General features: G+C 46.2%; 1 long non-coding RNA gene across 1 annotated transcript; it reads left to right on the forward strand.

The window, feature by feature from the left end:
• The first annotated feature begins 1,165 nt into the window (after nucleotides 1–1,165).
• Nucleotides 1,166–56,389, forward strand: LOC310850916. Its single transcript, XR_014567471.1, has 3 exons — nucleotides 1,166–1,303; nucleotides 50,776–50,860; nucleotides 55,998–56,389. It is a non-coding gene; the product is annotated as an uncharacterized lncRNA (long non-coding RNA).
• Nucleotides 56,390–72,089: the final 15,700 nt, after the last annotated feature.

The following is a 72,089-nucleotide window of genomic DNA, read 5'->3' on the forward strand; positions in this document are numbered from 1 at the left end:
ATGTAGCACATGACCCTGAGTATTATGCTAAGCAAAAGAGTGAAGCAGAGGAGGCTGATCCGTTACAGCAGATGGGGCAGTGCCCCACAAACCTCCGTCTGCCCTCATCCTGATTCCACTTGCCTGATTTCCTAGTTCCATCCAGCCCATGGGATGGCCCTGCCTGTCAGTTTCCTCCTCCTCAGCCTCAGTGTCGCCCTTCCCAGGAGGGAGGAGGATGTTTCTTTGGCTCTGTCTGCCATTGGCTCTGGCGCCACCTACTGTTGGGCTCCCTGCCATCTGCTCTATCAGCTGCCACTGCCTTCCAGTACTGTCCTTGTTAAGTTGTGGAACATATCAGACGACACAGCGATTCTTCAAACAGCTCTTGTTTATTCACAGACCCAGAACAGAACTGAACTGAAGGGTTCAGCCAGCCTGCTTATATAGAGCTCCACTACAATGCAACAGTAACAACTTTCTGTAACTATCCAATCACTGAACGTCACTTTCAATTCCTTATTTGCATATATGGACCTGAGTGAAAACTATCTACAGTATCTCCTTGCTGGCCCAGGGTGAGAACTTCAGTACATAACAGTCCTGGCCCTGAAATGGCAACTAGGTGGCTGGGCAAGGGAGCTACCAAAGAGAAATAGATGGTTATTCCAAAATAAGCAGGCAAGGATGCAGTTTGGCTGATGGTTTTCAAACAAGCTTTCTGTGCCTGTTTGCCCCGGAGTCCTGTCAGGAGAAAAGAAGCAAGCATACTTCTCAGTAAAGATGAAGTCAATCTAGACTACCCACTCCTAGGCAGAAGTGGGGGAGTCTGCAACAAAATGTTACAGCGTGGAGTGCTCCTGTCTAGGGCTTCAACCAGCCAGCCACACCCCTTCCTGAGAAAGGATTTCAACCTCCATTTTCTCATAATTTCCAACACTTAATCAGCACCTGCCAAAGGAATGTGGTATTGAAAAAGAGGAATGCTACCTACGTAGGGAATATGCTGAAAATGTGTTTTCATCTACTTTAAGGAGATTTTCCAGCTTAAACTGGCTGCTCTCATGACCTGCCAACTGCAATAGGTAAAGATTGCAGCCCAGGGGGCTGAGCCGTTTCACTCAAACTCAATATTAACTTTGGAAAGAATGAATGGCATGGTGGCAATTCAAGGGAACGTTTGTTCTGAAATAATCACGATGGAAACTACCCGATTTCAGGTTGTTCAAGAAGATCCTTGCCTCAGGCTGACCCCAATCATATCCTACAGGCCACGGCAAATCACGAGCAACCATCCCAGCCTATTCTTCCTTCCTTGGGACAGGTAACCATTGACGTCTCACTGCCACCTGTAATACCTACCTCTGTCCCCATTTTCTAAATGTGCCAATCCCCTTTGTCTAGCAAGGACTGTTTCTTTTTCTTTGGCGATCACTTGTAGCCAAGTAACATTGTCTTCCATAAACACGGTTTTAACAGTGAGTCTGTAAGTGACTGTGGAGGCCAATTCTGGATCCACACGTCCTTCCACAGTGGGGACATAGGTTTCCGGGTGGGAGTTGATCACGGTGTGGATTTGCCAAACGTGCCTTCCTCCTAGCACGGTTTCTCCCTTGCGTCCTGAGTTCAAGCATCTTCGAAGTCCATGACACCTTTGGTAAAGGCTGTTCTCCAACTGGAGCACTTGCAGGCCAGTGTTTCCCAGTTGTCAGTGTTTATACTACATTTTTAAAAAAAGATTTGCCTTGAGAGAATCTTTAGACCTCTTTTGTTGACCACCAGCATTACGCTTTCCATTTTTAAGTTCGGAATAGAGTAGTTGCTTTGGAAGACGATAGTCAGGCATCCGCAGAAGAAGAACATAATAAGAACCTGGCTGCTGGATGTGGCCATGTGGCCCATTTAAATAGTTGTTTTTACTGATTATTCTGTTGTTCTGTTCTCTTTGTAAACTGCTTTGAGGTTGTCGGCTTTCCCCACCATCAAGCAGTGTATAAAAGTAGTGAAATAATTAAATAATATAAATAGTCCGGCATCCTGTTCTCACAAGTGGCCAACAAGATGCCTGTTGGAAGATGGCAAACAGGACCCTGAACACAAAAGCCCTCTCCCCTCCTGTCATTTCCAGCAACTGGTATTCAGAAACATGATTGCCACGGACTGTGGAGGCAGAACATTAACATGGTGTCATAGTGTTTTAAATGCATGGTGTGACTGTGGCCACCAATAATAATCAATTAGTGGTGGATCTATACTGCCTTGGGCTCTGAGGTCTTCAGGGGAGGTCATCCTCTCAGTTCCACCACCTTCACAGATATGTTTACTGGGGCCTTCTTAGTGGTGGCTCCCAGACTTTCGAACTCCCTCCCTAAAGAAGCTAGACTGGCTCTCTTGTTGTTGACCTTCCACCGGAAGCTGAAGACTTTTTGTTCCAACAGTCTTTGGGGAACTGACTGACTTCTTCTTCTTTTTTAAAGGGCTTTTAATAGTGTTGTGCTGTATTTATTATCTGTATTTCAATAAATCTGTTTTTTTTTATATTGTTTAAATCTCATTAGCATTCAGTTACATTCTCATCATTGCCTTTTATATGTTTTCAGCCTTGTCATTTTAATTTGTGTAAGCTTCCTTGAGTCCTGGTCTGGGGAAAAGGCAGGATACAAATAAATGGAGTAATTATTATTATTGTTATTATCATCCGGGACTGCCCACACATTCTGCATCATTTGCTCTGCAAAAAGCATTGAGATTAATGAACTTAGGTTAACCATGGCCAGGGATACAACCCTACAGGATTTTGTTCTTTTTTAAAAAAATATGGGTTGTATCCAGCACTGGTTCTACTACTGTAAATAATGGACATGATTAATCTAGGTGCCTTGCTTCAGACCCTCCAAGTGTCCCTATTTTCCAGGGATGTCCCTGATTTAGAGAAGCCATCCCGGTTTCTGATTTGATACCGGAATGTCCCACTTTTCCTTAGGACAGGGGTAGGCAACCTAAGGCTCGTGGGCCGGATGCGGCCCAATCGCCTTCTAAATCTGGCCCACGGACAGTCCGGGAATCAGCATGCTTTTACATGAGTAGAATGTGTCCTTTTATTTAAAATGCATCTCTGGGTTATTTGTAGGGCATAGGAATTTGTTCATTCCCCCCCCCAAAAAAAATTAATCCGACCCACCACAAGATTTGAGGGACAGTGGACTGGCCCACGACTGAAAAAGGTTGCTGACTCCTGCCTTTGGATGTCCCTATTTTCATTGGAGAAATGTTGGAGGGTATGGAGTTATCCGACTCCCGAGCCGTCTGAAGGTAATCCTGTATAGAGACATTTTTTAATGTTTTATTATGTTTGTATATATGTTGGAATGAACTGATGTAGTAGTTACTGCGGGGTTTTTTGTTATAGTTGAACCCTAAATAAAGGATTAAAAATAAAAAATAAAAATAAAAATGTTTATATATATGTTGGAAGCTTCCCAGAGTGTCTGGGGCAATCTAGTAAGATGTGTTGGGTATAAATAATAAAATTATCATTATGGAATCTGTCAGGGAACTGCCATCGGAGCCAGAGGGAGAGGGAGGGCTCCAGAGGGATGCTGGAGAGGGTCCCAGTAGGGAGAGAAGCAGCCCATCTTCTGGGGAAGGAATTCAGCGTAGCACCAGTGGAAAAGGGGGGCAGATGGGGGAATCGGTGAGGTGGCTCCATGACTCCTCGCCGGAGACCAGCGGGGAGAGCACAGGTCCTCCGCTGCCCACACCCTCCCTGCGCAGAAGGATTCTGCGCAGGGAGAGTAGGCGGCGACTAGGCGTCAAAGAGCTTCTTTGCTGGAAGAAGTTCAAGAAACACCCACTGACGGATTCTGCCAGCAATTGAGACAGCCACGGGTGAGTGGCTGTCTGGACAGAAAGGGTTCACCCAGGTAACCCAGCCAGGTGTGGCGTCGATTTACGCACGAGCAACCCCTAGAACCATTACAGAATCAGACGTCCCTATTTTCATCGGATAAATGTTGGAGGGTATGCTGTTTTCAATGTTTCCCAAGTAGGACTTAGTTCAATACAACCCTGTATTTCCTTCCTCGGCAGGGGGGATGCTCCAGTTAATGCAAAACAAATTTGTTTTGCATTTCGGCATCGAAAAGCCACAGCAGATGTCTCGTTGACATGCTTAATGGGTTTACAAGGCAGCCTGCTTAGAAACGGAGGTCTCCCACCCTTGTCAGAAACAGCAGGTTGTTTGTAAGCCGAAGCAGGAAAGCGAGCGAGAAGAAAAGCCCCAAACAATCTGTTATCTGGCTGCATTGAAAACAGCACATCATAAGCTCACAACAGGACCCTCCTGGCTGTTTTCTGTTTATTACATTGAAAAATGAAAGCATAGGCTGGCTGGCCGACATTAATTTTGTCACCCCTGCAGGGACTCACCCATCTTGACTGCCTGCCTTTTGTTTGGCTTCGTTTCTCGGGGGGGGGGAAATAACTGGCGCCTGTCGAGTTAGCAAAAATACATCCCCGATTGGCTGCTTGTGGAAGGGGTGCTGGTGACTGTATCTCAGCACCGCAACAAAATGGCACTGGAGCTCCATTTACAAGAGGTCATTTGGGCTATTCCAGGGGTAGGCAACCTAAGGCCCGTGGGCCGGATGCAGCCCAATCGCCTTCTCAATCCGGCCCACGGACAGTCCAGGAATCAGCGTGTTTTTACATGAGTAGAATGTGTCCTTTTATTTAAAATGCATCTCTGGGTTATTTGTGGGGCATAGGAATTCGTTCATTTTTTTTTCTCAAAATATAGTCCGGCCTGACACAAGGTCTGAGGGACGGTGGACCAGCCCACGACTGAAAAAGGTTGCTGACCCCTGGACTATTCTCATGCCTGGGGGTGGGAAACATGCAGCATTTATCCAGCCTGTGGCTGCCATTTTGTTATTATTCGGGAGCCAAGCCGTCCGAGTACCGAGGTACCACTGTCTATGTATTTCTATTTGGTTGAAGAAGTGCATCGCAATGTTCAGGAAATTTTCGGTTTGCATATTGTATCCAGAATTGTGAATCATGTCAGTCTGTGTTACAGTCCAAACAGAACGGACTTCTTCCACATTCTTCAATACTATACAGCTGGTTTCGTTCCTTGTTGGCTGGTTTCAGAAGGTATTTTGGGGAGTGCTTCTCAATATGGAGGGGTTTAGGCTAAGACCAACCACAATTCCCACAATTCTTTGAGGGCTCTGAAAATGAGGGCTCTAGGAATATGTCCTTGACCTCTGACCGTGCCTCTTGCTTGCTTGGAGAAGAGGAAACAGAGGGTGTGTGGATGCCGAAACTGCCTTAATGTACAAAGGCAAAATTTGCATCTGTTGCTCCTCCCACTTTGCCTTTGGCCCCACCCGCCACTAGTGTCTGGCTCTGGAAAGGTTGCTGAAAAGGGAAATGTGGTCTTTGCGTTGGAGAACTGCCGAGACCTCCAGGTATAGGGCGGTACAGTGGTACCTTGGGATACGAATGGGATCCGTTCCGGAGCCCCGTTCACATCCCGAAGCGAACGTAACCCATGTCCGCACGTCTGCGCGTGTATGGGTCGCGTTTCGGCACTTCAGCGCATGTGCGTGACGTCATTTTAACGGTCTGCGCATGCGTGTGCGGCAAAACCCAGAAGTAACACGCTCCGTTACTTCCGGGTCAGCGCGGAGTGCAACCCGAAAATGCTTATCCTGAAGCGTATTCATCCCGAGGCATGACTGTACCGTATATAAATTCAATAAATAATAATAAATAAATAAAAAGTTTTCCCCACCCCTCAGTTAAATCGTGATTTCTTCCCCTGAGCTATAACCATTGGTGACTGGTGCCCATTGGGACTAGAAGGCAGAAAAATGCAGGTAAGTGAGGTAGTCACAAGAAAAACCTGCTTCCCACCAGGAAAATTTCACTAATAAATAAATACATCCCTTCCCCTTTGATAATTTTTAAATGGCATTTCTTGGATGGTAGCAGGGAAAATACATGGGAAATGTTTGGCCACACACAAACTAGAGCTTTTTACCGGTTGATGCTGGAAATATAATTGCTGGACTAGACAGGTCCTTAACCTGATTCAACACAGCTTTTATGTTCAATCAGAAAACAGCAACCAGAGTAACCTTGGCAAAGAATTTTGAAGTGCAGCGTAATCTATACCCCCAATTAACACAACCATTTTCAGAAGCGACATTGTGCTTTTGCTGCATTTGTCCTTCAAACAAATCAAAACAAAACCACAGACAGCATCAACTGGAATATATATTCAGTATAAATATTGGTTCCTATCCCGCTCTCCCTGCACTATTAGTTCCAGAACAGTTGCATCCACAAGGGCCCTAGGCTACCCAGTCTTTGGTTCTTGTACAAAGGATAGGTTTGGATCCAAGGTTAGTCCTACTCGGAATAGACACATTGAACTGAACGAACCTTTGGGGTGCAGCCAGTACTAGTCGCTCACAGTAATTGTGTTCCTTAACTTCAGTGGGTCTACTCTGAGCAGGGCTAGTATCGGATGCAACCATAGGCGTGTGCATGGGATGTTTAAAAGCGCCAGAGATTGTGCCAAAGAGGAGAGATTATGGAGCTACAACCCAGCTCCTTCAGCTGCCACAGGGAAACGGTGAGAGAGAGAGAGAGAGGCAGAAGAGGGGAGGAGGGAAGCAGGGAGAGATGCAGGCAGAAAAAAAAAGCTGGAATGAATCTGCAATTTCTGCCTATGTCTGTCTCTGGAAAGGATGGTGGTGTGACTGGCAATAAGGGAAGAGGCTGCTTCTAGAGACAGAATTTGGTACTTGGATTCGCTCTCTTTTTAGTTTTTATTTCTTTAAGTTTAGTTGTTTTATTTTTTAGTTTAGGTTCCTTCGTCCATTCGATGAATGAAAACAATGTCCTTTACGACAGTTGTTGTTGTTGTTGTTGTTTAGTCATTTAGTCGTGTCCGACTCTTCGTGACCCCCTGGACCAGAGCACGCCAGGCACTCCTGTCTTCCACTGCCTCCCGCAGTTTGGTCAAGCTCATGCTGGTAGCTTCGAGAACACTGTCCAACCATCTGGTCCTCTGCCGTCCCCTTCTCCTTGTGCCCTCAATCTTTCCCAACATCAGGGTCTTTTCCAGGGAGTCTTCTCTTCTCATGATGTGGTCAAAGTATTGGAGTCTCAGCCTCAGCTCCTTCCAGTGAGCACTCAGGGCTGATAACCTTCAGAATGGATAGGTTTGATCTTCTTGCAGTCCATGGGACTCTCAAGAGTCTCCTCCAGCACCATAATTCAAAAGCATCAATTCTTCGGCGATCAGCCTTCTTGATTTTCCAGCTCTCACTTCCGTACATCACTACTGGGAAAACCATAGCTTTAACTATACAGACCTTTGTTGGCAAGGTGATGTCTCTGCTTTTTAAGATGTTGTCTTTACGACAGAGTATTCAACAAATCTTTGCCTTTAAAAAATAAATTAAATTTCCCTGGACGCTCACCTTAATAAAATGTGTTGTGCACGCCTATGGGTACAACCTTTGGAACTATTTTTAATTGAAATGCATGCAAATTAAATGAAACACGCACAATGATTGAAGGAAAATGCCTTCCATTGGGTGACAGAGCTAACAATTACAAACGAGCTTGAGGAACGTCAAGCGTAAAAGACGAAAAACAAAAGCCCAGCCGTCGCGGGAGACAGCTCTGTCCTGCGACGACAACAACATAACAATAGCTACTTTCACATTTCCATGTCTGGTGTCATGGATATTTTCCAGCTTCCTGATAGAGCAACTATTGCTCAGGCAACTACTGGAAACGTGTGGGCAGTTGGGGAAGAGAGGTTTTAATTTTGCCTCAGTCGTCTCACAATGAATACAAACAGACACATTCTGTACTGTCAGTACTCTCCCAACATGTCTCAAAAAGAGTTATTGAAAACATTGTCATTCTGCATCTCCTTAATAGCTACACTGATGGTTATGGGTTATTATTAGTGCATTTAACAAATGGTAGCGTGATGGCAGCATGATTATTCTATTTTGGGGGGCAAGGCGGACTGGGATTCTTAACGTAAGAAGCAGAACAACATTAAGAAGAGCTCTGCGGGATCATATCTCTTCTTTTTTTGAAATAATTTTTATTTGATTTTACATACAAAAGGCTATAAGAAACCCAGATATATAACCATAAATAGAGATTTCTCTGAATCTCCAGACTTCCCACCCTCCCCTCCATGGGTGCTATTGTCAACATCTTCAACTGCATATTATTTCACAATCCATATATTGTATCTCTCCATATTGACCACAGTATTTGTCACATTACAAGCATTGTTAAAATCCTACTAATGTTTTCATCTGCTTATAGTGATTTCCTAAATAAATTATAATTTTTTCCCATTGTTTCTTGAAGTTTTTGTCCTCTTGGTTCCTGAGCTTTCCGGTCAGCTTTGCCATTTAGGAATATTCCAACCGCTAGATCTGCCATTCCTCTCTGGTAGGGACTTTGTCTTCTTTCCATCTTTGGGCTAGTAGCATCCGTGCGGCTGTTGTTGTGTACATAAAAAGTCCTTTCTGTTCTTTTGGGATGTTGATACCTATAATTCCTAATAAGAAAGCTTCTGGTTTTTTTTTACAAAAGTTATTTTAAACATTTTCTTCAATTCATTAAATATCATTTCCCAGAATGCTTTAGTTATCACACCAAACATCTAGTGCAGAATCCTGGTTCTGGGGTTACCATGTACCCTACTGTAAAGGGGAAGGGCTGTAGCTCAGTGGTAGAGCATCTGCTTTGCATGCAGAAGGTTGCAGGTTCAATCCCCAGGATCTCCAGCTAGGACTGAGAATGCTTCCTACCTGAAAACCCTGGAGAGCCACTACCGGTCACTGTGGACAGTGGTGAGCTAGATGGACTTAGTGGTTCAACACAGGCTGTAGCTCAGTGCTAGAGTCCCTGTTTGCTTGCAGAAGGTGCACCTGAACTCCCCTGCTGCTTGCTGGGAGGGGCGGGGAGGAGATGGGATCATTGACCATCCGCATAGTGCCTGTGGCCAGGGATGCTGGGAACTGGAGTCAAAAATTTCTGGAGGGGCCACCAGGTAAGGGGCAATTGTCCATCCATGAGTGAGTAAAGCTACATTGGGAGGACATGATGCAATATTTTAATGCATTATGGACTCAGCAAGCTGACTTGTGGTCCACCTTGGCAGGTAAAGGTGGAAGAGAGCCAGCAATGGAGCAGCAGGCCCACCAGAGAGCACTTTGCCTGGGGCATTGCCAAACATACCAGCAGCCCTGACAGCGGGAAGGATGTAGGCTGGCACACTGCTGCCTGTTGGGATCTCAGCCAAGCTGATAAAGCTCATTTTCCTCCGGAATCGCCCCTGACAATAATTACCGACCTGAGCCTTTGATGAGGCCTCAGGCGCATTTCCGATTCAGCAGAGAATCCAAAGCAGCACGCGGAAGTGATGAGAATTATGGCTACATGCTATGCTTTATTACTAAGCTACGCAGAGAGCAAAGAAATATATATCCTCTCTCTGTGAGAGCAGAGAGCAGCTGAACAACAAAGGAACAGGAAACCGGTAACGTCACATCCGTCTCTCGTCTCCCGTGAGACTTCCAACAGTATGGAATGTGTCTGGAATGTAAACAGAGTCCTGTGACTCTAAGCAGCTGCTCAGTGGCAAACAGAAACTAACACCCTCCCCCTTTCTGTGAACACCGCTGGGCAGCGTGTTAGTACAATCCCAGTACAAACCCAATTTCTGTACATAGGTACAGTGTTGATCCTTCAGAACAACTTTGGACAATAAATCAGCAGGAATTTCATTACCTGGCATGTAGGCCATCGTTACAAGTCCTTTCTGAACACATTCTCTAGCATATTGCAGCTTCAGTCGCAAGTGCTTCGTGCCTTGCTTACAACCTTCAAAGCCAAACATGCTTTGTTGTCCTGATAAACCTGGATTGGACATTTGACAGGAATTCTCATGTCTCTACACAACTGCAGAGCCTTGGAGAGCTAGCCCTCTGGCCTGAAGACAACACTGCACAGCTTCCCTCCTGATGTGCTCCTGGAACTGCCAGACTGTTGGGATGGGAGGAATCTGGTTCTTCAGCACCAGATGTCCGTGAAAGTCCAGGCCCTGTAAACCCTGGTGGTCTGGGAATTCCTACTGGGAGTTCTTGTCCAGCTTCCTCAGGTATCCCTGTCTTTTGCAGTCGTCTCTGAGCCCTGGCTGAGACCCAGCCTCCAACTCTGTATCCAGGGCACCGCTGGGTACAGGGGTTGTGACGCACTGTGACTCGGCCCAATCACTGTCTCTCAGACTCGCCTCCCTCACAGGGTTCTTAGAATCATAGAATCATAGAGTTGGAAGAGACCACAAGGGCCATCGAGTCCAACCCCCTGCCAAGCAGGAAACACCATCAGAGCACTCCTGACATATGGCTGTCAAGCCTCTGCTTAAAGTCCTCCAAAGAAGGAGAAGACCTCCAAAGAAGGTTCTTATGTGGATAAAATGGCAGTGAAGCAAAAGTGCACTTGGAGATTGAGAACACCAGCATGAAATGATTTGCCAGGGCAGGGGGTAGGTGGGGGAAAAGTTTTCTGGCCACCCCCACACATGTCCCCTTTTCCGCATTGAGGTTCAAACCTGGAGAAAAATGTGCTACAGGCAGCTGTAGGCTTTCACTGCATTTCAAATCCCCCCCCCAATAGATGTTATAAAAAATTGAAAGATCTACAGTTCACTGGTTTTTATTTCTAGGGCGCCTTTATGCCGACGCTCGCAAATTGGCTCATTTTGTAAGCTCAGCAAGCAGATTCCCTCTCAAATAGGGTCGCCTGAACCCCATTAGACCGAAGCAGTTGCATTTCTGTCAGCCGTGCTGGTTTCGCTACGAAGCTACTCATACATTGCCGGAGGTAAGCTTTCTCTCTCTGAAATGAAGGGTGCTATTATAAATGAGATAACCCAGTTCGAGTGAGCATTTGTTCTTTTGGGGGATTTTTTTTTTAATATAAAAAACTGCCATCCTGTTTTTGTTGCTTAGTTCCAAACCAAAGAAAAAAAGGAGGGGGGAAGGAGGAGATTAGGAGCTTGTAAACATGAACTGAATTCATTTCTTTCAGGCAGAAAAATAGAAACCTAAGATATTCTTATGTATTTTGTGAACATGCCAGCTGTCTGGGTTTGCACAACTGAAGTGGGTCCAAGCAAATTGGTGCAGCGAGTCCACATAAAGGCAATCCACTTTCTGAGGTTAGGAAAAGTAATGGGAAAATACATAGGGAAAGTGTGGGTGAATGAGAAGATGTGTAAAACATCCCACAAGCAAATTGGGGTGAATGCTAATCATTGTATAGCCACCCTATACAAATGAGAACAAATCAGAGCAAGTGCTCAATAAAGACTGGACATGGTCACATCCACACAATAAACTTAAAGCACATGGCTTGAGCTGGTTGCTCCAGCTCAGCCGCATGGCTCTCACAAGCCACTCAATGAGTTCCTATACCAATAATCTAGGATCTTTCACCACTTTGTAACTAAGCTGAGTTAGAATCATAGAATCATAGAGTTGGAAGAGACCACAAGGGCCATCGAGTCCAACTCCCTGCCAAGCAGGAAACACCATCAGAGCACTCCTGACATATGGTTGTCAAGCCTCTGCTTAAAGACCTCCAAAGAAGGAGACTCCACCACACTCCTTGGCAGCAAATTCCACTGTTGAACAGCTCTTACTGTCAGGAAGTTCTTCCTAATGTTTAGATGGAATCTTCTTTCATGTAGTTTGGAACCATTGCTCCGTGTCCGCTTCTTTGGAGCAGCAGAAAACAACCTTTCTCCCTCCTCTATGTGACATCCCTTTATATATTTGAACATATCACCCCTTAACCTCCTCTTCTCCAGGCTAAACATGCCCAGCTCCCTTAGCCGTTCCTCATAAGGCATCGTTTCCAGGCCTTTGACCATTTTGGTTGCCCTCCTCTGGACACGTTCCAGTTTGTCAGTGTCCTTCTTGAACTGTGGTGCCCAGAACTGGACACAGTACTCCAGGTGAGGTCTGACCAGAGCAGAATACAGTGGCACTATTACTTCCCTTGATCTAGATGCTATACTCCTATTGATGCAGCCCAGAATTGCATTGGCTTTTTCAGCTGCCGCATCACACTGTTGGCTCATGTCAAGTTTCTGGTCAACCAAGACTCCTAGATCCTTTTCACATGTACTGCTCTCAAGCCAGGTGTCACCCATCTTGTATTTGTGCCTCTCATTTTTTTTTTTGCCCAAGTGCAATACTTTACATTTCTCCCTGTTAAAATTCATCTTGTTTGTTTTGGCCCAGTTCTCTAATCTGTCAAGGTCGTTTTGAAGTGTGATCCTGTCCTCTGGGGTGTTAGCCACCCCTCCCAGTTTGGTGTCATCTGCAAATTTGATCAGGATGCCCTTGAGTCCATCATCCAAGTCGTTGATAAAGATGTTGAATAACACCGGGCCCAAGACAGAACCCTGTGGCACCCCACTAGTCACTCTTCTCCAGGATGAAGAGGAACCATTGATGAGCACCCTTTGGGTTCAGTCATTCAGCCAGTTACAAATCCACTGAGTGGTAGCATAGTCAAGACCGCATTTTACCAGCTTCTTTACAAGAATATCTGCCTGTGCAGCTTTTTTGAAGCCTATGAACCTGACCTTTGCAGAGTTTGTAAGTAAACCATTTTTTAACTTACCAACTGTGTGGTCTTTTTCCTATGCTGAGGGAAGAGGGAAGCTTTGGAAAGAAACTTTTAAGGGGGAAATTTTTGAACTCATTTGAAGTGGCACATAAAGGTCTAACAGTCTATTTCTACACTTTACTTTGCTGCATATTTTGTGACTTTAAATCTCTGCTGGGGTTCTTTCACCAAAGAGTATTGGCTCCAAACTTGGATCTTGGCATCCAGGAATTCTCATATATATATGAATCACAAAGCACCAGAGGCGCTTTGCGTGGTCCTTGATCCACCATGCCATGCCACATGGGAGCGCTGCTTCTCTCTGTCAGGGCACAGGTCCCCCACAAATAACTCCAACTGACCCTTGTGATTCAGTGTTTCTAAAGGACAGGTGCACATTCTTGGTTATGGGTAGAGTGGAAGATTATGGGGAGAGCTTGTTCTGTAAGGGCCTTTAGGGAAAATGGATTTACAGTGGTACATAATTTCAATTGCATTAAGCATAGACTGTGCCAACCTGACACCCTCTAAATGTTTTGGACTACAAATCCCATCAGCCTCAGCCAACTGCTGGGAGATGTAGAGCAGAACATCTGCAGGGCGCCATGTTGGGAAAATGCTGGGCTACACACACACAGACCCCACTGAATTTGATTTTTGCTGGGAAAATCTATGTGGGAGAAGCTGGGGATCAAACTTTCATTACTCCTTTATGAGGCCAGATCTCTGAGGCCATCCTGACCAATGAACTTGACGTTCTGCCTCTTCAGCAGATGGTGCTTTTAACCCTCAGACCCGGGGGGTGGGCTGGGCTATGGAATCTTGCTGAGCTGATTCATATCATTGATGCAATATTCAGGATTCAGCATCATGACTCAACCCCAGCAGGGACTGTCCGTCACAGAAATTGGGGAGGGCAGAGTGAGCCTCAAGAGCTGACTGCCAGATGGTTCAGCCCCAGAACATTGGTTAAGGGATTGGCGTGGTTTGGGCAGACAACTGCTATGGCTTTCTGGAGAAAGACCCACTGGCAGAGGAAGAAGAGTGCGAGGGGAGCGCACCGCCCCCGGCAGCGCGATCCCAGATGGGTGCCATCGCGGCTGCGCCTTTGCCTGTGCTGGGTGCCACACCCCAAGATGTGCGCCCCTAGGATGCGCACCAGCCCCACACCACCCGCTCTCCACAACCCCCAGTGCCGGAGCATGAAGCTCCACCACTGGAAAGACCATCAGCATTAAAAGAGGATACATATTGTTGCCGCTCGGATGCTACTAGCCCAGAGATGGAAAGAAGATAAAGCCCCTACCAGAGAGGAATGGCAAGCTAAGCTGATGGACTGTGCTGAAATGGCAAAGCTGAGTGGAAAACTCAGGAACCAAGAGGACGAAAACTTTTTTAAAAGAATGGGAAAATTTTATAAATTATCTAGGAGATCACTGCAAGCAGATTGAAACATTAGCAGGATCTGAAACCCACCTGTAATGTAACAAATGCTATGGACAATATGGATTGATATAAAATATAGAATATGGAATAATATATGCAGTTGCAAATGTTGACAATAGGATCCGTGGAGGGGGTGGGGGGAAGTCTCGAGATTCAGAGTAATCTCTATATATCGATATGCATTTCGAATGCTATAAATTCATATTTGTAAAATCAAATAAAAATTATTTTTAAAAAGAAAGAAAGGAGGATACATTCTGTTATAGAGATTGCATAGAGGGTACAGTAGGATGTCCTTATTTTATCCTAGAAATGTTGGCAGGTGTGGAGTTATCCAACCCCCGAGCCACCTGAAGACAGCCCTGTATAGGGAAGATGTTTTTTTAAAGCCTAATGTTTACAGTGGTACCATGGGTTACAAACACTTCGGATTACAGACTCCACTAACCCAGAAGTATTACCTTGGGTTAAGAACTTTACCTCAGGATGAGAACAGAAATCATGTGGTAGCGGCGCGGCGGCAGCAGGAAGCCCCATTAGCTAAAGTGGTATCTCAGGTTAAGAACGGTTTCAGGTTAAGAATGGACCTCTGGAACGAATTAAGTTTGTAACCAGAGGTACCACTGTATTATGTTTTTATATAGGTTGGAAGCCGCCCATAGTGCAACCCAGTCAGATGGGTGGGATATAAATTGCAAAATTCTTCTTCTTCTTCTTGAATAGGGCGTCCCTTTTTTCATCAGGGGACGCGGGTGGCGCTGTGGGTTAAACCACAGAGACTAGGACTTGCCGATCGGAAGGTCGGTGGTTCAAATCCCCGCGACGGGGTGAGCTCCCGTTGTTCGGTCCCTGCTCCTGCCAACCTTGCAGTTCGAAAGCAAGTCAAAGTGCAAGTAGAGAAATAGGTACCTCTGGTGGGAAGGTAAACGGCATTTGTGTGCACTGCTCTGGTTTGCCAGAAGCTGCTTAGTCATGCTGGCCACATGATCCGGAAGCTGTACGCCGGCTCCCTCGGCCAATAAAGCAACATGAGCGCCGCAAGCCCAGAATCGGCCACGACTGGACCTAATGGTCAGGGGTCCCTTTACCTTTACCTATTTTCATCAGAGAAATGTTAGAAGGTATGCTGTAGATTCTGTCTTTGGCATGCCGGGATTGTACCTGAACAGAAAAAAGCAGCCATTATAACCAGTTTTTGAACATCAACACAGTTACAAGGTGAAAGTGGACATGATCATCCTTGAGGAAGTCCACACCATACCTCAAGGTGGCGCTGTGGGGCCATGTCTAGGTCTCCAGCAGCCTCACTGTTGACATCTTTCTAAGGAGAAACCAAATGTCTTCTTTGCCGATGTTACCCCTGCGAAGGCTAAATCCAGGGTGTGGTGTTCACAAAGTGGGCTGTCTTCCAACTGAGTTCTACTCAGAGTATAGGCCTTTGAAATCAATGGGTCTAAGTTAGCCATGTCCATTAACTTCAGCAGGTCTACTCTGCGTGACGTTAACATTGGATAGCACTAATTGAGCCAACATAACTTAGTGACCTCAAGTTAGCACACATACAGAGATTCAAATTCAGAAACAGAGTTGTATCCAATGTTAGCCCTACTTAGAGCAGACCCACTGAAGCTTTGTGGCTGTGTTTTTGCATACCGCTTAAGGATTCTGAAATATTAACCGGTTTAGAAATGCCTTTAAACAGACCAAAAATGTGTTGCATTCAATGCTAGTCCTACACAGAGTAGACCCACGGATGTTATCCGGCATGGCTAACCCTAAGTTCCCATAATATAAATTGGTATGGATGCTTTATTGATGTTTTGCACAATGTTTCCCAGACATTTATTGACCGATTTCATATGTTTCGTAAGCCACCTTGCTATATTTTATTATTACTATTTATTTATTGTATCTCACCTTCTCCTCGAAGGAGCTCAAGGCAGTGTGCATGGTTCATCATGGTTCAACAACCCTGTGAGGTGAGGTTAGGCTGAGAGGATTGAAACCTTGGTGCCCCAGGTCCTAGTCCAACTCTCTAAGTGCAGTATTTTATGAAAGTATGGATTATGCATAAGTTGAAGCATTGTGATGGCCTGGGACTTGGGCTCGGACTCGGAACCAGAGGAGTCGCAGTCTGCACCGGATCCTTTGCCCCAGGCATCACCTGAACCAAGTCTGGGGCTTGATCCTGAAGAGTCCCAGTCTGCACAGATTCCCCTGCAACAAACACCAGCTGAGCCTGAGCCTGCCCTGGCTCCAGATGCGGGGATTACCTAGTTGCCTTCAGCTGGGCCATCACTTACAGTTGCTCCACTACCGGTTGGGTCAGGGGAGGCTGAGGCAGCCTCTGGGTCTAGTAACCCACCAACGTCTCCCGAGCTACAGAGACTAAGGTCTGAGAGAAGGAGAGACCTGAGTACTTGCAGGAGGAGTGCTCGCCTTTGGGAGAAACAGGGAGGTGAATTGCTGGAGGATTAGGACCGGCCAACAAAGATAAAAGGCTGTCGGATCCTGCCCCAGGTTGCGGGAGCAACATTGCTGTATGCAAGATCCTGATCCTGTACCTGTCCTTGCCTGGTTTCCTGCCTTGATTCTGTCAGACTGACTCCTAGTGGAACCTTTGGATTCTGGACTGGACCTGGACCATGGTTCTCGGGTTACCCCTGGGCCCAGCACAAGCATACAGAACTGGATTTCTCCCGTATCTCCACTGCTGACCTCTCTGTTTGGCCATGACCCAGTTCCTTGTCATTTGTAGTCCACCCACCTTGCTGATGCCTCACTGAACATCTCCAACTGTTCCCCCTCTCCCACTCCTGTTGAAGCTGCTCAGCAGAATTTCCACCCTCTCCAGGGCCAGACGAGGGCGTGGGCAAATTGAAAGCGAAAGCTGCCAAGAATTCCCTGGAGGCCTAAACTGGTTGACATCTAGGAAGGTGACTTTTTTGTGTGTGTGACAACTGACTCCAATTTTCCACTTGCTCGTTTGTTTGTTTTCAATCTCCTGCCTCCATCAGATTGGGGCTATGGCACATGGAGCTCAGTATTGTCTAGCAGCGACTCTCCAGGATTTTAGACCGGGTTCTCTCTCCTAGCCCTACCTGGAGATGTCAGGGCTCGAACCTGGGACCTTCAGCATGCAAAGCAGATGTTCCACCACTGAGCTACGGGCTCAAGGGCAGGCAGCAGAGCAAAGGCCTCTTAAGACCCAATTCACACAGGGAATAAGATGGGAGCCACAGTGCCTTCTGGGGAACCTTCCAGAAGCCACATACTAGTGGTGTGTGGGGCCAGAGGCAAAGGTTGGTGGGACATCATCACATCTCCTGGTATGCCCCGCGGAGGACATTAAGGTCCACAAATGACATTTTGGAGGTCCCAAGTTGCAAGGTGGTTTGATTGGTCTCAGCTAGGGCCAGGGCCTTTTTGGTACTGGCCCTGACTTGGTGGAACGCTCTGTCACAAGAGACTAGGGCCATGCAGGGCTTGACATCTTTCTGCAGGGCCTGGTTTGGACTCAGTCTGACCCTTATGTTTCCCTCCCCTTATGGTTTTGATCTATGGGCTACTTTTAAAATGAGGCTGAGGGAGGGTGGGGTATAAATAAAATTTATTATTATTATTATTATTATTATTAAGCTGTGATTCCTACAAGGCCAGGGGTTGGACTAGATGACCCTTGGGGTCCCTTCCAACTCTACGATTCTATAATTTTTTTTCTTTGCACAGTAGACTAGTCTCAACGCACACACTCACACCCCTCTCTGTCTTCCATGCTGACAAGCAAGAGGCATTATCTGAGTTCAGGGTCACATTCCAGCCAGGAAAAAAACAACAGCACTTGGGGTGCAAGGCACGTGACTCTCCCCCCCAAAAAAATCCCGGGTACTACAATTTACCCTTCACAGAGCTACAATTCCCAGCACCCTTAACAAACTACAGTTCCCAGGATTCTTTGAGGCAAGTCATATGCTTCAAATGTGCATTATTATTTTTTATTTTTAAAATATTTTATTTTTTACCAACCACCAAAACACAAACAGTGAAACCCCCCAGGTGGCTGATACATTGGGTATCAAGGTAAAGGTAAAGGGACCCCTGACCATTAGGTCCAGTCGTGGCCGTCTCTGGGGTTGCGGCGTTCATCTCACTTTATTGGCCGAGGGATCCGGTGTACAGCTTCCGGGTCATGTGGCCAGCATGACTAAGCCACTTCTGGCGAACAACAGCAGCGCACGGAAATGCCGTTTACCTTCCCGCCGGAGTGGTACCTATTTATCTACTTGCACTTTAACGTGCTTTCGAACTGCTAGGTTGGCAGGAGCTGGGACTGAAGAATGGGAGCTCACCTCGTCGCGGGGATTCGAACCACCAACCTTCTGATCGGCAAGTTCTAGGCTCTGTGGTTTAATCCACAGCGCCACCCATGTCCCTACATAGGGTATACATATTCAGTAATATACATATTCACTAATAACATATTCAAATCAGCCATATGTACACTTTTAACATTTTAATTGCCCCAAATTGTTCAAACCTACCCAAATAATTCAATATCTTCTCAAACCAATCCTCCTCTTTCTCACTGACCTCAAACCCTTTCATTCTATGTAGCTTCAAACATGCATTAAATGTATAGTGTGGATCTGTCTAGTAACATCTGAAGAACCACAGATTCCCCTCTTCCTGTGTTAGATCAAAAACTAGTCTGAGCCACTTCTCCCATCCACTTTAAAAGCTTGCATGGGAGGAAATATCTGCATGTAAGGTTAAAAGCACCTGTCATTGCAGCTGCTGACCTGTACCTTCCCATTCTCTTGCTTCGATGGGAGATGGATGGCTCCTCTGTTATCTCCACAGGTAAGGCCGTGCCAGGGTTATCGTGTTAGGAATCCAGAACGGGGTGAGTCGACTCCAGCGAATGGCTTGCATCAACCTGAGGCCACGGCAATTCCCCCCGAGAGACAAAAGTTTACATACCATCAGTAAAAGGCATTAAAATATCCATCATTCTGCCAACACTTCTCCAACACAAGAAACAATCATTCCCCCTTCCTGGCTTTAATGGGTAACCCTGCTTTATATTTTCCCTCGTGATCCCTTCCAACTCTACAATTCTATGATTTTATGCACTGAACTGCATTTGGGAGAAGAGAACAAATAATTTGGGCCTCTGTGAAGTTTGCTAAGGTTCCCTACACTTACTGTAAAGGGGGAAGTAACACAAAAAGACTTAGGACTCACCTATCTGAATTATTATTATTATTATTATTATTATTATTATTATTATTATTATTATTATACCCCGCCCATCTGGCCGGGTTTCCCAGCCACTCTGGGAGGCTCCCAACAGAATATTAAAAACACGATAAAACATCACACATTAAAAACTTCCCTAAACAGGGATGTCTTCTAAAAGTCAGGTAGTTGTTTATTTCCTTGACATCTGAAGGGAGGGCATTCCACAGGGCGAGAGCCACTACCGAGAAGGCCCTCTGCCTGGTCCCCTGTAATTTCACTTCTCACAGTGAGGGAACCGCCAGACATCCCTTGGCGCTGGACCTCAGTGTCTGGGCTGAACGATGGGTTGTGGAGACGCTCCTTCACGTATACTGGGTTTTAAAGGTCAGCACCAACACTGAATTATGTTTGGAAATGTACTGGGAGTAGGTCTTTCAGGACCTGTGTTATATGGTCTCGGTGGATCCTACAGATCCTCTTGGGTGTTAACATCAGCAGAGGGGATCCTCTGCTGCCCTGAGAATTTCAGGAGCTGGTGACCTGGGAGAGGACCTTTTCCATACCCTCCAACAGCCCACAGATCAAAATAAGGATGCTCGCTTTTTGGTCCTGAGCTCTCGCAGGAGCCAGGTGTCTTGCTCATGACCAAAAGAATAAGTGTCTTTTGGTCCGGTGCTCTGGTGTAAACCAGCTGACTCACGCTAGATTGCCGGACCAAAAAAACAGGACATTCTGGGATCCAGTCAGAAGCTGGGATGGCCTCTGTAATCCTGGGATGTCCCACTCAAATTGGGATGGTTGAGCGGTGTGGTTCTCTGTGGCTGCCCTAAAATTGTAAATTTGGCACCTTCATTGTATAGTTACCATCAATTGCTGAAGACACAGCAATTTACCCTCGTCTTCTGGGATATATATATGGACCCACCCTATTCCCGTGACTGACATTTTTTCTAAACTGTTTTTCACATTGTATTTTTAAATTGCTGTAACCCCTTCTTGGGACCTTATGGTGAAGGTTCAAAATAATTATAATTTAGGGTTGCTAAATTAGCATTTAGGGTTGTATCCAATGCTAGTCCTAGTCAGAGTAGACCCATTGAAGTTTAGGGGCATGTCCAACCTTGGTTCATTAATTTCAAAGGGTCTATTCTAAGCAAAGCTTAATGGGCTACAGGAGCATAGGTAGCTGCCTTAACAGCGAGTGAGACCATTGGTCCATCCAGTTCAGTAATGCTTACACTGACTGGCAGCAGCTCTCCAGGGGTTTCAGGCAAGAGGCATTCCAAGCTCTTTGTGAAGATGCCAAGGACCTTTTGCACACACAGCAGATTCCCTACCCCTGAGCTATGGCCCTTTTCTCCAATATAACCCTTGGTAACAGGCTGTGTACAGAAAAGAGTGACGCTTGCACCCCAACTATCTACATCCTTTCACCTCCCCAAGGCTTCTCTGGGAAGCCAAGATCAGCTTGGAATTGTCTTCTTCTCCAGATGAAAGGAATGACTTCAGATGTCCCAGAATCTATCCAGGCTGAATCCATAAGGAAGACTTACTTTTAAGGACATAAGGAAAGCCCTGCTGGATCAGGCCAAAGGCCCATCTAGTCCAGCATCCTGTTCTCACAGTAGCCAAGCAGATGTGTGTGGTAAAGGTAAAGATAAAGGAACCCCTGACCATTAGGTTCAGTTGTGGCCGACTCTGGGGTTGCGGCGCTCATCTCGCTTTATTGGCCGAGGGAGCCGGCGTACAGCTTCCGGGTCATGTGACCAGCATGACTAAGCCGCATCTGGCGAACCAGAGCAGCGCCTGGAAACGCCGTTTACCTTCCCGCCAGAGTGGTACCTATTTATCTACTTGCACTTTGGCGTGCTTTTGAACTGCTAGGTTGGCAGGAGCAGGGACTGAGCAACAGGAGCTCACCCCGTCCCAGGGATTCGAACCGCCGACCTTCTGACCAGCAAGTCCTAGGCTCTGTGGTTTAACCCACAGCGCCACTCGCGTCCCAGATGTGTGTGGGGAAACCAGCAAACAGGGCCAGAGCACAGGAGCTTTCTTGCCTCCTGCGGTTTCCAGCAACTGGCATTCAGAAGCACCTCTGGCTCCAACGATGGAAGCAAGAACATAGGCATCACGATAGCCATTGATAGATTTGCCCTCCACAGATCCTCTTTGAAAGCTGTCCCTGTGGGAGAGAGTTCCACAGTTCAAAGATGCACTGTGTGAACAGTCTCAAAACCCTTTAGGGTTTGGAGAACCCATTTAGTCAGAGATCCTTGAGCAGGTGTCTCCTTAAGCCTTGCAGGGAAAGCGTGGGAGGAGCTGTCCAAAGCAGCACAGCCTCAGGAAGAAGGAATTTTGTTTTCTTTCCCCATCCTCAATAGGATAGATTTCGGCCAAGGAAGTCGATTCCAGGAATGATATCATGAGCCAGACGGAGTTATGGGAAGAGTTTGCTGGTGCAGGGGGTGGGAGTGGGTCTCACTCTGAGAGACAAATCTCTGGGGTCCAACTGATGCTGCAATGAGACATCCGTTCTGGGCAGCGGCAGCTGCCGCTTCCAGATTGTAGACCACAATGGAGCATTGTCTCTCCAAATCCTGTGTTGCATGTGCGGCGTTTGGTATGACATGATGCTGGCTGGTGGCCGTCCAAGCACAAAAGGGAGTTGGGAGTCTGAAATCGAGACAGTTCGAAAACAATACCCGCCACAACATCCGGAGAGAGAGAGCCCTGAGGGGGTCGGGAGAGCTCAGGAGGCAAGTGAGAAGGCCTGGGATGGAGGAGAACGCATCACCAGTCGTGACTGGCAACCAGTCCAAATTGCAAGGGAGGCTGGTCCATTGGGGCTTAAAGGGAACTGCCCCACCAATCAAAGCCTAGCACCTTCATGAGGTATATTTGGGCAGAGGACAGGGACCTGAGAGCCTTGGAAGCGCCCACTTTTTTTGTGTGTAGGAACCAGTGAGAGCTTGTCCGCTAGGGCAAATCGGGGAAAGGAGAATGTTAGCTGCTTTGAGACTCCTTTGGGTAGTGATAAAGCAGGATATCAAATTCAAACTCTTCTTCTTCCTCTTCTTCTTCTTCTTCTTCTTCTTCTTCTTCTTCTTCTTCTTCTTCTGTTCTGTCCTAGTTGAATTACATTTTAACTCTTTTATTTTATGTGTTTTAGCTTTCTGTATTTTATCCATATGGTTTTCACTTTTTCCTGGCCTGTGAAGAAGAAGACAGGAAATAATAATAATAATAATAATAATAATAATAATAATAATAATAGCAATAGCAATAATAGTAAGATTTAAACTAGTCAACTGTTTAATTATTTTTACATTATTTTATTCTGCCTAATTCGCACTTTGTGTAATGTTACCTGAATCAATACGCAGGCATCCTTTGAAACACGTACTTCTCCAAACTGTGTGATATGGTTCACCGAGCAAATGACATGTACAAAAATGTGTGCACTGAGGGGAGAAACTGCCTTTAAAAATGTTTTTGTGGGTGAAAATAACATGCAAAAATGCATTAGGTGAAGGGAAATCGCCTCTCCCCCCCCCACTGCAAAGATGGTAAATTAGGCAAAATTCCTTGCAAATGTATATGGCAGGGGAAATGTATGCTAAAATACTGGTGAATTTCTTAAAAACAACAACACTGTCTCAGAATGTGAAGGGCTGAACTTAAGCCTAGAAAGAAATGAGAAATGGAGGGAAACCAACATTGACGAATACATCCATCCCTAGTTGAGGGATTCTTCAGACATCGCCCAAGGTGAAGCAAGGTAATTCCTTCCTGAACCCAAATATTAATAAGCACCAAAGAACACCTCACCCTTCAGCTGAAGAGGCAGTGTGGTGCAGTGGTTGGAGTGCCAGGCTGGGACTGGAGAACCTGAGTTCAAATCTCTGCTCAGGCATGAAACTCCTTGGGTGAACTTTGGACCCACCACCTAGCTTATACCACAGGGTTGTATCCAGAATAAGAAGGGTGCGAAGGAAACAATGGATGCCACCTCCATGTTCTGGAAGGAGCTATTCACTGAGTTCATCCTGGTTTGGGGAGGGCTAAGAGAAATCTGGGTCTACCTTTTAGGGCATGGATGAGGGAAGCTGTGGTCCTCCAGATCTTACTGGACTACATCTCCCATCATCCCTGACCATTGGATATGTGGGCTGAGGCTGATGGGAATTGCTGTCCAACACCACCCAGCCTCCCCATCCTCCCTTTAGCATCTCTTTCATTTGAAGCTGTGTTTTCGTGTCCTGTTTCCAGCTGGGCCCAGGAGAGGAAGTCTAAAAATAATCCGAAATGGGCTGTTTGCATGGAACTTGAGCCCAAGAGGAAACGTTTGGGGAGAGTTTCTGGGTGGAGAACATTACAACATTTCCATCCTGAGTCGGGAAGACCAGAGAACTTCCCCCATGGGGCTTTGTATTGAAGTGAACCAATCACTCACTGCTTATGGAGAATAAAAGGCTACCAGCCATGAAGGCTAAGTCCTCCCTCCAACTGTCAGAGAAAAGGTCCTCTCAATACCATCTGTTGGGAATCCCAAGTGGAGAGAGAGGCCCTGTGGAATTCAGGTCCTGCTTGGAGGCTTCCCATTGGGGCAACTGGTTGGCCAATGAGAGAACAGGTTGCTGGACTAGATGGGCTCTTCTTACATTCTCAAGGTCTATAACTATTGCGATCGAATCATTGTTCCCAACTGCTTCTTCCATCTCTTTGGAGACCTCAAAACTCCAACTTTCCTTGCTGCTGAAAGAATGGAATACCAGTTCAAGGCATTGATGATGATGATGATGATGATGTATTATTTATACCCCACCCATCTGGCTGGGTTTCCCCAGCTACTCTGGGTGGCTCCCAACAGAATACAGTGGTACCTTGGGTTACATACACTTCAGGTTACATACGCTTCAGGTTACAGATCTGATCTTCCAGTAACATGTTTAAACACTGTCTTGAAGGGAAGGCCCCTTGGGAATTCGGGACTCTGTGCGACAAACTGAGAAGCCAGGAGGGTCCCGGCATTTTCGGGGCAGTCAGAGGGTAGGACATCCAGGCAAGCAAGAGGCACAATCAGAGTTCAAGGATACATTCCAGCCTGGCAAAAGCCCTCGAGGAGGGTGTGAAGCAGGACCGATGAGGGGTGTGACCTGGGGGGAGTCCCAGTGGTCAGATAGGGAGTCTTGGAAGGTTGCATCTGGTTCCCAGGCTTGGGGTTCCTCCTCTCTGCTATACAGAGATGGCCTTACCCTCGAGCTATAGTTAGCTGTCGGTGGGATTGGCGCACAGCAGGAAAGAATATTATTGGCACAAAGAATATTATTGGCACAAAAGTGGAAGCAAGAAGAATTACCAACAATAGAAGAATGGAGGATGAAATTGATGGACTATGTAGAATTGGATAAACTAACCGGAAGAATTCGAAACCTGCAGGACCAGAGATTCACAGAAGACTGGTGTAAATTTACGGACTATTTGAAAAGTAATTGTGATGACCAGATTACGTTTGTAGGTTTGCAAGAAGTTTTGTGAGGTAAATTATTTGAATTATTGCAAAAATGGTTAAAGAGGTGGACTGTGAGTTAAGATAATTAAAGGCAATAGGAATTTAAGAAATGCAGAAGAAATGATAAAAATGGTGGATCATCAGAGGTACTGATGGAAGTCCAAAAAGATTGTATAAGATGTGAAGTTCTGTGGAATGTATAATAATTGGTATGTTGAAATTAATAATATATATATATATATATATATATGCTTTCGTAGATTTTCACGGGTACAGGAATGCAGGTTTTGGTGTCCTCGGGTGTCTTCCCGTGTAAAAGTTGGGGTGTCTAGGCGACGTTTCGACGAGGTCTCACTCGTCATCTTCAGGCTGGTGCTTTCGGCTTCTTGTTACTGGAACAGATATATATATGGAAATCTTCCTGCTCAAATCAGCAGGAGCTTCACGAGACCACAAGGTGGGGTGGAGTTGCGAACTCTCACCGGGCCTTTTGGCCACATCAGATTTTGACATAGTCACGTGCAGGGACAAGGAATTCTTTAAAGGTTGCACATTCCAACCAGATTATCTGCCTTCACTGGATGAGACATCCCTGGGTTATGTTTAAATTGTGAATCAGAGGAATGGGATGCTAAAACCTTTCGGTGACTCAGGAACATGTTATATACATTCCCCATCTTTGCAAAATCTATCCAGCAAACATACCCTCACTCCCACCCCGTCTAAATCAGTCCCCTTTCGAGCTTGCTGCTTTTTTCTTTCTTTCACAAATTTGTCTTAAAGACTTGGGATAAACAGCTTTTATGGAAAGAGATTTCTTCTTCAGAAGCCCAGCTCACTTACGATTCTATTAATTTATTTGGATGTGATTGAAGAGTACGTACATAGCATCCCACTACCTGTTTTAAGGGACACGGGTGGCGCTGTGGGTTAAACCACAGAGCCTAGGACTTGCCAATCAGAAGGTCGGCGGTTCGAATCCCCACGACGGGGTGAGCTCCCGTTGCTCAGTCCCTGCTCCTGCCAACCTAGCAGTCCGAAAGCACATCAAAGTGTGAGTAGATAAATAGGTACCACTGTGGCGGGAAGGTAAACGGCGTTTCCGTGCGCTACTCTGGTTCGCCAGAAGCGGCTTAGTCATGCTGGCCACATGACCCGGAAGCTGTACGCCGGCTCCCTCGGCCAATAAAGCGAGATGAGCACCGCAATTGCAGAGTTGGTCATGATTGGACCTAATGGTCAAGGGTCCCCAGTGGCGTAGCGTGGGTTGTCAGCACCCGGGGCAAGGCAAGTAATTTGCGCCCCCTAACCCGTGGATTTGCACCCCCTAACCCGTGGATTTGCGCCCCCTAACCCTAACCCCCAGATGTTGCGCCCGGTGCAGCCAGCCCCCCCTGCACCCCCCATGCTATGCCACTGAGGGTCCCTTTACCTTTTACCTGTTTTAACCCATAATCCAATTTAGTGGTTCATCACATCGGACAGTAGCCTGCAGATTGTGTTCTCCACACCTCCTGGTTATCCATTCCAGCTGTCAGTGACCTAGCCCTTCCCTTCCCCCAGAAAAACATTTCCAAGAAACCATGCCAGTCCACTTTGCTTAGACTAACAAGCTATCCACAGCCTTGGAGAAGCCAAGTGGGAGATGAAATGAGGAATAAACACTCCTGGTGAGATAACCTCTTTGAGATGCTTTCTGTGCAGCCATTGATGCAAAAGGTTTTCTGTGTGCACATACAAGGTTTTCGTCCCCCTCAGTAGCAACTGATTAGCCAAGCGGAGGAATGTGAGGGAGGCTGTTTTGCATAGCGGCCCCCAGAGAGAGAGAAAGAAAACTATAGAGAGGAGGGGTTTTTTCCTAGGTGCCAAGAGGTATTTAACTCTTTCCTGTTTGGAGTTCGCCCATTGGGTTAAACAGGGAGATGGAGGACTTCAACTCCCTTCTGCCCCGGCCAGCATGCCTAGTGGTCAGGGACAATCGTAGGCAGCGGGGATTTGTTAGATGACAACCGGAGAGATGGGGAAAATTTGTTCCCATGCACCTTTTAATGGGAAATGATTTAATTCGCACTTCTTGAAATGATACATAAACCAGAATGAAGCCACCCTTCCAAACTTCCACTTCTCTGAATTTTGCAATGCAGTTCGCAAACCAATGGATGTTGACAAAAATTCTTATTCTAGGGTAAAGCATGCTTGAAAATAACTGACGGAAATGCCTCATGTTAAGGAAAATTGCCCTCCAATATGGGTACGTCGCATAAAGCTTGCCTACAAAAATGTATATACAGTGGTACCTCGGGTTACATACGCTTCAGGTTACATACGCTTCAGGTTACAGACTCCGCTAACCCAGAAATAGTACCTCAGGTTAAGAACTTCGCTTCAGGATGAGAACAGAAATCGTGCAGAGGCGGTGCGGCGGCAGCAGGAAGCCCCATTAGCTAAAGTGGTGCTTCAGGTTAAGAACAGTTTCAGGTTAAGAACAGACCTCCAGAACGAATTAAGTTCTTAACCCGAGGTACCACTGTATATGGAGAAATAGGCACTAAAATGCTGTTGAATTTTTGTGAGGACTTTTGTTTTTAAAAAATAAAAATGGTAAACTAATGTAGAAATGTGGAACAACTGAATTTAAGATGGGGGGGAGATGAGAAATCGAGGCCCCATCATGAAAGAGCTATGGCTTCCCCCAAGGAATCCTGGGAAGTGTAGTTTGTTGAGTTGTTAGAAGGCCCCTGTTGCCCATCCATCAGAGTTCCCTGGGAAGAAGCAGCGACTGTTCAACCACTCTGGGAACTGTAATTCCCAGGGAACGCTGGGAATTGTAGTTCTGTGAACTGAATAGGGGCCTCTTAACAACTCTCAGCATCAAGCAATAGTTCCCAGGATCCTTTGGGGGTGCCACGCCCATTTAAAGTGCTATCACAGTGCTTTAAATGTATGGTGTGAAGGCGGCCTGAAGGAAACCGAAATGGACAAGTTTGCCCACTCTGATCCTTTGAGTAGCCGTGCTTAGTTGTCTGTGTAGGATAAATATAAGTGGTTGATCCACAACGTACAGTTGACATGCATCACCTGCACCCTGAAAGCTCATGACTCCCTGCAAAGAATTCTGGGAACTGTCGTTTGTTAAGGCTGTTCGGAATTGTAAGTCGGGGGGGGGGGGAGAACCCGCAACTCCCAGGGTCCCTTGGGGGAAGTCACATGCTCAAAATGTGTATTGAATGCACTTTAACTGTACAGTGGTACCTCGGGTTACATACGCTTCAGGTTACAGACTTCGCTAACCCAGAAATATTACCTCGGGTTAAGAACTTTGCTTCAGGATGAGAACAGAAATTGCACGGCAGCAGCAGGAGGCACCATTAGCTAAAGTGGTGCTTCAGGTTAAGAACAGTTTCAGGTTAAGAACAGACCTCCAGAACGAATTAAGTTCTTAACCCGAGGTACCACTGTAAGATGTGAATGTGTGCTTAAAAAGGGACCCTTTTGTACACTCTCGCCTGCTGCGTTTTGACACCGTTTTTGTCCCAAACCAGCAAACAATTCGCTTTGCAGCTCGAGGGGCGAAATAACTGTTTTGCTTCTCTTCGTTTCATGCCTGAGGTTCTGTTTACGGCTCCTTTAAAAAATCTCCCCTGGAGTTTCAGACACTGAACAAAAAAGTCACCGCCTGCAATCTTCCTTTTTGTGTGTGCCTGTTGTTTGTTTGATGGCTTCAAGGATGTCTGGCGAGAACATGAAAACCAAGTGCCTTGTCTTGGAAAGAGCTTTTTTCCTTTTCTTTTCTTTTCACCGTTCAGTCTCCAGACAAGTTAAGTAGCATTGGGGAAGTCTCTTTCTTTTCTGAGCCAAGAAAGCATTTAGATGCTTAGTTCTTGCAAAACATAAAATCCCGATTGGATCTGAGGCGAGAGGAGAATGCTTCCAGGGAGCAACTGCTCTTTCTCAAAGGCAAGACAGTCTGAGCTGCTACTGCCATTGGAGAGGAAGGAGATTGCCACCTGCTATGCTTCCTGTTCGGTCCCAGCTCCTGCCCACCTAGCAGTTCGAAAGCACGCCAGTGCAAGTAGATAAATAGGTACTGCTCTGGCAGGAAGGTAAATGGCGTTTCCGTGCGCTGGAATCTGTACGTCTGCTCCCTCGGCCAATAAAGCGAGATGAACGCCGCAACCCCAGAGTCGGCCACGACTGGACCTAATGGTCAGGGGTCCCTTTACCTTTATGCTCCTGGATCTCATGGCAAGAGGAGTTAGCTTCAAGGGAGGCACTGCTCTCTATTAAGAGCAAGAGAGCCAGAACCACCCCTGACACCATCTGTAAATAATAATAATAATAATAATAATAATAATAATAATAATAATAATAATAATAATTTATTTATACCCTGCCCATCTGGCTGGGTTTCCCCAGCCACTCTGGGCGGCTTCCAACAAAGATTAAAAATACATTAAAATGTCACAAAATAAATACTTCCCTGAACAGGGCTGCCTTCAGATATCTTCTAAATGTTAAGTAGTTCTTTAATCTCTTTGACATCTGATGGGAAGGTGTTCCACAGGGCGGCCACCACCACGGAGAAGGCCCTCTGCCTGGTTCCCTGTAGCTTTGCTTCTCGCAATGAGGGAACGGCCAGAAGGCCCTCAGCACTGGACCTCAGCATCCAGGCAGAATAATGGGGGGGAGACGCTCCTTCAGGTTTACTGGGCCGAGGCCATTTAGGGCTTTAAAGGTCAACACCAGCACTTTGAATTGTGCTCGGAAACGTACTGGGAGCCAATGTAGGTCTTTCAAAACCGTGTTATGTGGTCTCGGCGGCCTCTCCCAGTCACCAGTTTAGCTGCCGCATTCTGGATTAGTTGTAGTTTCTGGGTCAACTTCAAAGGTAGCCCCACGTAGAGCACAGTGCAGTAGTCCAAGTGGGAGATAACCAGAACATGCACCACAATGGCGAGACAGTGAGCAGGCAGGTAGGGTCTCAGCCTGCGTACTAGATGGAACTGGTAGACAGCTGCCCTGGACACAGAATTGACCTGCGCCTCCATGGACAGCTGTGAGTCCAAAATGACTACCAAGCTGTGCACTGCACCTGGTCCTTCAGGGGCACAGTTACCCCATTCAGGACCAGGGAGTCCCCCACACCAGAATTGTAATTTTAAGGACTTGCGTACAGGCTTGCTTTTTCCTCTGCCCTCCCCTTCTTTGTTTCCTTGTATGCCATCACTTGTAAATTTTATAATCCAGAGGGCAAGGAGTAGTCATCTTAACATGAATTTTTTCGAAAGCCCCTCTTGGGAGCCTTTTGGGCTAAAGGATGTGGTATAAATGCCATAAATAAAATGAAATAAGAAATAAAGCAAGTGGGCTTTCACTGCTGATTCTTAGCTCACAACCCTTCTCCACTGTTGCCCCCCACCCCCGCAGCTGACCTGACTTTCCTCTGGGTTCTTTGCTGCAGCTCAGAAAGAAAGGAGCCCTTGGCTGTGACCTGGTTCATGGGAGTTTACCAACTGCCCGCTCCTTCTACAGCTTGCTGTGCAGTAAGACAGAAATGCCTCAAATGGTGGAGAGTCAGGAGGGATGTTATTATTATTGGGGCTAAGCCAAAACAAGGAACGCAGGTGGCGCTGTGGGTTAAACCACAAAGCCTAGGTCTTGCTGATCAGAAGGTTGACGGTTTGAATCCCTGCGACGGGGTGAGCTCCCGTTGCTCGGTCCCTGCACCTCCCAACCTAGCAGTTCGAAGGCATGTCAAAGTGCAAGTAGATAAATAGGTACCACTCTGGTGGGAAGGTAAACAGCGTATCCGTGTGCTGCTCTGGTTCACCAGAAGCGGCTTAGTCATGCTGGCCACATGACCCGGAAATTGTACGCCGGCTCACTCGGCCAGTAAAGCGAGATGAGTGCTGCAACCCCAGAGTCGGTCACGACTGGACCTAATGGTCAGGGGTCCCTTTACCTTAAGCCAAAACAGGGGACATATTTCCCTGAACATTTACACATGCCCAGAGCATCAATGCCCATTTTAAGCCAATTGCTCAAGGGGAGCAATCAGAGGTGGAGATAGTCTCCCGTTCAGAGGGATGGAGAATTGCCCTCACTCTGTTTTGGCTTTGTGACATCCACATGCAGCCAAATCTGTGTTGACCACCAGGAAGCGAATCCAGAGCAAGGGCAATAAATTTGTTGTTGCTGTTGTTTTCAATCACACCAAAACAGCTGAGTGAACCAGGACAAATAAGGTGGCGGTGGTGGGAGCTTTCCTTCAGAGAACATTTGAGGTGTTCCCTCTTCCCATCAAAAACGTATTCCCGGAGAACTCCTCCAAAAACAAGCAAACATCCCATTGCAGAAGAAACCCGATTTGTACCTTTTCTCTTCAGAAAGTTGAAACGACACCGCCTAAGCCAGTGACCCTCACCGTTTCTGGTGGCAGTGAGTTCCGCAAGTTAACTCACCTTCCTTGTTGTAGCTGACTCTTGACCCGCTTCCTTAGGTTATCCCCTAACACCAGTTAGGGACAAAGGGGAATAAACCCCCTTCTCTCCACACAGAGGGAATAACGTCGGGATGAAAGGGAAGGGAAGCCAGAAATGGGTCCAATTTTCTCTTTGGACAAGTGCCTTTCTTTAGCATTAGTCATTGCCATGAATATATGTGTGTATATATATATACACATACATATGATATATAATGACTTAACGGGCTGTGTGCCATTCATGTGATTTTTCTCTCCATAGTTTACATTCGGGGCTTGGAACGGCTAGTGTTTGCTTAGCATTTAAATGGCATCATTAATTCCAGCGCTGAGTCCCAGGCTGGATTTCTCCTCTCCCTCTCTCTCTCTCTCTTTCACCCTCGGCCTCTGTGTGTATGCTGTGCAGTAAGTAACTCCTCCATCCCCTCCATCTCCATCCATCAAACGTTGCTCATGAAAATGCCGTCACGGACAGGCCTCTGGCCAGAACCGAGCGCTGTAATGAAAACACCATTCTTCTCCGCTCAGAACCTTGCCTCCCTCCGGTGCCTGGCTGATGCATTGGCTCTGACTGAACTCGCTTTCCAGCTCAGATTGGGGGGGGGGGGGACCTGCCATGACGAGCGAGAGGCGACAAGACAAAAGTTCGTAAAAACCAGGTGTAGATTAAACTTGAACCTCCCTTTCTCCTGGTGCCAGAACTCACAGGCACCCAAGGAAACTGAACGCTGGAAGATTCAGGGCAGACAAAAGAAAGCCCTTCTTCACACACCGTGTGAAACAGTGGAACTCAGTCCCACAAGAGAAGCAGTGATGGCTGCCAACTTGGACAGCTTTAAAAGACAAATTCATGGGGGAGAAGGCTCTCAAAGGCTACTAGCCATGATGGCTATAATGCTGAGGCAGGAATGCTCCTGTATGTCAGGATTCAGCTACGTTAGAAAGAAACAGCCATTTGAAGGCGCTATAAACATGCAACACCAGATGGCGTCAGAGAGCAGGAAATTTTAAAACACGATTTTCCGTAAAGATTTTTTTTCTTTTGTTATAGCAATCTAATTTCTGTTTTATTTATAGCGGGGTTTTTTCCTTTGTTTAGATCCATCCCCAGTTGCTGGAAACCTATCGATTTACATTGTCAAAGCTACTCATTTTCCTAATCTTAATTCAGTTTTCTGTATTGCCACAGAAATTTGTGGGGGTTTTTAAAAATAAAAAACCCTCATGGAAATTCATTAGCATTTTAATGCCAATTTATCACAATTAACATATTTTTGTATGCAGTTTCGACTAATATACATACACCTCTGCATGCAATCTCCCTGAATACAATGCACTTTTGCATGTTCTTTCCATTAATATAATGCATGTTTATGCCCGCTTTACCCTAACATATGCATTCTTGCACACATGATGGGAAGGTGCATTGCAACATTTGGAGGAGCATGCATTTTAAAAGATCGCTGTGTTGCACTTCACACATTGTTTCAAGACATATAAGTTTTGGTAGGTTTGCCTTTAAAATGTGAACATAATCTAATTTCCCCCAATCTCAACATCTCAAGGGTTAACATGTGTGTGTGTATCCAGAATACTCATTAAGGTGTGTTATTTTTTTTATTTTTTTTTGTCCTGTTCAAGTCTTGAACAGAACAAAAGATATAGCACAGCTTAATAATTATAAGTCACTTCCAGGAGGTTCTACTTCCCTCCCCCGCCATCTCAAAAGTAGCCCATCAGTAAGAGAACAATTATAAACCTGTGAAGCCATGTAATTAAATAAGCCGTGAGTGCTTTTTCTGCAGTTAGCTTCCCTGTTATTATGGGGGGTGGTAGCGTCATCCGTTTTCAGAGACTTCTTATATGCTGGATTTCAGCCAACCCATTTCCATATACTACACAACCTTTGCTTTAGCTCAGTGTTCCTCAACCTTGGGTCCCCAGATGTGGATGGACTACAAAGCCCATCATCCACAGACAGCTTGGCCTGATGCTCAAGGATGATGGGAGCTGGAGTCCACACTCACCTAGGGACCTAAGTTTAAAGAACGTCGTTTCAGCTTGAAGTCAAGGCTCCTTGTTTTGAGTCCATTCGCTGCTTTGGTTCACCTTCCCATCAACAATCTCTGAAAAATGATAGCTTTACTATCAGTTATGTTGAGTGAAGTCTTATGAATGGCCCAGGAAAGCCTTTAGCCTGATTGGGGGAAGGGCCACAGCTCAGTGGTTAGAACATCTGCTTTGCATGCAGAAGGTCGCAGGTTCGATTCCCAACATCTCCAGGTAAGGCTGAGAATGCCCCTGCCCGAAAGCCTGGACAACTGTTGCAGGTCAGTGTAGACCAGAGTTTCCCAAAACGGGGTTTCCAGTTGTTGGACTACAACTCCCATCATCCCTAGCTACCAGGACCAGCGGCCAGGGGTGATGGGAATTGTGATCTCAAAACTGCTGGAGACCCAAGTTTGGGATATCCTGGTGTAGACAATACTGAGCTAAATTGATTGTTGTTCTGACTCTGTATAAAACTGTTTCCTTTGTTAATGTTTAAAAATCTCTTGCAGTGTACCCCGAAAGCATGTGATATAGTCCTTTCTGGCTTTCTCGAACTAGACCGCTTCAGAGGAAATGCTGCAGACCGTGTTTTTCACATTTTCTCTGCTTGTGCAATCCTCTTCCCATGGAAGGCCCTGCCATCAATCGGACCCCATCCTGATGCCAAAGCTCTCAAATCCATTACGTCTGCCCTGGTGCCTACATATAACAACAACAAAAACAACTTATTATTTATACCCCGCCCATCTGGCTGGGCTTCCCCAGCCAACTCTGGGCAGCTTCCAACAAAATATTAAAATACAGTAATGCATCAAACATTAAAAGCTTCCCTAAACAGGACTGCCTTCAGATAGGATAGCTGCTTATTTCCTTCACATCTGAAGGGAGGGCATTCCACAGGGAGGGCGCCACCACAGAGAAGGCCCTCTGCCTGGTTCCCTGTAACCTCAGTTCTCGTAGGGAGGGGACCACCAGGGGGCCCTCTGCCCTGCCACCTGAACGATGGGGGTGGAGACGCTCCTTCAGGTATACTGGGCCGAGGCCATTTAGGGCTTGGTGCCAGAGGGCAAATGGGGGGCCCCCTCCCTCACTTGGCTGGTAGTTTTAAAGTCAATAGCTAGCATGGGCTAGAAGCAGGCAGAAATCTGAGAGTGAGGGCCATGCTTGATTTCTGCTTGAATCCAAGGCTGTTGCTATGGGAGAAGCAAGACCTTCTGGGCTGCCAATGCTGTGAGCCACTGCATCATAGGCTCAGGTTGTAAAAGGTAAAAAAGGTAAAGGATCCCTGGATGGTTAAGTCCAGTCAAAGGCGACTACGGGGTTGTGGTGCTCATCTCAGGCCGAGGGAGCAGGTGTTTGTCCACAGACAGCTTTCCGGGTCATGTGGCCAGCATGACTAAGCCACTTCTGGTGCAACGGAAACACCGTGATGGAAACCAGAGCGCACAGAAACACCATTTACCTTCCTACCACAACAGTACCTGTTTATCTGCTTGCACTGGCGTGCTTTTGAACTGCTAGGTTGGCAGGAGCTGGGACAGAGCAACGGGAGATCACTCAATTGTGGGGATTCGAACCACCGACCTTCTGATCAGCAAGCCCAAGAGGCTCAGTGGTTTAGACCACAGTGCCACCCATGTCAGGTTGTATAGGTGTGTAAATAAACTATAGAGCATAAAGACACCACAGACTCTGTTGTCCCTCATTCCAAGGAAATAAAACCCTGGGTAAATACCTGGAACCCGTGAAATTTCACACCACTTTGAGATTGGAGTGGCATACAACAATATGTAAAAGCTATGCTGTGAGTGAAATACACACACACACACACACACACACACACAGTGGTACCTCGGGTTACAGATGCTTCAGGTTACAGGCGCTTCAGGTTACAGACTCTGCTAACCCAGAAATAGTTCCTCAGGTTAAGAACTTTGCTTCAGGATGAGAACAGAAATCGGCAGCAGGAGGCCCCATTAGCTAAAGTGGTGCTTCAGGTTAAGAACAGTTTCAGGTTAAGAACGGACCTCCAGACCAAATTAAGTACTTAACCCGAGGTACCACTGTCTGCGTGTGTGTATAGTGTCCATCCTGAATTTACCAACATTCAGCTTTTTGGGATGTTCACAAATTCTAGTGTTATGAGAGAGGGAGAAAATATTCCCTCTGTCCACTTTCACCATGCAAGGCATCTAGTCTAGCATCTCTTTCTCATAGTGGTCAATCAGATGGTCCTCTGAGAAGACCAAAAGTGGGGCCTGAGTGCTCCTGTGCTCTCCCCACTTGCGATTCCCAGCAATTGGCATTCAAAGGCACCTTTCTCTGTTAATACCCTCCCTCTGGTTATCTGCCGCCCCCCAAACCCTGCTACATTTATTCTCCCCCCCCCCCCCCTCTGGAGGCTGCGTCTCCAATCAGTTCTGGGAACCTATGACATGAACTACTGGCCTCATAAATATTTGGAGAATAACAAGCAGCCCACAAGTAGGTGAAACTCTCCTTCCTTGCCAACCTGTGTCCTTGTGTTTTATCAGAGATCTGGCTTCTTGTTTCGCTGCTGAAGTAAACAAAAGCTCCCTTGAGATCTTCGCGCTCGCAGGCTGTTTTGTAGCAAAAAAAAAAAAAGGAGTGGGGCCCGCTCTCTCCGCAAGCTGCGTCATTTGTAAGGGGGTGGATGGAATAGCTCCTTCGCCTCATTGACATTTCCTTTGGGGGCCAAGAATGACCCAGAGAGGCTCAAGAACAACAGATGCTTATGAGCAAAAGAAGCACAAATTGTCTGGCTTTTCCTTTGTGGGTGAGGAGGGGGCACCCAAAATTTCCCCTTCCCTGCCAAGAGAATGGGAAACATTTTTCCACTCTGACATGGGTGAAAGTCAAGGTTCTTGGGAAGTTTGTGGTTTTGCGTTCAACATTGGTCCTACACAGAGTATACCCACTGTTGTAAACAAAAATTGCCCTTTTCCCTTATGAGGTATCCAAGAGCCCATATAGAGTCCTTGCACAGGTTCCCTATTGGTAGGAGAAAAGAACAGAGGCCAACCAGAGAATATTGAGAAGCAAAGCAGCTAGTAAGCTTGATCTTTATTGATCTGTTGCAACAGGGTGCTCCCCTCACACGCAGGAAAGGAGGAGGACGTAGAAAAATGGTGTGCAAGGCCTTATAAAGACTTTTGAAATTCCCATCCTGTAGATCAAGACCACCCCCAGAAACATCATACATACATCATAGAAGGGGTGTAACCTAAGACCACCCCCCAGATACATCACACCTAAAGCACAGAAAAGGTGGTCCAAAATATAAATTATAATATTGTTTTTCTGGCAGGTTACTTGATTGGATTTCCTGGGTAGCCTGGCCAGTCTTTTGTAATGATAAATACTTAGTTCCTGGGCCAAGTCACGGGCTCACACCCTATTCAAACACAGACATACCCTTAAGACAGGATTTGTGAAGGAAAAGACAATGGGGAGGCTTTTCCACTTTGACCATGCAGAGAAAACATTTGCTCAGTTTAGGAATCAAAATGGTTCCAGGTTGGCCTTCCTGTGTTGATATATGTATGTGCTTGGTTGGTACACTTATGAACATTACCATATATCTAAGACCTCAAAATTCCTATCACAATATACCCACTGAAATGAATGGGCACAGCCAGCTTGAACCCATTTCCACATGTAAATAACTTCCTCTGTCTCTCTAGCCCCAACATCAGCTTTAAGAGAACCTGTTTGTGGCAGACGTTGCTTCCCGATTCAGATTGCCTTGAACCCTCTCTGGAGACATAGACTTAAATGCCCCATTCAGGGGAAGCAAAGGAAGTCACAGTAGCCTCTCCGAAGGTACTCTATTTTTAACTTTTTGCAAGACTCCTTCCTTCTCAGCTGGGCTCCTGGCTTTGCCAAAGGAAACACAGAAACTGTGTTGCATGGACCCCTCTGGGGCTGGTTTGAAAGTGAGCGAACAGAGTCTGAAAAAGGAACTGGGCATGCCAGCCTAATAAAGCAAAGTTCCAGGGTGGCAACAGAAAGCAAACTAAAAATGCTTTTGCAGTTCGTCCAAACTATCCAGCAATATCAAGTTATAGGAAAACTGGTGCTATTAACAGTAATCCTTCTAGTTGGTTAATTGGTTAGGCAACTTCCATACACATGATGAGGAATGCTAATTATTTCCCCCAAGAGTTAGGTAAAGGAGCCCCTGACCATTAGGTCCAGTCGTGACCGACTCTGGGGTTGCAGTGCTCATCTAGCTTTATTGGTTGAGGGAGCTGGCATACAGCTTCCAGGTCATGTGGCCAGCATGACTAAGCCACTTCTGGCGAACCAGAGCAGTGCACAGAAATGCCGTTTACCTTCCCACTGGAGCGGTACCTATTTATCTACTTACACTTTGACGTGCTTTCGAACTGCTAGGTTGGCAGGAGCAGGGACCGAGCAACGAGAGCTCACCCTGTTGCAGGGATTCGAACCACGACCTTCTGATCAGCAAGCCCTAGGCTCTGTGGTTTAACCCACAGCGCCACCAGTGTCCCAAGAGTTAAATGATAGCTAATCAGAGGCAGCTACAGGAGAGCTATGAGATTCAGGTGAAGGTCAGATGCCTTGTCAACCGCAGCAGGTATATCAGAGGACGACCCGGCCTGCCCAGGCCGCAGTTTTACTAGAAAATCAGAGGTTAAACTTTCCAGCCCTGGGAGGAGGGTGGGGAGTATTTGCGCGACACACGACACACCTGCACACTGCAGTTGACACACTAATGTGTCATGACACACACTTTGGAAAGCTCTGTTCTAGACCTCTCTCCCTGGTCCTAGGTGACTCTACCCAAATCAAGAGTCCCACTCCAAGCCACATTATTGACTGGCTCTCCTTTGCACCTCACCTTGTGTGTTCCTGCCTGGTTGAAATGTGTCCTGAAAATACCTCTTGCTCGTTTGGATCGAGGATAGAGAGGGGCGTGTGAGCAGGTGCAGAAACTTGCCTCCTGTACTAAGGTGAAATTTGCATTCCTTCCTCCACCCGCCTCCTCCTCAGGTGCCGCTCGCCACTGGCATCCGGCCCTCAGAAAGTCGCCCAGAAGCAAATGCAGCAGCCCTCATGGTGGAAAACGTTCTCCCACCTGGAGTCATGGAGAAGAGTGGGAAAAGACAGAGGAAGTTCCCATCAGATCTAAAAGAAAACAAAACAAAAGTCTTGGCCTCAGACAGCTCAGGAAGTCGAGCCTCAGACACCCTGGAATCTTGGCTCTGATCTAATGGAGTTTCTGAAGCGTGAGGGGAACTTGGCTGTGCCTGAAGAAGCGAGGCTCACCTGAGTGAGGTGCCTGCCTTTAGTGTTCAGCGCCACAGCTGCACACACCCCTTGTCCCCGGAGGGGATTTACCTCATGCAGTTTCCATGACGCTCCCTGCTCGGGCCTGGGCACACAACCCATGTGCCTTGGCTTGGCTGCTGAGGAACAAGTTGGCCATTCTATTTTCATCCTGGCTGGGTCACAGGCAGGGGGGAAGGGAGAGAGCATGGAAAGGGGACCCTTTGTCCAGCCAAGGTCACACAGGGCATAGAGAGAGCTTCTGTAGCGTCTGAGCTCTGGTTTCCCAAGGGCATCACATGGTCAGCTTCCAGAGCCTTCCTCTTCTGAGCAGAGCAATGACCGATGAGTAATAATAATAATAATAATAATAATAATAATAATAATTTATTATTCATACCCAGCCCATCTGGCTGGGTTTCCCCAGCCACTCTGGGCGGCTTCCAAAAGAACACTAAAATACAATAACCCATTAAACGTTAAAAGCTTCCCTAAACAGGGCTGCCTTCAGATGTCTTCTAAAAGTTTGGTAGTTGTTTTTCTCTTTGACATCTGGTGGGAGGGCGTTCCACAGGGCGGGTGCCACTTCCGAGAAGGCCCTGTGCCTGGTTCCCTGTAACTTGGCTTCTCACAGTGAGGGAACCGCCAGAAGGCCCTCGGCGCTGGACCTCAGTGTCCGGGCAGAATGATGGAGGTGGAGACGCTCCTTCAGGTATACTGGACCGAGGAGCTGCTCCTCATTATGACCAAGCACTTACCTGCTGTTTATCCACTCTCTTTGCATGCAGAAGGTCCCAGGTTCAATCCCAGGAATATTCAGGGCTGGGGGGAAATTCATACCCCAAACCCTGGAGAGTTACCACACAATAGAGAACTAGGTGGGCCAAGGATCTGACTTGATATACTTAATTAATTTTTATTTCACAAGATTTATATGCTGCTTGATTGTACAGTGGTACCTCGGGTTACATACGCTTCAGGTTACATACGCTTCAGGTTACAGACTCCGCTAACCCAGAAATATTACCTCGGGTTAAGAACTTTGCTTCAGGATGAGAACAGAAATCATGCTTTAGCAGTGCGGCGGCAGCGGGAGGCCCCATTAGCTAAAGTGGTGCTTCAGGTTAAGAACAGTTTCAGGTTAGGTGATGGATTACATGGAACTGGCGGAAATGACTGGCAGAATCCGAGACCAGGGAGAAGAGTCGGTAGAAGAAGACTGGAAGAAATTTAAAGACTATCTACAGAAACACTGTAAAATTAAGGAATGTGAGAAGGATGCTGGAATGAAGTTATGTGGTTTTAGCAGTAATGCTATAAAGGGTTAAGTAATAATGGATTGTCAACAGGTCAGAATGTAAAGTTATAATATATTAAGATAAATTAGTAAGATAAAAACAAGGATGGAAAGGATTTGCTGAAATAACCAATTGAACTAGAATACAAAAAAGGGAGGTGTGAGGAGGTAAAGGAAACAAGTAAATGAAAGACAAGATATGGAAAGATGGATTTGTTTTTAATTGTTTCTATATATTTTTTGTATTTTGTATTTTCTGTTTTTCTTTTTCTTTTATTTTTGTAATTTTTTGAAACTTTAATAAATATTATTTTATTTTTTTAAAAAAGAACAGTTTCAGGTTAAGAACGGACCTCCAGACCAAATTAAGTACTTAACCCAAGGTACCACTCTGTGTGTGTGTGTGTGTGTGTGTGTGTGTGTGTGTGTGTATAGTGTCCATCCTGAATTTACCAACATTCATCTTCTTTGTACGGAACTCTGGAATGTATTAAGTTCTAAACCCGAGGTACCACTGTAGTAAAAACCTTGAAGCAGCATACAAAAAGATAAAATGACGAAATCAAGAAAAAAGACCACCATGCTTGAAAGTATACGGAAGTTAAAATACTAAAACCAGTTAAAATTACCTCAACTTTCTAAGCATCCAGGGAGGCTTGTCGAAACAATCTTTTTAGCAGGTGCCTAAAAGAGTACAGTGAAGGCATTCAATTGGCAGGGAGTTCCAGTGCTGGTGCTGCCACACTAACCAATCAGATTCTTACATGTGACATCTTCCTGCGTTTCCTATACTCAGTGGGACTGGTAGGGCAGAAAGCAGACCCAAATGATAGGCAGGGCGGGGCCAATGAATTCTAGTTTTGTCCCCATTCTCCTCCTCCCTGTCAGTGATCATTAGGACTGGTAGGGCATAAAGGCAGGAGGCCAACAGCAGGTGGCACTACAGCCAATGACTGACAGAGCCAAGTAATTCTAGTCCCCCCTCCTCTACAAGGGCAACACTGAGGCTGAGGAGGAGGAAGCTGGCAGCCAGGGCCAGCCCTTGAACTGGATGTTCGTAAGAAAGCAGGCCAGTGAGGACTGACTGAGGGCAGACTGAAATTGCTGGCACCATCAAAATGGGGGAGCAGAGCAGGCAGGGAAAGAAAGGAAACATTCACCAGTAAACTGTGGTTGGCCCACACATTTGGGAGCTCTGAAGACTGTTGGAGTGCTAAACCATGGTTAGGGAAATCCATGGTTTGCTGTGTTTTCTGAACTAAGCCTTTAGACAGCATCTTAAAAAGCAGAGACATCACCTTGCCAACAAAGGTCCATATAGTTAAAGCTAGTAGTGATCCCAGTAGTGATGTATGGAAATGAGAGCTGGACCATAAAGAAGGCTGATCGCTGAAGAATTGATGCTTTTGAATTATGGTGCTGGAGGAGACTCTTGAGAGTCCCATGGACTGCAAGAAGATCAAACCGATCCATTCTTAAGGAAATCAGCCCTAAGTGCTCACTGGAAGGACAGATCCTGAAGCTGAGACTCCAGTACTTTGGCCACCTCATGAGAAGAGAAGATTCCCTGGAAAAGACCCTGATGTTGGGAAAGATGGAGGGCACAAGGAGAAGGGGATGACAGAGGATGAGATGCCTGGATAGTGTTCTCGAAGCTACCAGCATGAGTTTGGCCAAACTGCGGGAGGCAGTGGAAGACAGGAGTGCCTGGTGTGCTTTGGTCCATAGGGTCACAAAGAGTCGGACACGACTAAACAACTAAACAACAACAGATCTTTTCTGCCATTGTTATGATGGTTTGTTGGTTCCCTGACACCCACCACCAACATTTGAGCCTCACAGCTAGCTTGGTTGCATGACATGGGAAGGCAGAGTTCAAGCAGCATTCCTGAGCCTACTTCCCAGCTGACCATCCGTCAATCGAGGCATCCGTTTACATTCTTACGGCCCCGGTGCTGAGTAACATTCACTCAGAAATGGGGAGCCTCTTGCCAAGAATAAAGTGACACGCAGGAAACATTTCCTGTCGAGAGAGCCTCGGTGCTCATCAGCCCGGCAATTAAAACACGCAGATGTTCACAGCCTCGAGAAATTATGAGATGGGCCCTGCCACAATGAAATGCGAAACCAGCTTTGATTTTCACAAGGGGGTTTCCAGCATCAGATTGAGGTCAAGGCTGGGACTGAACATGGTGCCCTTCTCACTCTGTCTTCCCTGAGCCAACCCTGCTTTGGTAGGCTGGCATCCTTCCAGCCTTGCAAAGCTGCTCAGGGCTGACGTCACTTCGGTGGCCAAGGCTGGGCTGGCGTATGGCGGTCTCCCAGCCACGGTGAACGCATGCTCCACCACTAGACGGAAGTCCTTTAGGATCCTGCTAGAGCCTGTTGGGTACCTTCTTGTCTGCATTTGGAAAGACAATGTGAGTGCAGGGGTGGTGGTGGGCAAATTTTGGCCTGGCATATTGCGCCATAGCATACCTGCCATCCCATTTTTTTCAGGTGAGAACGCCGTAGCCATTTTGAGTGCCGTGCTCTTGCCCCCCCAAAAAAGCTCTTTGGGGGAAGACTGCAATCTCGCACAGCTCCCCTAATGAACATCTATGGGTTCCATGTGAGATTTCGCCCCAAGAAAAGCATTTTTTTAAAGGCAAGAGCAAGTCGCAGGTCACGTGACTCGCCCAGGGGCACGTCCCGGAAGACGCACATCCCAGTTTTGAGTCTGAAAATATTGGACGGTATGCCATAGTACCCAAGTCCACCACTGCTTGGGGATCCCTCTCCGGGAACCTAATGCGGAGGCAAGACTGTTGGAGGGTTAATGCTGGGAGCCCCTCCACCCTGTGCGCAGGTATTTTTCTACATGTGTAAATAAGACCATATATCCTGTTATAAGGAAAACTGCTCCCTTTTCCTTTATGGGGTATTCTGGAGCCCGTATAGAGTCCTTAAGTGGGTTCCTTATCGGTAGAAGAAAACAGAGGCCAACCAGAGAATATTGAGAAGCAAAGCGGCTAGTAAGCCTGATCATTATTAAAAGAAATAAACTGTTGTAACAGGGTCCCCATTCACCGTACACAGGGGGGAGGAGAATCCTGAACAATGGTGTGCAAGCCCTTGTATAGACCTTTGAAATTGCCCACCCTGTAGCCCAAGATCACCCCCCAAAAACATCATACATACATCACAGAAGGAGGCGGTCCACAGCAGAAATCCTGTCTGCCAGGATACCTGACAATGGTCACTGATCGCTTTACCTGGGCAGCCTGGCCATCCTTTGTGATGGTTAATGATTTAGTTCCTGAATCCAGGTCACAGGCTCACCCTATTCACACACAAATACAGCCTTAAGACAGGATTTGCAAGCAAAAAGATGATGGGAAGGCTTTCCCCATTTGCCTCCCTTGCTGCAGAGGAATATTTGAGGTCATTGGGAGAGTCAAAATGGCTTGAGGATTGCTCTCCCATACTATTTCAGACACATGGTTCATATATTTAGATATGTGTGCATTTATGAATAAAGGTAAAGGGACCCCTGATCATTAGGTCCAGTCGTGATCGACTCTGGGGTTGCGGCGCTCATCTCACTTTACTGGCCGAGGGAGCCGGCGTACAGCTTCCGGGTCATGTGGCCAGCATGACTAAGCCGCTTCTGGCGAACCAAAGCAGCGCACGGAAACGCCGTTTACCTTCCCGCCGGAGTGGTACCTATTTATCTACTTGCACTTTGACGTGCTTTCAAACTGCTAGGTTGGCAGAAGCAGGGACCGAGCAATGGGAGCTCACCCCGTCGCGGGGATTTGAACCGCCGACCTTCTGATTGGCAAGTCCTAGGCTCTGTGGTTTAAACCACAGCGCCACCCGCATCCCTCATTTATGAATATTTACCCTATATTTGAGACCTTAAAATTCATAAAACAATCCTAAACACATCACAGCCTCCATTGACCTTCGTTCCAAGGAAACCAAACCATGGATGCAGGAACCCTTTTCACCATTTGAAGATTGGGATGAGCGCAACATTATAGTCTCTCTAGGCATTTGTGGGGCTGCGCGAAACACACAGCCCTCCTGGAACAAGAGTTCAACGCGCGCACACAATGCAGCTAAATCTTCCTTTGCCAAGAAGACAGAGGAATAAATAAGGAAGGCTGATCGCCAAAGAAGGAAGCAGACCCGGCAGCATCCCAAAAAAATCCCCATCTGGGAGAAAAAAACACAGTGAGCTGAGTCACTGTCGTAAGGCACAGAGCGAAGAACAAAGGATCCTGTCCCAGCTCTTTTGAAACTCCCTGATGTCTGGAGTTTGTCGCCAAGACCTGCTTCTCCAAGGTCCAGAAGGGTCTTGAGGAGGGTTCTTTCATCTTTGATTTATTCCTTATCACAGCAAAATGACAATAAAATATTTCAAAAAAAAAAAAACAGAAGGAAAAATGTAAAGGTCACTTTTTGCAGGACCTGCCGATTTCATCCCCCCGGGGGTTGGGTTGGGGCTAAATGAACCGGCTGCAGCTGGGCCTCATCCAGCCTGAGTAAATATTGAATCTGGCTGGCGAAAAGAGAGATTTCTAAGGTGTAGGTTGTTTAGTTGGCTAAATTGGGATGTGCCCTCATGCCCTCCGCTTTCTTGGTTTTTTTAAAAAAAAGAAGTCTTTTTTCAGCCCTGGGATATTAAAGGCCCTTATTTGTCCATATCATGGAACCAAAGAGATTCGGAAGATATGTGAGCTTTCCAGATGTAATGGTTAAGTAAAGAAAAGAAAGGCTAAAAATTAAATGAAAAATAAGGGAGAGGATTTGCTGAATTAATAAATTAGAAATTGGAATACAGAAAGGGGAGGTATGAGGAAGTCGGGGAAGTAAGTAATAAGAAAATAAGGGATTGAAATTATACTTGTTTTTACTTTTGTCTGTTTGTATTATTGTTTTGTTTTTATATAATTTTTGAAACTTTAATAAAAATCTTTTTTTTAAAAAAGAGATTCGGAAGATATGTGAGAGATATGAGAGCCAGTGTGGTGGTGTAGTGGTTAAGAGTGGTAGACTCATAATCTGGGGAACCAGGTTCGTGTCTCCGCTCCTCCACATGCAGCTGCTGGGTGACCTTGGGCCAGTCACACTTCTCTGAAGTCTCTCAGCCTCACTCACTTCACAGAGTGTTTGTTGTGGGGGAGAAAGGAAAAGGAGAATGTTAGCCACTTTGAGACTCCTTCGGGTAGTGATAAAGCGGGATATCAAATCCAAACTCCTCCTCCTCCTCCTCCTCCTCTTCTTCTTCTTTGTGACATCCTGGAGCTCCCTTCCCATCCTAATCCTTGGAAGACTTGCTTACTGGCCACAGGTTAGCCAATCATATTGGAAAACTGCAGTGTGGTCACCAATAAGATCTACACCACCATATGGAATCTGCAGAGGCTGGTCTATTAGGGTGAAGGGAGCACTATCTCATCAACCCGTCTCTGACTCCACTACCACAGTCCCTCGTTGAAATTAATGGGCCCAAGGTAGTTATGTCCATACCATCCACTGGGTCTGCTCTGTTACAGCCATAAAAGGATTTCAGTGGATTTTGACACTACAGTCTACAGCTACTCTTATAGTTTTTAATTTATACATGACTCAAAGGGACTTGCAAACACAAGAGAAACACTAAAACCAATTACAATAAAGACAAGCGATAAAAAAACCCCGGGGGGAAACCAACAGCTATACAAATAGGCTTAGCGTATCGTTCCTGGCAAATGAGTCCACAAGGCCACTTCCGCACTAAGGAGGAGGTGGGGTTGCAGGCTTCACGCCCCCCCCCCCACGTGCGCAGCGGCCCCACGTGATTGGGGGGATTCCTGGCCACGTCACCCCCTAGCCGGCCAATCGGCTGGCTTAGGGGTGGGGCCTGCCCTATAAAGGCAGGACGCGGCCAGGGATCTCCCTCTTTGCCGCCCGCCAGCTGTTCCTGTTTATTTAAATACCCTTCAAACGAAGAACCAAAAGCCCAGGTAGAAAGGAAAGTTTTCAGCTGGTGCCTAAAACTGGACAAAGAGGGTAGTAGGCAAACCTCCCTGGGGGGAACATCCCATAAGTTGGGAGCTGGCCCTGAAAAGGCCGTCTCTCGTGTTTCCATGGAGGAGGCACATAGAGAATAGCTTTAGGTGATGATCCCGGGGTCTTGGTGGCTTCATATGGGGAGAGGCGGTCCTTGATGTGTTGGGGTCCTGAGCCGCATAAGGCTTTATAGGTCAAACGGAACACTTTGAACTGGGCCCAGAAACTAACAGGCAGCCAGTTGGGCCAGGATTGGCGTTAGGAGCTAAGACTGTCTTGCCAGGTGAGAAACCCAGCTGCTGAATTCTGCATCAGCTGCATTTTCCATACAATCTTCAAAGGCAGCCCCATGTATAATGCACTGCAGTAATCTAACCTGGAGGTTACCAGAGCATAGGCTACCCCTGCCCAGGTTGGGGAGGAGCTGAGCCACTTGTCTAAACCGATGGAAGGGACTTGTGTCACCAAGGCAACTTGAGCCCCAAGTGATAGAAGAAACCCCCCAAACTTTGTACCTGATCCTGTGGAGGGAATGTAATCACATCAAGACCTAAGCCAAGCCCAAAGCCTACAATGAATGAGACTAGTCTGAAAACCCAAAGAACTAGTGCCAGCCAGCACAGACTGCAAAGTGGTACCCCTCCAGATGTTGTTGGGCCATTGGCCATTCTGGCTGGAAATGATGGGAACTGGAGTCAACAACATCTGGAGGGCACCCTGGTGGACAATTCCGTCCTGGATGGTCCAATGGTCAAGAAGTTTCATTTAAAATAACTTGAAATTATGGATGAGAAGAAGATACAGCAGTATTTATGAATCTGATCATGGTTCCTAATTTGGGAGAATTACATAAGGAGAGAAAATCCTCTTGGGCCCGTCTAACCCATCCATGTTGGTGGTCTGCTCACCAACTCTTCTGGGAGCAAATCCCATCCTTTCCAGAAAAGGTCAGGCAGCCGCCTGTGACTCCATCTTTTCCCTTCTCTCCTCTTTTATCCCAAGTTGGCCTTCATTGTCACCACTTTACCCTTGTACACAATGCAGTGTTTATCACAGGAAGTCTCTGTCACCGGCTTCCTCATATTTGAGGGCTGCCGAAGCACACCCAAAGGAGTAAACATCACACAGTCATCCCTCGATTTGTGCCACGTTTCCCGACATGGCCGGGTCATTTGTTGCCGTAACATCCGAGAAGGAGAACAATACCCCAGCATTAAAATCTGCCCTCCAGGTGACCTGCAGAGGCCGGGTGTGCTGGTATCCTGATTCTATATCTGCACACAGAGCACTGGAGGCTCAGGAGGTCTTCCAGGGTCTTCTAACGGTGGAGTCAGAAGATGGCACATCCTCGGGCACTGGCCCTTTCAGCTTCGTCTGGTAGCATGGCCTCTGAGGAATAGGGATGGGAGGTCCTCACCCTCAGGTCTGGAGCCCTCACAGGACAAGGAATTTGACCCCTGACTCCTGATGCTCTCTTTGCGTCATCATGATCATTAATTTATCTCCTGCCTTTCCCCCCATAACTCAAGGCGGCTCACAAAGGCACTCTGCTTACCATTGCTGCTGCCACCAGGGCCACACAGCAGCAAGAAATGAGACATTAGCTGGGGGCGGTGGTGGGGGCACCTTCCTGTTTCACCTTCGTGTTTCACCTCAGGCGCTGGAACAGAACAGGCCATGTGATGGCCTGGGATTCGGGCTTGGATGCTGAACCTGAGGAATCCCAGCCTGCACAGGATTCCCCGCCTCCAGAACCAGCTGAGCCAGGGCTGGGGCTTGAGCCTGAAGGGTCCTCACCTGTGCAGGATCCTCAGGTGCAGGCTCCAGTTGAGTCTGCTCGGGCTCCTGAGGTGATGGAAGACCCATTGCCTGCAGGTGCTCCACTCTCAGCCCCGTCAGAGGAAGCTGAGGTTGCCTCTGGGTCCAGTAACCCTTCAGCCTCTCCTGAGCTGTAGAGGCTCAGGGCAGAGAGGCGGAGGGAACTAAGTTCCCGCAGAAGGAGTGCTCACTTCCAGGCCAGGAGAGGCGAGTCACCTGAGGATCGGGGCCGCCCTATGTCTCGGGGCAGATAAAAGCCGGCCAGCCCCAGTCCCAAGTTGCGGGAGCAACATTGTTGGTTGCTAGTTCCTGCCTGAACCCTGTCCTGCTTTCCTGCCTGAGCTCCTGATCCGCCCTCACTCCCTGCTTGCATGCCTGTTCCTGACTTCACCCAACTCCCTGCCCTGCACCCAGCTTCAGCTGCTACGGACTGCCTCCATGTTGCACTTTTGACCACGGACCGGACTTGACTTTCGCCTCTCGGGTAACCCACGGGACCAGCACAGGCCACCCCTGAGGGGCCTCCTTAACAAATGACACTTCCCAAGATTCTTTGCTGGAGGCCATCACTCTTCAAATTACAGGGCTGACGGGGCCTTGTTTTAACCTCAGCCAAATTCCCGTCTCATCTCCCGGCCCCTGGTTTTTTGTTCTGAACAGTTTGGACCTGTTTCGGGAGCCTTTCACTGCCTGTTTTATAGCCTGTCGTCCTCTTCGACCGCAGGCATCTCATTTATCCCTGGGAGAGATACCAAGATTTTTCTTATTCTTGCAAGCTGAAAGATTTGGACATGATCCCAGGGAACAATGGTTTGGGCTGCTGAAGAGGAAAGAGTCCCCAAAAGAAGCCAGTCTGCTGTGTGCTTATTTCAGAATCTATCTCCAACACCCCAGACAGCTCTTGAAAACACACACCACTTTCCCCCCTTTAAGTTACATCCAGATCATCCATTAAAAATGTTCAAACACTCAAGACTCACTTCCAAGGATCCTGGAAACTGTAGTTTGTTAAGGGTGCTGGGAGTTGCTAGGAGACTCTTATGAAACTACACTACCCAAGATTCTTGGGCTGGGGAGCCATGACTGTTATGTAGAATAAGAGTGATTTAAATGGATGGTATAGGTAGAACCTTGAGGACAGAAAAACATGATACAGTGGTACCTCGGGTTACATACACATCAGGTTACATACGCTTCAGGTTACAGACTCCGCTAACCCAGAAATATTACCTCGGGTTAAGAACTTTGCTTCAGGATGAGAACAGAAATCATGCTTTAGCAGTGCAGCGGCAGCGGGAGGCCCCATTAGCTAAAGTGGTGCTTCAGGTTAAGAACAGTTTCAGGTTAAGAACGGACCTCCGGAACGAATTAAGTACTTAACCCAAGGTACCACTGTAGCTCAGTTGGCAGAGCATGAGACTCTTACACCGGTCTTGAAATACCTACAGTGGCTCCCAGTACATTTCTGAGCACAATTCAAAGTGTTGGTGCTGACCTTTAAAGTCCTAAATGGCCTCAGTCCAGTATATTTGAAGGAGCGTCTCCACCCCCATCGTTCTACCCGGACACTGAGGTCCAGAGCTAAGGGCCTTCTGGTGGTTCCCTCACTGAGAGAAGCGAAGTTACAGGGAACCAGGCAGAGGGCCTTCTCGGTAGTGGCGCCCGCCCTGTGGAACACCCTCCCACCAGATGTCAAAGAGAAGAACAACTACCAGGCTTATAGAAGACATCTGAAGGCAGCCCTGTTTAGGGAAGCTTTTAATGTTTGATGCATTACTGTATTTTAATATTTTGTTGGAAGCCACCCAGAGTGGCTGGGGAAACCCAGCCAGATGGGCAAGGTATAAATTATTATTATTATTATTATTATTATTATTATTATTATTATTATTATTAGGGTTGTGGGTCCAAGCCCCACATTGGGCAAAAGATTCCTACAACAGATTCTCCTTCCAACTCTATGATTCTATGAGAAGAGCTCTGCTGAATCAGGCCAATGGCCCGTCTAGTCCAGCATCCTTTTCTCACAGTGGCCAACCAGATACCCATTATGGGAAGCCCACAAGCAGGACCCAAATGCCTAACTCCCCACTTGCAATTCCAATCAACTGTTATTCGAAAGGCACAAGGTCTCCAATAATGGAGGCAGGGCAGAGCCATCAGGACTAGTAGCCACGGATAGCCGCTGCCTTCAGGAATTTGTCCAATAATCTTTTGAAGCCGTCCAGTGGCCATCACGGCCTCCTGTTTGACTATGCATTGTGTCCTGTTATCTTTCCAAAATCTTCCAATATTCTGTTGGATGTCCCCAAATTCTAGTGTTATGAGAGAGGGAGGAAAACTTTTCTCTATCCGCGTTCTCCATGCCATGCATAATTTTATAAATTTCTAGTAGCAGCTGCTGTGCTGAAGGAGGGGAGGGCATGCCCCCCCCCCAATTTGGGGCCCCCAATCTAACTTTGTTATTTTGGATGTCAGTGTGTGTTGTGGTTGCTACATTCCAACATATCTGGGGTTGCAGCCCAACTCAGAGCAGACCCACTGAAATTAATAGGCATGACCCGTTGATTTCACTGACCCTACTCTGGGTAGAAATTCGCTGGCAATAATCCTTGGAACCCGTTTTTGACAACTGCGGGGAAAGTTTTAAGGGCGATAAATTAATTCCGATTTGTACCTTGCCTCTTTGTTTTGTTTCCACATGTAATTTTGAGTTCCATCAGAAACAAAACACAACTTTTTATGTTTCTGGAATACTTTTACGCTTCGTTTAGATGTATGTTATTTTGATATGCCCTAAGGACTAATTCAGTAAGATTCTATTCTATCCAATGCTATTAATAGAAGGCTGTCATGTTAATTTTGCAGAAGCAAATTAGAATGTTTAGAGATAGATGCTGGAAAATAGCCAAGAAGGAAATGGTGCTCGCTGTTGGTTCAGAGCAGAAAGTTGGTAAGAAATTCAGTTCAGTTCACAATTTAATGCAAACTAATTCACATTTCTTGTTTTTTAAAAAAAGGCTGGGGGGAGGATATGCTCCTGAGAGAATTGTTTAGCTCAAATCCTGCTTGATGATGCCCTGTTCTTGCTGTAATGTTTACAGCTAACAATGCTTAATCTAACAATGTTTATTCTTAGGTTAACTATCCTTGACACTCTTTTAAACAATCAAGTATTCAAAATATCTTACATCCATTATGGTAATAATCCTTAAAACAACATTTTACGCTGAACTTGTAGTATCATTCCCACACTGCAGACTAGAGGCTGTGCCTCTGCTCACATTGCCTGCCAACCTTGCCTATCCCCCCCATGCCAAACCCCACCCCTTACATCTCACCAAACCCCATACCCCTCCCCTTACAGATCACCCAAACTGTGCTCCCTTCCCTTACTTATTACCTAAACGCCCATCCCTTCACAGATCACTCAAACCTTCACCTATTGGTGGCTATGCAAAATGCAGCGTGACAACAGCCTTACAGTTTTATTATTAAGTAAGATAGGGGGACTGAGAAAATACCATCTTCATAGAATCACAGAATTTGGAAGGAGACCTTAAAGGCCATCTAGCCTAGTGAGGGAAAGCCAGTCTATTCCTCTAGGGTGTAGATGGGGAACCTGTAACTCTTGACATGTTGTTGAACTCCAACTCCCATCAGTCCCAGCCAACACGTCCAATAGTCAGGATGGGAACTATGGTCCAGCAACATCCAGAGGACCACAGGCTCCCCATACCTACTCTAGGGAATTGGTTCCATAGTCCAACTACTCTTACTGTCAAGAAACATATCCGAATGTTCAATTGACACCTGTCCTCCTGCAGATGAAGCCCATTATTAGATCGAGACCTGCCCCCTGAGGCAAGTAGCAAACAAGTCACAAGAACATCATAAGAACCTACAGGAGCATGCTGTGCTGATCCCAAGGGTTAACTGTGCGGCGAGGTCCGAGTCCAGTTCGAGGTCGAGGGTGCGGTATGGAGGCAGTCCGTCAAAAGTGAAGCTGGGTCCAAGGCAGGGAGTCGGGTGAGGTCAGGAGCTCCGGCAGAAGAGCAGGACAGGGTGCAGGCAGGAACAGGCTAGCAGCAACGTTGCTCCCGCAACTTGGGACTGGGGCTGCCTGGCTTTTATCTGCCCCGAGGTATAGGGTGGCTCCAGTCCACAGGTGACTCGCCTCTCCTGGCCTGGAGGCAAGCACTCCTCCTGCGGGAACTCAGTTCCCTCCGCCTCTCTGCCCTGAGCCTCTGCAGCCCAGGAGAGGCTGGAGGGTTACAGGACCCAGAGGCAACCTCACCTTCCCCTGACGGGGCTGAGAGTGGAGCACCTGCAGGCAATGGGTCCTCCATCACCTCAGGAGCCAGAACAGACTCAGCTGGTGCCTGCACCTGAGGATCCAGTACAGGTGAGGACTCTTCAGGCTCAGGCCCCAGCCCCGGCTCAGCTGGTTCTGGAGGCGGGGAATCCTGTGCAGGCTGGGATTCCTCAGGTTCAGCCTCCGAGTCCCAGGCCATCACACCTGCCTTCCTGCAGATGAAGCCCATTATTAGATCTAGACCTGCCCCCTGAGGCAAGTAGCAAACAAGTCACAAGAACATCCTAAGAACCTGCAGGAGCATCCCAGTGGCCCATTTAGCTCAGCAGTCTGCTCTCACAGTGGCCAACCAGATGCCTGTGGGGAACTCTCAAGCAGAATTTGAGTGCAAGAGCTCTCTCCCATCCTCGGTTGTCCAGCAACTGGTATTCAGAAGCATTACTGCCTCCAGTCATGGAGACAAAGCCAAGCTATCGTGTTTATTGGTAGCCCTCCATGAATTTGTCCAACCCTCTTTTAAAGCCATTCAAGTTGGTGGCTCATCGCTTTCTCCTGCAGGAGCAAGTTCCATAGTTTAACTATGTGCTGTGTAGAGAAGTAATAGTAACAGTAATTTATTACTTGTACCCCACCCATCTGGCTGGGCTTCCCCAGCCACTCTGGGCGGCTTCCAACAAAGATTAAAAATACATTAAAATGTCACACATTAAAAAAATTCCCTGAACAGGGCTGCCTTCAGACGTCTTCTAAATGTCAGGTAGTTGTTTAATCTCTTTGACATCTGGTGGGAGGGTGTTCCACAGGGCGGGCACCACCACCGAGAAGGCCCTCTGCCTGGTTCCCTGTAGCTTTGCTTCTCGCAGTGAGGGCATAGCTGTCAACTTACAGATTTGAAAATAAGGGACCAGCAGCCTTGAAAATAAGGGACCAGCAGCCAAAATAAGGGACCTGCAGCCTCACCTGTTCCAGGCACTCCAGTCTTCCTGTCCTTCTGCAGTCTGGTCAAACTCATGCTGGTAGCTTCGAGAACACTGTCCAACCAACTTTGTAACCAGAGGTTCAACTGAATAGAATCTGAATCACATGCACCACAAGGCCTATGCAGCCTCAACTTAAGATGGCTCCCCGGCCTGGCTTTGCACTGCAAAGTTTGCAACAAAATGGCGTCCAGCATTCAAAAAAACCCTCAGCTTGCATTAACTAGCCACACACAAGTAATGCAAGCTCCACCCGCCAGTCGTTCTTAGACTTCTTATTGGGTGAGCAACACAGCCAAGCAACACAGTTGGAGCCTCCCTCCTCCCTGGCCGGCAGGGAGGGAGGGAGAGGAGCTGCTTCCTTTGAAATTTAAGGGACATTTAAGGGACATCCATCAATAAGGGACAGCAGTGGGACATGGCGCTGGAATAAGGGACTGTCCCTTCAAATAAGGGACACTTGACAGCTATGAGTGAGGGAACCACCAGAAGGCCCTCGGAGCTGGACCTCAGTGTCCGGGCAGAACGATGGGGGTGGAGACACTCCTTCAGGTATACTGGACCGAGGCCGTTTAGGGCTTTAAAGGTCAGCACCAACATTTTGAATTGTGCTCAGAAACATACTGGGAGCCAATGTAGGCCTTTCAGGGCTGGTGTTATATGGTCTTGGTGGCCACCCCTAGTCACCAGTCTAGCTGCCGCATTCTGGATCACCTTCAAAGGTAGTCCCACATAGAGCGCACTGCAGTAGTCCAAGAAGTGCTTTCTTTTGTCTGTCTTCAACTGCCCAACATGTCCAATTGTCCAACATCCAACCATTGGATGTCTGCAAGACTTTTAGGTTCCCCATCGCTTCTCTAGCCTTTTCCAGCAAGGTTCCCAAGCATCCACTTTGCTCTCTCGCAATATACCTTCCTTCTAGAAGCCGAGGTAGGAAAACACAGCCTTGCCAGGCACTCGCTTGGCTGCCTGCACCTTCTTGGGAGTCAGCCTAATCTATTCAGACAACGACTCGCATCTGTGGTGAAGAAGAGGAGGACATGGATCTGTTCTGACAGCAGGGCCCTTTACAAGTTCTACCCACCCAACAGGGCTTAAAAAAAATAATAAATCACGTAGATGGGAGGAGGCGAGAGCTTCAGCGAAGCAATTCTCCGGCTGACCTGGAGAACAGAGAACCTTTCAACTGCATGACTTGAGTTCTCTTTGCTTTACGGCTCTTGCTCATTGTTTATTTATCTTGATTTTCCCTAGTTTTGCAATAGCCCTGCAAGCATCACAGAGCTGGACCCCTGCTCTCCTGACGATGTAGCCACCTTCATTTTTGGCAAACCATTGGTCCATCTGGCTCAGTATTTTCTAATCCCCAAGGGCCAAATTCTGGGCAACCTTCTGAGGGCCACATGTCAGGGGTGGGTGGAGCCAGAGGCAAAAAGTGAGTCGAGCCAGAGCCAAAAGATATTGGACATAATATAAAATTTTCATCTTGGCAAAGGTTATGGAGGGAAGATTTAAAATCTACAGCCGTACGTTGAAAGAAAACTATATGAAAACGATGTATCGTTGGTATCTAACACCTGCTAAATAAGCAAAAATGCATAGAACTGCTTCAAATATTTGTTGGAAATATAAGAAGAAAAAGGGCACATTCTTCCATATGTGGTGGATCTGCAAATTAACAAAAGCATTCTGGGGAATAATATATACTGAGCTGAAAAAAATGTTTAAAATAACGTTTGTGGAATAACCCAGAAGCTTTTCTATTAGGAATTTTAGGTGCAGAGATACCAAAGGAACAGAAAAGACTATTTATGTCCACAACAACAACAGCACAGATACTTTTGGCCCAAAGATGGAAGGAAGATAAAGCCCTGACCAGAGAAGAATGGCTGATAAAGATGATGGAAATCAAGAAGATAGAAATTTTACTAAGGAATGGGGAAAATTTATAACTTAGCTCGGAGAACATTGTAAACAATTAAAAACTTTGGCAGGACCGTAACAACACTTGTAATGTAGCAAGATCTACGGGAAGATAGGGAATTTTAAGAAAATGAATACTATAAGATGCAATGGGAAAAGGGAATGTAAATGGAACCCATGGAGGGGCAGAGGAAAGTCCAAGGATTCAGGGAACCCTTTATGTGTATGATTATGATTATTATTTGAATATAAATGTAAACTGCAAAAATCAATTAAAAAATTGTAAATAAATAAAAAAAGTCAGCAAGAGGCATGCTCAGAATTTAAGGGTGTGTTTCAACCAGGCAAAAAATACTATCATGGTAGAAAGAAAGTACAGTGGTACTTCGGGTTAAGAACTTCTGGAGGTCTGTTCTTAACCTGAAACTGTTCTTAACCTGAAGCACCACTTTAGCTAATGGGGCCTCCTGCTGCCGCCATGCCACCGGAGCACGATTTCTGTTCTCATCCTGAAGCAAAGTTCTTAACCCGAGGTACTATTTCTGGGTTAGCGGAGTCTGTAACCTGAAGCTTCTGTAACCTAAGGTACCACTGTAAGGGCAGTGAAGGGTCTGTCATGGATAATGTTCTGAGAGGTAGAGAGGCTGGGAGGATTTTGGCCACTGGCCTGGGGCTCCCTATTCCTGACTTAAGCTGACTGGCCACATTCTTTCCCATCATTCCCAGTTCTGTCTATAGATGCCAGGAATAATCTGGGGTTTTCTGGGCACAAAGCATGCGCTCTTCCGCCGAGCTTAAAGCCCCCTCCTTACAAATGTAGCAGCGCTCATTCTCTTTCGCCGCTTCATAATCCTTTCGCTTCTCTTTAGCAACAGGCTGTGGAGGTAAAAATGAAAGCGAGGAAACGACAGAGCGATGTAAGAAGAACCCCGCTGGATCAGAACAAAGGCCCGTCTAAGTCCAGCATCCTGTTCTCACAGCAGCCAGTCAGAGGCCCACAATGGGAAGCCTGCGAGCATCAATGAGCAAAGAGATCACATCCACTTTGCCTCGGCTGTTTTCTCTAAATGTCCTCCAGATTTACAGACTCACAGAAGTCTCTGACTTCAGTCAAACTGGCTGATTCACTGAGCAAGGCAGGAGAAAAGAAGCAAAGGGGAGGATAATTTATATATAGGAACAGTGCTTTTTTCTTTAAAAAAATAATGTTTAGGGATACTCTCATTTTGACTCAAGAAAATCACCATTTTATAGTTCAAATCAGGGAAAATAAATGCAATAAATGGACAAAAATGCAAAGATTCACAAAATGTTTAGGGGTATGTGTACCCTTGCATCCCCCCAGAAAGAAACACTATATAGGACCATCACAATATCTCACCCAGACACAATCCATACAACCTGAGGATGTTGCTCTGTCAAAAGGCTCTGAAGACTCTGCCCCAAACTTAACCTGAGACTGTTCTTAACCTGAAGCACCACTTCAGCTAATGGGGCCTCCAGCTGCTACTGCACTGCTGCTGCACGATTTCTGTTCTCATCCTGAAGCAAAGTTCTTAACCCGAGGTACTATTTCTGGGTTAGCGGAGTCTGTAACCTGAAGCGTATGTAACCTGAGGTACCATTGTATATCATTTCCCAAATTTTTAAATTACATTACAATCCCACCACATATGATAAAATGTCCCTTCCTTTTCCTTACATTTCCAACATATATTTGAACTAGTTTTGTACATTTTCCCTAACTGCACTGGTGTCGTATACCATCTATACATCATCTTCATGTAATTCTCCTTCAACAGGGAACAATCTGTAAATTTTAAATCAGTTTTCCATAATTTTCCCCAATCTTCCATCATAATGTTGTGACCTACATCTTGTGCCCATTTAATCATAACTGATTTCACCTCTTCATCTTTCGTCTCCCATTCTAATAATATGCTGTATACGGCCTTCAGTAATTTCACTTTCCCTTCGACCACTTCCGTTTGAAACCTAGATCTTGTATAACTGAATCCTTTCTTGCTGTTTCCTTTATGTGTTTCATATAGTTGTCGATAATGCAACCAACTCTGAAAGTGGTCTTTAATCTCATCATAATCTCTTAATTTCCATTTTCCATCATGGTTCTTTAATAAATCAACAAATGTAGCCATTTTCCTTTCTTTCCAAACTCTGTACTCTTTTCAGAGCCTGCTGAAAACATTCCTGCTTATAAAATCCTACCCAGATGCTTTGAAAGTTGAGGAAATTTTAACCTGTTTTAGTATTTTAATTAAATTTACTTGATTTTACTGTTTATCTTTTGCAAACCACTTTGAGGTGTGTCTTTTTACAAAAGTGTATAATTTTTATGAAAAATATAATATAATATAATATAATAATATAATATTGCATTTTGTAGGTTATTTTCACTAATATATGCATTTGTATACACACATTAACCTAGGATCATTTTTGTATGCCTCACTGGGCTGGAGAACTACATTGCAAAATTCAGAGAAGTGTGAATTTTAAGAGATGGCTGTGCTCGGTTCACATATCATTTTGGAGACTGCAAGTCTGGTAGGTTTGCCTTTAATACGAACCAAATCAAATTTCTCCCCCACCTCTCATTGGAGCCAAGGACTGCAGAACTGAGTAGGGCACATTTAAGAACCAACAGCCTTGCGGGTAGCACTGTGGTCTAAACCACTGAGCCTCTTGGGCTTGCCGATCGGAAGGTCGGCGGTTCGAATTCCCGCAATGGGATGAGCTCCCATTGCTCTGTCCCAGCTCCTGCCAACCTAGCAGTTCAAAAGCACAATAGTGCAAGTAGATAAATAAGTACCACTCCAGCGGGAAGGTAAACGGCATTTCTGTGTACTGCTCTGGTTTTGGTGTTCCTTTGTGCCAGAAGCAGTTTAGTCATGCTGGCCACATGACCCAGAAAAACTGTCTGAGGACAAACGCTGGCTCCCTCGGCCTGTAAAGTGAGATGAGTGCCACAACCCCAGAGTTGTCTGTAACTAGACTTAACTGTCAGGGGTCCTTTACATTTTACCTTTGTTATCCTCAGCACTGGAGGTGGAGCTAGAAACCCTGACCTCCCTGCAGCCTGTTTACTGCCTCAGTCGGTTTCTTTGCTGAAGCAACATCTTAAGTCTGCTGCTCTTGGCTGCCTCCCTCCAGCCTGACTCCTGCACTGCTTTGCATGGAGCTGTCCATGGTCCTAAGTGGCCTCCATAACTTTGCTGAAGCAACATATTCTACCTGCTGCTCTCAGATGCCTCTCTCCAGCATGATTCCTGCATATGGAGCTGTCTGTGGTCCTGTTCCCTCGCCTGAACTCTTTCTTCAGCTTCCTAGTCTTCCCTGAGCACTCTGCCAAGAACAGGATAACAACACAGGATGTTCACATGAATGCTCTAATACAGATATTGTTAGATTACAGCTCCCATCCTCCCTGACCATTGGCTATGCTTGCTGAGGCTAATAGGAGTTGGTTGTCACCTATGACTGGGGAGTACCACATTGGCTATCCTTAATTTAGATCACAGTCGTCCAATGAAACCATTTGGTAGAAGATTTGGGGCAGAAAAGGGAAATGTCTTATTCATACAGCACGGAGTTAAACTCTGGGATTCGCTACCATGAGATGGGGTACATGGGTTTCATACACACAGGGGAACTTACTTTTTACAGTGTATGTGGTTTCCCCTTTTCTCCTCACAACAACCCTAAAAGGTAGGCTAGGCTCTGAGAGAGAGAGACTGGCCTCAGATTACCCACTAAGGGATAGGGCCAAATGCAACCAAGAGGATTCAATTGTCTCCCCCACCCCATTATTTTATGTGTTTAATTAGGGTTTAAAATCCAGGGCTAGATCTGGGACAGTTGTCCTCGTAGCAGGAGCTGGCTGCAAACACTCTGGCGGGGATCTGCCCTCCTCCTCTCCCAATTAACCTCCATCTCCAGGGTCTGCCTCCATGACATCACCAGGGGCCACCCCTAGGTTTCAGGTTGGGCTCTGAAACTTCAAGGCCCAAGATGCTCCTCACCTCACAAGCCTAGCTACACATTCCAAGACAGTGTAATCCTCACACTGGTTTAATGGCAAGCCAGTGATGTGGGAGAGCTTCCTCCAATGTTCACACATCCAAGAAGTAGCGAGATCAAGTGTGACAACCCCAGCTGCCATCCAAGGCCTCATTTGTTCCAAACAATTTGCAAAAACCCTGGATCTTCTTCCAGGCTCTGCTCAATAAAGCAAAAAACAAAACCTTATTCCAGCATGTTCAAATTCCAACTCATATAGACTCTTTGGAAGTTCTGGAAGCTGTTTTGCTCTGCAGACGCAGCATAAACTTGGCCCAGAGAGGCCTCCTCTGATTTGGGGGTTTGTTTTCTTCAAAGGTCTGTTCCCCCCTCCCACTTCCTCCTCCTTTGTACAAAAAGCCCATGGTGTCCTTTCCAGCTCGGAATGAAATCATGTGTCGCTCGCTCGCCTGCCTTCAAGAGAAGCCAAGAAAGCATCTGTGTCTGGAGGGGATCGTAAATATCGCTGGGCACGTCCCTCCCTGCTTTTGCCAAGCTCCTCTTTCTCTCAAAAGGACACAGATGCCATCCATAAATGCACATAAATTGCTACAGGTGGCAACCGGCCAACCTTGCTGCTGGAAAGAGACAATGGGGATGTTCTGGCATAAAAGGAACAATCTACACGCACAGGCCCCCAACAGCGGCAGACACTCTCCAAGTGCTGCAGTGACGGGGGCTTCAGCAGAGATGAAATACTCCACAGTACTCCATTGTGAACCAATCAGGGACAGAGGGGAAAAAACAGTTTAGTTCACATTTAAGGGTGCACCGAACCTAATTTGCCGAACCTCCAATTGTCCTCATTTTCCATGGGCAGTTCCGGATTTACAGAAGCCATCCTGGTTTCTGATTTGATCCTGGAATGTCCCACTTTTCCTTAGGACGTCCCTATTTTCATCAGAGAAATGTTGGTGGGTATGGAGTTATGTGACTCCTGAGACAAGGAGATAAGTACAGTGGTACCTGTGACTGCGAACAGGATCTGTTCCGGAGCCCCGTTCACATCCTGAAGCAAAGGCAACCCATGACTGCACGTCTGCATGTGCACGGGTCGCTTTTCGCTGCTTCTGTGCATGCGCGTGACATCATTTTGAGCATCTGCACATGTGCAAGCAGTGAAACCTGGAAGTAACACATTCCATTACTTCCGGGTCGCTGCGGAGCGCAACCCGAAAACACTCAACCCGAAACTACTTCAAGCCGAGGTATGACTGTAACTATACAACCTTTAGATGACATCTGGAGGCAGCCATGTATAGGGAAGTTTTTAATGTTTACAGTGTACCTTGGTTTAATAACAGCTTAATGAACAACTTGGATTAAGAATGCTGCCAACCCGGAAGTAGGTGTTTTGGTTTGTGAAATTTGCCTTGGAAGCAGAACATGTTTGGCTTCCTGTTGAGTGTGTTCCATTTGTAAATTGAGTCCCCCGCTGCTGTGGGAAAGCACGCCTTGGTTTAAGAACGCTTTGGTTTAAGAAGAAGAAGAAGAAGAGTTTGGATTTGATATCCCGCTTTATCACTACCCGAAGGAGTCTCAAAGCGGCTCACATTCTCCTTTCCCTTCCTCCCCCCACAACAAACACTCTGTGAGGTGAGTGGGGCTGAGAGACTTCAGAGAAGTGTGACTGGCCCAAGGTCACCCAGCAGCTGCATGTGGAGGAGCGGAGACGCGAACCCAGTTCCCCAGATTACGAGACTACCACTCTTAACCACTACACCACACTGGCTCTCAACGGACTTCCAGAACGGATTAAGTTCGTAAACTAAGGTACTACTGTATTATGTTTTTATATGTGTTGGGTGCCACTCAGAGTGCCTGGGGTAACCCTGTCAGATGGGCAGGGTAGAAATAATAAAATCATTATCATGGAATATTACATCCCTATTTTCACTGGAGTAATGTTGGAGGGTATGAATTTGCAGCTCCCGAAACAATATACAAAGGCAGGTCCTGTGGAAATAAAATAAAAAACCAACCATGCACAGATTCACCTTAGCTCTTTACTCAGGTACCTGAGAGAGTGGTCTCCAACCCTGTGGAAGTCACAGAGTCCTCGGCACATGTAAAACGCAAGGAAGATTTTGTAGATTGTTTGACACTTGAGGTTCGACTTTTGCTTCCCCAAATTGTGCTGGAAAAGCACAAAGCAAGTTTCAACTCGCTTTCAACCTTTCCTTTAAAAAACTGTTTGCTCTGCATAGCAATCGCCTTCCTGTTCCAGGCAGTTTGCGGCTACACATGTAAGAACATTCTCCACGATATTTGTTCCTTTCACAGCTAAGTGGCCAACTTCACCTTTTGTACCAGATCACGCTGCTTCACATTTTAACTCCCCGTTTTAACTGGTTCAGTATCTTAAAATCCTCAATCCTAAACCAAATTGATTGATTTCCCTGACATATGTTTTCAGTGTTGCACCTCCAGTCAGGAAGCTCTTTGTTCTTAAATGGTTCCTGCTCAGTTCTGGAGACCTTGGCTTCAATCAGGGCTGGGGGAAAAGTTTGATTCCATTTGCATTTTCAGGCAAACCTACCTAAATCACACTCTCTGAAATAATACATGAACAAAATGGAATATACTCGGAGTCAAGTGTGGATTTCATGCTCTTTATTCAGCTCATAGTGGTGAGGAGGAATGGAAGTTCCCCCAGAATGTCTGCTTTATATACATTATTTACACAATGGGCCCCACGTGATTGGCTAATTCTGGGATTCTCCTGTAGGCCAATCAGATTGCGGATTCACTACCACCTGGAGCTGGATTGGGTGGCTCCTGTGGATCAATCAGACTGCTGCATTCTGAATCCTATTATTCTAGGACCAATCAGACTGCTGCCTTTTGGATCCTATTCAACTCATAACATAACACAAAACATAGCCATTCTTTGAAATCTGCATTTCTCCGAATTTTGCAGCGCAGTTCTGCAGCCATGTGATGTGTGCAAAATTGCATATACTGGGGTAAAGAATGCTTGAAAATACATCGGTCAGTGAAAATAATGTACAAAAATGCAATATGCTGTGGGAAAATGGCTTTGCAAAAAAAATGTGTATCTGTTACGGGGACGGCATAAGAAAGAAATATGCAAGTTGGCAGTATAATACTGGTGAATTTTCATGAGGACTTTTTTAAAAAAAATGTCATGAAACTGATGTGGAAAAGTGGAAAATTGAACTTAAGGTTGGAAATGTGAGAAAGTGAGAGAAAGTGAAATTGACAGATTCACCTGTGCCCAAAATTAACCTTACCAATGGATCTTTGGGCTGGTGGATATATAGTAAATAGATATCATCTCTAGTCTTTTCTTCACTTGAATCAGACCAATAGCATTCCTGCTACTTTCTATAATCTATCTAACTAATCTATCTCTATCATCTATCTATCTATCATCTATCTATCTCTATCATCTATCTATCTATCATCTATCTATCTCTATCTATCTATCATCTATCTATCTATATCTATCTATCATCTATCTATCTATCATCTATCATCTATCGATCTATCTATCTATCTATCTATCTATATCTATCTATCCATCTAATGTCAGCCAATTAAATAATGATAGGCTGTTTGTTCATCCGACATTCAAATTAAATGCATTTGCATATAGTCAAAGCATCAGTGTGGCTGCTCTTTTTGAAATCTGGAAGGGCCTGTGCAATCAGATGGAGGCTGTTTTGCCTAACACACTACTGGAAGGTCTGCCTGATCCAAAACTCTCCCTGAGGGATCGCTGCAGAATTGTTTCCTTGCCAGCTGTAAACATCTGTCTTAAATCTTGCACAGAGGGCAGCTGTGGAGGTCAGTCACAGCTAAACACTAAAACCCTTTGGACTTGTCAATATTGTGTCTTTTAAAGTGTTGGAGGATTAAGCTTCTCTCAGTAAGTGATTATTTTCCCTTGGCATTTTTTGGGGCTACGATCACAGGCCGCTGTGCTGGGATGGGCGAGAGCGTGTGGCCTTGCAGATGTGGTCAGACTACAACTCCCGTTGTCCCTGAGCGTTGGCCATGCTGGCAATGGGCTGATGAGAGCTGGGGTCCAATCACATCTGCAAAGCCACAAATTCAAATTTATTTACGGCTATTAGCCCATAAAATATGTACAAACATAAAAGCACAGAAGCATAAAAAACCAATACATCTAACAACAGAAGGGGAACACCACAATGCAAGGGTGGGTCATTGAGCAGTGACAAATAACAGCTTGGGGCCCGGAAAGATCCAAGGGACGGTTCACAGAAAAAGGAGAACTGGAGACGAGATCCATCATGCACTCTCATCATAACTGTCCGATTAGTTTTTGTTGTTGTTGTTTTTTTTGGTGGTTTTTGTGTGTGAGATAACCGCATTCAGGAATCTCGCCACCTGCAGAGTTACAGAAGGATCTGTATCCTGCAAAAGCAGTGCGGCATGTGACTCAACAGGCCTGCCAACCAAGCGCAGTAAAGCAGGACCCAGGAATTTAGTCCTAGCTATGCTGTGTAAGGGACAGTTGAACATTATATGTGGAAGAGATTCAACTGTTTTCCCGTCACACTCGCATAGCGGAGACACCAAACCCTTGGAAAATCTGTGGCTCAGCAGGTTCGATGGAAAAACATTGAACCTTGCACGAATAAATGCAAGTCGGTGTGGTTCAGATGAAAGAGATGACATGTATGATGAAAGGCCAAGTGGTGGGGTTATTCCATGATACCTGGGGGAGCAGACACCCCCACCCCTGGAGAGGTTGTGTTGATTGCAAAGCCACAGGTCCCCCATGCCTGTGCTACAGGAATAATATGGTCTCCTGAAGTCCAGGGATTATCAAATATCAGAATGTAAGAAGATTTATTCTGGACCGGAGCAGAGACCTGCTTAGTCAAGCACCCTGCTCCTCAGCCTTCACCATGTGAAGCCAGAACTGACATAAATATGCAATATTTCTCATGGAAAACAAGCAAGGTCCCAACTAAAGAAAAATGGCAACTTAAGCTGATGGAATATGCACAGCTCGCTGACTTAACATACAGAATAAGAGAACAAGAAGAACATAACGTTTAGAGAAGATTGGAAAACGTTTATTGAATATATGGGGGGAAATTGTGTGTGCTTGAAAACGTTGGCAGGATTAAGATGAATTCAGCAGTGTAAATATGTTTTGATGGATGTAATAGTGAAATACTGAAGGGTTCCGTTTATGTAAAATATGCAGTCATTTATGATATGCAAAATGAACTGTGGAAAGAGAAGAAGACAAGTCATTGATATTTTAAGGATGTTTAAATGAGTATTCTAAATTGTAAAAGAGAAAATTTAATAAAAATTATACATATAATAAATAAATATCCAATTTTTCTCTGCTTGTCTGGTCATCAAAGCAGGATTGTCCACTGCTATGTTCTCAGGACCAGATTCAGCCTCCAGCAGCTACATAGGAACCCTGCAGTGGTGTGCAGTGAAATTTTTCGTAGGGGGACAGTTAGGGTCAGAGGCATCGGCTTCTGAGGGCAATGGGGGGTGATGTTGTGGTGAGCTGATGTTGCATGTGTGAGCATCGTACCTTCCTCCCTAAGCCAGACAGAAGCTGCCCAGGCTTTGGGAAGGAGGCTCCAGGGGAAGATTTAAGGAATTAGCCTAGTCCCCCTAGTCCACTGACCACCCGCCACTGGAACCCTGGATTGTTGATAACACATGATTTGGGTCTGGATCCAGCCCTGGCTCTATCCTGACCCTAACAGAGTGAAATCTAGACCAGGTTTCCTCAAGCTCGGCCCTCCAGATGTTTTGAGACTACAATTCCCATCATCCCTGACCACTGGTCCTGCTAGCTAAGGATCATGTGAGTTGTAGGCCAAAAACATCTGGAGGGCTGAGGTTGAGGAAGCCTGATCTAGACAAAGCAGGACCACAGTTACTTAGGGGAAAGGCTGTAGCTCATCTGCCCTGCATGCAGGTCCTAGATCAAATCCCTGGGTTCTCAGGAGAAAGGGAAGAAATTAAGAAAGAAACCAACAAAAGACAAGGAAGAGTGTAAGCACAAGCAAGAAGAAGAAAATCTGCAGAAGGGGCATAGAAGAGACTTAAGGGCCTCGGACATAAGATCACCAGATTGATGGACTGGACAGAAAGGACTGACATAACCTGAGACCAGGAAGAAGGGACGTTGGATAAAAACTAGGGGGGAGGGTTATAAAAAGAAAAATTTCTTTCTAATTTTGGAATTCGTGTAATACTAATGAAATATTCGGGGAAATGCTGGAAAGGAACAAATTGGCTTTAGTAGAAAGGATTTAAGGAGTTATGTATAAATATGGTTTAAATTTTGAACTTTGAGGTTTTTAAGGTAAGATAAGGTTAAATAAATTAAGGTAAATTGAATAACAGAATATGGTAAAAGATGGAAAGGATTTGTTGAGGTAATTAATAAGATAGACTGTTAAGACAAACTATTTAAACAAAAATTGAGAAATATGGGAAGAATTTGCTGGAACAACGAATTAAGTTAGAATACAAAAAGGGAGGTGTGAGGAGGTCCAAGAAACAAGCAAATGAAAAGATGTAATATGGGATTTGTATTTTTTCCTTTTTTTCTTTTCTTTTTTCTGTTGTACTTTTCTGGTTTTTTTCTTTTATATGTATGTACCTTTGAAACTCTGAATAAATATCATTAAAAAAAAACAAACAAATCCCTGGGTTCTCCAGGTAGGGCAGAGCTGGAGACAGGAGTACTTCTTAATACCCATTGCTGGAAACCACAGGAGGGGGGGGAGAGTGCTCTTGTGCTTGAATCCTGCCTACAGGTTTCTCATAGGCATCTGGTTGGCCGCTGACAGAACAGGATGCTGAACTAGATGGGCCATTGGCCTGATCCAGCAGGCTCTCCTTTCGGCTGGGGATAACCTCTGGTACGAACAGCTTCTCCCTGTCAGTGTAGACAGTAGTGAAAAGATGGACCAATGGCTTGACTAAGTACAAGGCAGCATCCTATTGTGATGGCCTGGGAATCCGATTCAGAGGCTGAACCTGAGGAATCCCAGCCTGCACAGGAGTCCCCGCCTCCAGGGCTGGCTGAGCTGGGGCAGGGGCTTGAATCTGAAGGGCCCTCACCTGTGCCGGATCCTCAGGAGCAGACATCAGCTGAATCCGCTCTGGCTCCGGAGGTGATGGAGGACCCATTGCCTGCAGGTGCTCCTCTCCCAGCCCAATCAGGGGAAGGTGAGGCTGCCTCTGAGTCCGGTAACCCTCCAGCCTCTCCTGAGCTGCAGAGGCTCAGGGCAGAGAGGCGGAGGGAACTAAGCTCTCACAGGAGCAGTGCTCGCCTTAAGGCCAGGAGAGGCGAGTCACCTGTGGGCCGGGGCCGCCCTATGCCTCAGATGAGATAAAGGCCAGTCCCAAGTTGCGGGAGCAACATCGTTGGTAACCTGTCCCTGCCAGCACCCTGTCCTGCTCTTCCAGAGTTCCTGACCATGCCCGGCTCCTTGCCTTGGACCCCGCTTTGCCCTTGACAGACAGCTTCCATAGCCTCGACCTAGGACCGGACTCAGACCACGCCGCACAGTAACACCCCCCCCCCGGGACCAGCACACCCATGCTCCTATGTCTTAAGGGACAGGCTGTCACTCAGGGTAGAGCCTCTGTTTTCCATGCAGAAAGCCCCAGGTTCAATCACCAGATATGGCCAGAATTGCTCCCTTCTTGAACCCCTGGGTATCATGATGCAAAACTCTGCTGAAAGTAGTGAATTTTCTGCTCACAAAGTGGTCACATTCCATCAACGGTGTCACTGAAAAAATATCTGAAATTTTTTTACACATCACTTGGGAAGACAGGCAAACTAATGCCAGTGTACTGGAAGAAGCAAAGATCACCAGCGTCAAAGCAATGGTTCTTCAACATCAACTTCTTTGGACTGGTCATGTTGTTTGGATGCCTGATTTGTTGTTGTTGTTTAGTCGTGTCCGACTCTTCGTGACCCCATGGACCAGAGCACACCAAGCACTCCTGTCTTCCACTGCCTCCCGCAGTTTGGTCAGACTCATGTTTGTAGCTTTGAGAACACTGTCCAACCATCTCGTCCTCTGTCATTCCCTTCTCCTTGTGCCCTCCCTCTTTCCCAACATCAGGGTATTTTCCAGGGAGTCTTCTGAAAGCAACTACTCTATTCCGAACTTAAAAATGGAAAGTGTAATGCTGGTGCTCAACAAAAGAGGTTTAAAAAAACTCTCTCATGCCAATCTAAAAAAAATGCAATATAGACACCGGCAACTGGGAAACACTGGCCTGCGAGCGATCCAATTGGAGAACAGCTTTTCCAAAGGTGTCATGGACTTTAACGACGCTTGAACTCAGGACAAAAAGGAGAAACATGCTAAGAGGAAGACTTGCTTGGCAAACCCTCACCTTGATCAACTCCTGCCCGGAAACCTATGTCCCTACTGTGGAAGGATGTGTTGATCCAGAATTGATCTCCACAGTCACTTACAGACTCACTGTTAAAACCGTGTTTATGGAAGACAATCTTACTTGGCTACGAGTGATTGCCAAAGAAGAAGAAGCACATTTTGCGGAGTGTGTGTTTGAGTGCAAAACTGCCCACATTTCCAAGAACGTAGCCATTGTCTTCCTCTCCTTTGGAGAGAACCACCTGACACTTACTTCATCCTGCTTCTTCTCATTATCGGTCTCCTAATCTGTTCCAGCTGGTGGGGGGGGGGGACAGAGAAAAATCAGGCTGTCAACACACTACTCTTTCCTGGCCTCCTCACAAGCTTCTGTCTTGGGTTGTAAATATCCCCGTCTATTTTGAAATGGAAATAAAAAGCCTTGGATTATTAATTCCCCCCCCCCAAAAAAAAATGGTGCGAAGGGGAGGAATGCACTCATCACAGCCTTCCATTCCGTAAACGAAACATCACAACTCAAATCAATGTATACATTTTTCCGTTGCTGGGCCCGGAGGGGCTTGTGGAAAAATGTGATCATTCTATATAGGCTGTGTGACTGCACAAGACTCTCTCAGCAGGCTGCAAAGAAGAGAAGTTTGGGTGGAACTTCAAGATTTTCTCTCCATAGGCAACAAATTAAACCTTAGGTCACTTCCTAGCCTCAGGAAAACAGACAATTTGCTTGGCTGTCGCGCCTTGGGAAGCCGACCTGAAATGTGGAGTCGATTTGGAAGCACGTAAAAATGAATCAAGGAGGAATGGAACAATAAACACGGATCTCACCATTCAAAGCTTTCTGCGGCCAATATTTCTTTCCCCCTGCACTGAGACGTGAGAACTTGAGAACAAAGGTCCACCTACCTCTGAGTTGAGAACTGCGTGCTGGACTACAGCTAGGAAGGGGGAGACAGATTCGATTCAGCTTCCATTTAAAGGCAAACCCAAGTAATTCACACTTTCTGAAACATTATGCAAGTGGAAATGCACATTGCAAGAGGCCTGCCCTACAGGGCCTTTCGGTCCCAACCCTACATTTCTATGAAACGCAGCTATCCTTTGAAATTCACGCTTCTTCAAATCCATTTGTTTGGCTGCAAAAATATACCAGGGTAAAATGTGCATATAAATTCATCCATTGGTGAAAATAACATACAAAGGTCCATTGTATTAGGGGACGTTGCTTTGCAAAAAAATGTGTGCATTAGGGGAAAAGTGCATACAAAAATTTGGTGGTGGTGGTGGTGCTAGGATGGGTGAAAATTCAGAAGAAAAGCAAATTACAGCCCTGGGAAAGGGTGGGTCCTGAAAACACCTCTCAGGTGTCAAAGGCCAGGTTAAAGAGGTGCATCTTTTTAATGAGGACTTCTTGTTGTTCCTTTGTCTTAAGGGGAGGGCTGTAGAGCATCTGCTTTGCATGCAGAAAGTCCGTGGTTCAATCTCCGACATCTCCAGGTAGGGATAGGAGAGATTCCCTGTCTGATACCCTAGAGAGCTGCTGCCAATCAATGTAGACCAGGGTTTCCCCAACTTGGGTCTCCAGCTGTTTTTTGGGTGTTTTTTCAAAAAAAAATTATTCATTTTATAACACAAATAAAGAACACAAACAGAAAAACAAACAATACAAATTCTTGTCATATCCTTATTTTCCTAAACATTGTTAAGTAGGCTTCCCCAAGGCCCCACCTATCTGATTTTCATTTTACTTAATCTTTAGCAGTTTACAGTGGTACCTCAGGTTACATACACTTGAGGTTCCAGACTCCGCTAACCCAGAAATAGTGCTTCAGGTTAAGAACTTTTCTTCAGGATGAGAACAGAAATCGTGCTTTGGCGGCGTGGCGGCAGCAGGAGGCCCCATAAGCTAAAGTGGTGCTTCAGGTTAAGAACAGTTTCAGGTTAAGAATAGACGTCCGGAACGATTTAAGTACTTAACCCGAGGTACCACTAAACATATATCATAGTTTCTAACCATCTTTTTTTTTATTATACTTAAATTAACTTCACATTTTATCACTTACAAATAATATTATTTTAAAATACACTATCTTCTGCTTCTAACCCTACAGCCTATATCCACTTCCAAAGCTATTCTAAGATTTAAATATTAACATATTTTTTTCAAATATTCCTTAAACTTCTTCCAGTCTTCTTCCACCGTCTCTTCTCTCTGGTCTGGGAGTCTCCCAGTCAGTTCGGCAAGTTCCATATCGTCCATCATCTTCATCTGCCATCCTTCGATAGTTGGTAAATCTTGTTTCTTCCAATTCTTCGCTAGCAATATTCTCACAGCTGTTGTGGCATACAGAAAAAAAGTAACATCATTTTGGGGGATTTCACCCCCCCACTATACCAAGCAAAAAGGCTACCGGTTTTTTAATAAATGTGTTTTTCAACACTTTTTCCAGTTCATTATAAATCCTTTCCCATAAGTCTTTTTACCTTGGGGCACGTTCACCACATTCCAGCTGTTTTTTTGGACTACAACTCCCATCATCCCTAGCTAGCAGGGATGATGGGAATCGTAGTCCAAAAAACAGCTGGAGACCCAAGTTGGGGAAACCCTGGTGTAGACAACACTGAGCTAGATGAATCAACTGTCTAACTCGGAATAAGGCTGCTTCCAATGTTCCTAGGGAAAGACTCTTCCTTATACAGTGGTACCTCGGGTTACAGATGTTTCAGGTTACAGACGCTTCAGGTTACAGACTCCACTAACCCAGACATAGTACCTTGGGTTAAGAACTTTGCTTCAGGATGAGAACAGAAATCGCGTGGTGGCAGCGGGAGGCCCCATTAGCTAAAGTGGTACCTCAGGTTAAGAACAGTTTCAGGTTAAGAATGGACCTCCAGAACGAATTAAGTTCTTAACCCAAGGTACCACTGTACCTGTCGATTCCTTCTCTCTCTGTGCTTATCCCACCTCCATCCCAGCAGCTCTGGCGTTCCTTTGTGACTCAAAAGTGGAACGTGATCTCTCTCTCTCTCTCTCTCTCTCTCTCTCTCTCTCTCTCTCTCCGCTTCCCCATTCTTCTTCCCCAGCTCCCTCAGAATGCCACGTCACTTTGGGTTTTGCCACTCGCCCTGAGTGGTTGGCATGGTGCGACAAGCTGGCTGCCCTTGGGTGTCCTCAAGTGGCTGGCACTCTGATCCAAAGCGATTTTGCGGACCCGCCACCCGGTGCCAGAGGCAAACGGGAGACAGGAGTGAGCAGACCTCTGTTCACTTTTCTTTGCTAGGGAGTCACTCAAGGGGAAGCAGAACTGTAGAAGTGTCCACCTAAGATAACCCCCTTTTCAAAAACTATGCATCTTATTACTGCTTCCTTTACGAGGAACCAAAACCCAGGTGGGCTTTCTTAGTAATTTTACAATACTTCTTAACCCCTACCCTGCACCATTAAGCTCACGGAGTGGGTTGTAACTAAAGACGGGAATATGCCAATTTCAGCTTTTCATTTTTCCACTCTTAAGATCATAATTTTGCTTTTAAAAAAAAAGGTTCAAGAAGTCTTATGGACATAGAAAGTTGTCTTATACTGAGTCAGACCTTTGGACTATATACTGTATTTTTTGCTCTATAAGACTCACTTTTTCCCTCCTAAAAAGTAAGGGGAAATGTGTGTGCATCTTATGGAGCGAATGCAGGCTGCGCAGCTATCCCAGAAGCCAGAACAGCAAGAGGGATCGTTGCTTTCGCTGCACAGCCATCCCTCTTGTTGTTCTGGCTTCTGAGATTCAGAATATTTTTTTTCTTGTTTTCCTCCTCCAAAAACTAGGTGGATCTTATGGTCTGGTGCGTCTTATAGAGCGAAAAATATGGTACCTCAGTATTGTCTACACCAAGGCCCCATTTGTGACTAGACATTTGATGCAGTATCTTCTTCTTTCTTCTTTGGCGACCACTCATAGCTGAGTACGATTGTCTTTCATAAACACGGTTTTAAAAGCGTGTCTGCAATTCTCCAGTGTTTTGACTTCACCCCAAGAAGCACACTCCATTGTCTTTCAATAGAAACAGGTGCCAGCAATACCTCTTTAAACAGTAATGGCTTCCCCCCAGAGGATCATGGGAGCTGTCCTTTGTTAAGGGTGCTGAGGCTTGTTAGAGGACCTCCATTCCTCTTGCAAAAGTTGTGTACACACTATACATTTAAAGCAAATTCTTTCCCTCAGAGAATTCTGGGCACTGTAGTTTGGTTAAGTTGTTGGCAATTGTAACTCTGTGAGGGGTAAACTACAGCACCCAGAATTCTCTGAGGGAAAGAATGTGCTTTAAAGGTAGAGTGCATAGAATTTTCAATGTGGTTTAATGATCAACCCCTCTTCCAAAGGAACTCCAGGAATTTTGGCTCTGTGAGAGTGAACAGGTAGCCTCCTAACAATTCTCAACACTCTTAACACACTACACTTCCCAAGATCCTTTGGGGGGAGCCATGACTATTTAAAGTGGTAT

The sequence above is a fragment of the Podarcis gaigeae genome, assembly GCF_964106915.1.
Source record: "Podarcis gaigeae genome assembly, chromosome: 8".
Lineage (NCBI taxonomy): Eukaryota > Metazoa > Chordata > Lepidosauria > Squamata > Lacertidae > Podarcis > Podarcis gaigeae.